The following is a 72,089-nucleotide window of genomic DNA, read 5'->3' as shown; positions in this document are numbered from 1 at the left end:
CCTTGTGGATGAGGGTGATAACTTTATATTTTATTCTATAATGAATAGGCAGCCAGTGTAGTGACTGGCACAGACCAGAGGCATCGCTATAGCGTCTAGACTGATAGATGAGCCTGGCCGCTGCATTCAGAATAGATTGTAGAGGGGAGAGTTTAGTGAGGGGAAGACCGATAAGTAAGGAGTTACAGTAGTCAAGGCGAGAATGAATCAGACAATAAGTGTCTTTAGTGTATCTATGGTAAGGAAAGGGTGTATTCTAGAGATGTTTTTGAGGTGGAGGTGACATGAACGTGCGAGTGATTCAATATGAGGGGTGAAGGAAAGGTCTGCGTCAAACATGACCCCGAGGCAGCGGGCCTGCTGCCTAGGAGTTATAGTAAGGCCTGAGACTACAATGGATATATCAGGGACAGATCTATTAGATGGTGGAAAAAGTAGTAGTTCAGTCTTGGAGAGATTTAGTTTCAGATAGAGTGAGGACATGATATTTGAGACAGCAGAGAGACAGTTGCTGGTGTTCTGTATGAGTGCAGGGGTGATGTCCCGGGAAGATGTGTATAATTGGGTGTCATCAGCATAAAGATGGTACCTGAAGCCAAATCTGGCAATGGTTTGTCCAATGGGGGCTGTGTAGAGAGAAAAGAGCAGGGGGCCTAGGACCGAGCCCTGAGGAACCCCAACAGCAAGGGAAAGAGTGGAGGAAACAGAGCCCGCAAATGATACACTGAAAGTGCGGTCTGAGAGATAAGAGGAGAACCAAAAGAGCGCAGTGTCATTGAGGCCAACTGAGCGGAGCATAGTGAGGAGGAGTTGATGGTCAACAATGTCAAAAGCTGCAGAGAGGTCCAGAAGAATAAGAAGAGAGAAGTCACCATTGGATTTAGCCATTAGGAGATCATTGGAGACTTTTGTGAGAGCCGTTTCAGTAGAGTGCAGAGCGCGGAAACCAGATTGTAAGGGGTCAAGCAGAGAGATAGCGGATTAAACGAGAATAGACCAGGCATTCCAAGAGTTTAGAGATGAAGGGGAGGTTAGAGACGGGTTGATAGTTAGCAGCACAGGATGGGTCCAGGGAGGGTTTTTTCAATAGCGGAGTTATAACAGCATGCTTGAAGGAGGATGGGAAGATTCCAGAAGAGAGAGAGAGGTTAAATATTTTAGTAAGGTAAGTCGTGGCAGCAGGGTACAGAGATAGGAGAAGGTGTGAGGGGAAGAGGTCACTACTGCAGGTTGTAGGGCGAGATGAAGAAAGTAGTTTGGAGACTTCCTCTTCTGGAACAGGTTCAAAAGATGAGAATGGACAGGCTGAAGTGCGGTTGGTGAGGGGATCAATGCCACCTGGGGCTTGGGCAGTAATTTCCTGACGTATCTTATCAATTTTATCATGGAAATAAGTGGCAAGGTCATCGGCACTAAGGTCTGTGAATGGTGTCTGCACCTTTTGTGTGAGTAAGGAGTGAAAAGTTTCAAAAAGCCTTTTAGGGTTGCTGGAGAGAGAAGAGATGAGGGCAGTGAAATAGTTTTGTTTGGCAAGGTAAAGGGCAGAACTATGTATATATTTTAAGCATAAATTTGAAGTGGAGGAAATCTGCAGGTGAACGTGATTTTCTCCAGAGATGTTCGGCAGACCTAGAGCACCGCTGAAGAAATCGTGTCTGTGGCGTGTGCCAGGGTTGCTGCCTCCTATGTGGGACTTTACGAGTGGAGGGGGGAGCCACCTCATCCAATGCATTTTTAAGGGTTTCATTATAGTGACTGGTAGCCAGATTGGGACAGGAGATTGAGGAGATAGGGGACAGAGAGGACTGTAGAGTATCTGAGAGGTGCTGGGTGTCGATAGCACGTAAGTTCCTATATGTGTGTTGGGTAGGTGTATCTTGTGAAGGGGAGAGGGCACTGATGGTGAGAGACAGAAGATTATGATCAGAGAGGGGCAGAGCAGAGTTAGTAAATTTAGAAACTGTGAGGAGTTGATGGAAGACAAGATCAATCGTGTTTCCACCTACATGTGTGGCAGAAGAAGAATATTGTGAAAGACCAAGAGAAGTGGTTAATGAGAGAAACTGTGAGGCAGCTGGGAAGTGAGGGGTGTCAATAGGGATGTTAAAGTCACCCATGATGAGGGTAGGAATGTCACTGGATAAAAAGTGGGGAAGCCAAGAAGCAAAGTGATTCAAAAATTGGTAGGGTGAGCCAGGTGGACGGTAGATCACAGCTACACGTAAGGAGAGTGGGTGGAAAAGTCTGATAGCATGGACTTCAAATGAGGAGAATGTAAGTGAGGGTACCGGTGGAATGGCCTACCCCACCACCCTGCCTGTTGTCAGGCCTACAGGTATGTGAGAATTGTAGGCCACCATGAGACAGAGCAGCAGGGGAGGCTGTGTCTGCCTGCTGGATCCAAGTTTCAGTAAGGGCGAGCAGGCCGAGGCATTTACTAAGGAATAAGTCATTGATATATTCTAGTTTGTTACACACTGAGCGGGCGTTCCAGAGAGAGCAGTTAAAAGAGACAGGGGAGGGGTGAGGGGAAGGAACACGGTAAATATTGATGAGGTTTGTAGACCTTCTGTGTGTGCAGGAAGAAGAGTTAGTAAAGGAAGGAGGTCCGGGGTTAGGAGAGATGTCCCCAGCAGCTAGGAGGAGTAACATGGACAGAGACAGAAGGTGGTTCAGTGATTCAGTGTGTGGGATTGATGCAGTGGATTGGACTGAGGACCCAGACATTAACCTTGATTTTGATTGGGAAATTGATAACATTTTGGCATCAAGTCCTGGTGGTAACTTTTATTTAGAGGACCGCAAAGGTGGAGAATTGGCTGCAACCACTACTACCGGTAATGGTCCTCTAATATCGGACTCTACAGGGTTCTGATCAGGTGTTAATAGTCCAAACAACATGCTCCAGTGCTTTAGATGTAGATCAGAAACCACTATCCGTTCCGACACCAGATTTAACCAAGCTTCACCATCATCATCCTGCTGAGATGCAGCCACTAAAGGAAATCTTGCCTTCAAAGGCATGTTCTGGAGCTGCTACTGAGCCAAATCTAAACACAGAGTCCTTTGGAACTGAACAAAATTCACCAGCAGTGTTTTTGGCCCTTAGGGTGAGTCGAGCCTTGCTCCACCACGTGTCCCATTACATCAGGCGGGCCCTAAGTTCTGCACTTTGCACAAAGTTCCACTTGACCACTGACGCATTGACAAGTGCATGTGGCCAGAGACGCTACATCTCAATCACGACACACTGGCTGAATTTAGTTGAGGCTGGGACCGGGTTGCAAACTGTGGCGGCCTGCCTTGTTTCCCCGCCCAATATTCCTGGCAGGAGTGCTGAAACACCACCCTCCTCTGCCGTTGACTTTGGAAAGTCTACAGTAGCTGCTGCTAGCCTCAATACACTCCAGCAATGCCTACATCTGCCCGAAGCACCGGCTGTTGTGCGAGGTTACCACACAGAAACCTTTGATACCATATGTTGAGCAGGGTGTGTGAGCAGCTGTGTATCCCACTTAGCTTTGGGGGGTACAGCATTAAAAACAGGTTTGACCATACATGCCCTGACTGAATGAACAGCTGTCTCTCACTTAGCTTTGGGGGGCACAGCATGGGGAAAGCTGGATGTCGCGTATATGGACTGAATGAATTGCTTTGTATACCACTTAGCTTTGGGGGTACAGCATTAAAAACAGGTTTGACCATACATGGTCTGACTGAATGAACGGCTGCCTCCCACTTAGCATTGGGGGTAGACCCTTAACCGGTTAAGGACCGCCGTACGTAAATTTACGGCCTGCGGTCCAGGTACCTAAAGACCGGACTATTGTAAAAATACGTCCTGTCTTTAGGTACCTATTTCACGGGGGGGAGGGGTGCGGGGAGGACGGGGGTTAGGTGTTACTAACATCTTGCTGATTGAAGTGTCCTAAATGGACACATGAAAAAGTAAAAAAAAATGAAAAAAAAAAATAAAATGAAGTGTATGAAAAAAATTAATAAAGTTATAAAGCCCAAAAATCCCTTTTTCTCAATAGAAAATGAATTATATAAAAAAAAACTAAAAAGTAATAAAAACAATGCATATTTGGTATTGTCGCGTCCGTAACAATCTGTACAATAAAACTGAAATAATATTTAATGTACACGGCGAACGCCGGAAAAAAAAACCGGAAAAAACTCGCCGGAAGTAATGATTTTTCGCCATCTCTCCATACAAAATATGCTATAAAAAGTGATCAAAAAGTCATATTCACCCCACAACAGTGCCAATAAAAAGCGCAGGTTGTCCCGCAAAAAATAAGCCCTCAACCAACTCTGTCAACCGAAAAATAAAAATGTTACGCCTCTTAGAAGATGCGATGCAAAAAACATTGATTTATGTCCCCAAATGTGTTTTTCCTCTGCAGAACTAGTAACACATAAAAAAATAATATAAATGAGGTATCGCCGTAACCGTACCGACCCGCAGAATAAAGGGAACATGTTACTTATACTGTATGCTGCATGGTGTAAAATTAAAAAAGTAAAATTCAATGCCAGGATTGATTTTTTTTTTTTAAATCCAGCAAAAAAGGGTTAATAAAATGTATTCAATAAGATGTAGACACCCAAAAATGGTGTCATTACGAAATGCATCTCATCCCGCAAAGAATAAGCCCTTATATGGCCGCGTCACCAGAAAAATAAAGAAAATATAGCATCTCACAATGTGAAGACAAAAACCCTCAAAAATCGCCAAATTATTAGAACACAACTGGCTGCGTCAGGAAGGGAATATATAAGCTGTGTGAGCGAATGTCAGGGGACATCCCAGATTTACAGCTTATGAGGGAACAGACACCAGAAGTGACCCCCAGAGTGACTCCCCCATAGCCGCATAGCGCTCCTTCCCTTCTGCGCCCTGCTGTGCCCAAACTGCAGTTTATGACACATGTATGACACATGTATGACACTGGTGTACCCCGGATAACGGACATAATGTCATATGTGGGTATAAACTGATATTAGGACACAGCCGGACACAGAAGGGAAGAAGGGTCATTTGGTTTTTGGAGCACAGACGGTTTGGTTTTTGGATGCCATGACACTTTTGTAGAGCTGAAACGCTAGTAAAGTGGAATCCCCTGATATGAGACGTTATTTTGGAAACTACACCCCTGAAGGATTTCTCCAGGGGTACAGAGAGCATTTTTAACCCCCAAGTGTTGCTATAACTTATTATCCATAAATGAATACGAAGCGGATTGTGAGAGGTGAAAATGACCATTTTTCCAGGAATACGTCCTTTCAGTGCGTAATATGTTGTGCCCACCTTGTATCAGAGATGAACGCTCTAAAAGCTGTTGTGCCTGGGATACCCGTTTAACAGTTTTTGGAGTGTCTCTGCTGACATAAGTCGGGCACAACATGTTGCACACTGAAATGGCAAATCTGTAAAATTTTCATTTTTAACTTCTCTATCAGTTGCGATTTTATTTCTGGAAACTAAATAAATGCAACACTCAAGGGTTAAAAATTCTCGCTACACCACTTGATAAATCCCATCAGTGGGGTAGTGTCCAAAATGGGGTGACATGTCTGCGGATTCCACTTTATTGGCAATTCAGGGGCTTTGCAAAAGTGGCATGACGTCCAAAAACCAAACTGTGCTCCAAAAACCAAAATAGCGCTCCTTCCCTTCTGTCCCCGGCTGTGTCCAAACAGCCATTTCTACCCACATATGGTATTAAGTCCGTTATCCGGGGTACACCAGTGTCATACATGTGGGCATACACTGCTATTTGGGTACCCAGCAGGGTGCAGATGTGAAGGAGCGATATGTGCTTTTGGAGTGCAGATTTAGATTCTTCGTTTTTGGACACCATGTCACATTTGCAGAGACCCTAAAATTGCCCCTACAAAATGGGGTCACTTCTTGGTGAATTCCAGTTTACTGGAACCTCCAGGGCTCTGCAAAAACATCATGGCGCCCAGAGGGTCCCTCTAAATCTGTACCCCAAAAGCTAAAACGCACAGTGGTCCTTCCCTTCTGAGCCCAGCTGTGTGCCCAAGCAGCAGTTTACACCCACATATATAATTTTTTGACCCCCGGGATGGCCCACTTAATAGTTTTAGGAGTGCAGGTCTCTGACAACACAAAGTGGGTGCAACGTATTGGGCACCGAAATGGCATATTTTTAAAAATTTCAATTTTCATTTTGTACATTAATTTTTGGGAAGCATTTTAGGCTCAAAATGATAATACCCCTTGATACATTCCTTGACAGGTGTAGTTTCTAAAATGGGGTCACTTTTGAGGGGTTTCCATTGTATTGATACTTTAGGGGCTCTGCAAATGCGACATGGCCCCTGAAAACTATTCCAGCAACATCTGCCCTCCAAAATCCAAATAGCGTTCTTTCCATTCTGAGCCCCACCATGTACCCATACAGCAGATTATGGCCACATATGGGGTATTGCCGTGTTCAGAAGAAATTGTGTAACAAACTGTGGGGGGCTTTTAATTCTTAAACTATTTACAAAATTAAAACTATGGCGCTAAATGGACGATTTATTGGGAAAAAAAAGTAATTTTTCATTTTCACGTCCCAATGTTAATAAAATCTGTGAAACACCTGTGAGGCCAAAATACTCACTCTACCCCTAGACAAATTCTATGAGGGGTGTAGTTTCCAAAATGGGGTCACTTATAGGGGGTTTCCACTGTATTGGTACTTTAGGGGCTCTGCAAATGCGACATGGGACCTGAAAAATATTCCAGCAAAATCTGCCCTCCAAAAGCCAAATAGCCCTCTTTCCATTCTGAGCCCCGCCATGTTCCCATACAGCAGATTATGACCACATATGGGGCATTTCTGTGTTCAGGAGAATTTGTGTAACGAACTTTATGGAGCTTTTTCTCCTTTATCCTCTTGTGAAAATTAAAAATTTGGGGCTAAATTGACAGTTTGTTGGAAAAAAAGTAATTTTTCATTTTCATGGCCCAATGTTAATAAAATCTGTGAAACAGCTGTAGGGTCAAAATGCTCACTCTACCCTTTAATATTTTCTGTGGGGGGTGTAGTTTCCCAAATGGGGTCACTTTTAGGGGGTTTCCACTGTATTGGTACTCTAGGGGCTCTGCTAATGCGACTTGGCACCTAAAATTATTCCAGCAAAATCTGCCATCCAAAAGCCAAATAGCGCTCCTTCCATTCTGAGCCCCGCCATGTTCCCATACAGCAGATTATAGCCACATATGGGGTATTGCCGTGTTCAGGAGAAATTGTTTAACAAACTGTGGGGGGCTTTTACTCCTTTAACCCCTTGTGAAAATGAAAACTTTGGAGATAAAGTGACATTTTAGTAATTTTTCATTTGCACATCCCAATGTTAGTAAAATCTGTGAAACAACTGTAGGGTCTAAATGCTGACTATACCCCTTGATGAATTCTGTGAGGGGTGTGGATTCTAAAATGGGGTCACTTTTGGGGGGTTTCCATTGTTTTGGTACTCTAGGGTCTCTGCAAATAAGGCATGGCGCTGAAAATTATTCCAGCAAAATCTGCTGTTCAAACACCCAGTGTCGCTCCTTCCCTTCCATGCACTGCCGTGTGCCCAAAAATCAGTTTACACCCACATGTGGGGTATTTCTGTGCACGGGAGAAATTGCACAATAAACTGTCAGATGCATTTTCTCCTTTAACCCTTTGTGAATGTGTTAATTTTGGGTCTAAATGAATGTATTAGTGAAAAAAAAATAAAATGTCTAAATTTCACTGCCATATTATTTTTATTCTTATGAAATGCTTAAAGGGTTAACAAACATCCCAAATGCTGTTTTGAATAATTTGAGGGGTGCAGTTTTGAAAATGGGGTAATTTATGGGGGTTTCTATTATACAGGCCTTTATAATTACTTTCAGAACTGAAGTGGTCCCTAAAAAAAATTGGTTTGGAGAATTTTCTTGTAAATCTGGAAAATTGCTGTTACACTTGTAAGCCTTGTGACGTCCAAAATAAATTAAAAGACAATCAAAAGATGATGCCAATATAAAGCAGAGATATGGGAGATAATATTTATTCATGTATTTGGATGGTATGACTATCTGCCTGAAAAGCAGAGAATTTCACATTTTGAAAATTGCAATTTTTTTCAAATTTCCATCAAATTTCCTAGTTTTTTTATAAATAAATGCAAAAATATTGATTAGTGTTTACCACTAACATGAAGTATAATGTGTTACGAGAAAACAATCTCAAATTCATTTGTGTAAGTTAAAGCGTCTCAAAGTTATTGCCATTTAAAGTGACACATGTCAGTTTTGAAAAAAGAGGCCTGGTCTTTAACATACTTTTGGGCCTGGTCCTTAACCGGTTAAAAATTGGATTGAGCTGATATAGCCTGATTGAATTAATATTTCTCTGACTTAGCTTTGGGGAGTAGACCCTTAAAAATTGGATTCAACGTACATAGCCTGACTGAATTTCTGTGTCTCCCAGGTAGTTTTTGGGGTTACACCCCATGAAAAACTGGATTGAGCGTACATAGCCTGACTGAATTTCTGTATCTCCCAGGTAGGTTTTGGGGGTACACACCGTGGATATCTGGATTGAGCGTACATAACCTGACTGAATTTCTGTATTTCCAACAAGGGATTATGAAGATAATCTTGCTTCCCTTAGTCCTAACAGCGGCACAATGTGGGGGTATTTCTGCCCCTGTGTGCTGGTAGGACAGGTGGATGCTTAATTAGCCAATAAAATGCATGGCTTGCCCTATAAGAGGGCACAAGAACATCCCCCCTGCGTGTTTTTTTCTGTCCTGTGTGACAAAGGACAGGTGGGAGAACTTGTGTTTTCTTAGGGGCTCATACAAATGAGTCAGGGCATATATTGGAGGCTTCCCCCCCTCCCAGACCAGATCTGAGGAGCCTCAACCCGACAGCCTGGAGGTTGACCAGTCCCTATTGAGGAATAGAGGACTGTCGCAAGCCGTCTTGAAGACCCTTTGTAGCGCCAGAGCAGAATCGACTAATAAGAACTATCGTCGAATTGGCAACATCTTCAATGCCTGGTGTCTCCAACACGAAGTGGACTCTGCCGATCTCCCTACTGGGGCGATCCTGGACTTTCTTCAAGACGGTCTAGACAGGGGTCTGGCTGCAGCCACATTGAAGGTACATGTAGCCAGCCTGTCCACCTATCTGTGGAAGCGTTTGTCTCAGGACTCCTTAGTGAGCACCTTTATCAAAGGGGCAACTAGGCTGAGACCGGTGGTAACCACCCCTGTCCACCAATGGGACCTTACCCAGCACACGGGCAGAAATACCCCTACATTGTGCCGCTGGTATGGACGACAGGAGACCTAGGTTTTCGGGGTACACACCCTGGATATCTGGATTGAGCGTACATAGCCTGACTGAATTTTTGTGTCTCCCACCTAGGTTTTGGAGGTGCACACCTTGTATATCTGGATTGAGCGTACATAGCCTGACTGAATTTCGGTGTCTCCCACCTTGGTTTTGGGGGTACACACCCTGTATATCTGGATTGAGCGTACATAGCCTGACTGAATTGCGGTGTCTCCCACCAAGGTTTTGGGGGTACACACCCTGGATATCTGGATTGAGCGTACATAGCCTGACTGTATTTCTGTGTCTCCCACCTAGGTTTTGGGGGTACACACCCTGTATATCTGGATTGAGCATACATAGCCTGACTAAATTTCGGTGTCTCCCACCTAGGTTTTGGGGGGGACACACCCTGGATATCTGGATTGAGTATACATAGCCTGACTGAATTTCGGTGTCTCCCACCTAGGTTTTGGGGGGGGACACACCCTGGATATCTGGATTGAGCGTACATAGCCGAACCTAATTGCTCTGTATCCCTGTTTTAGGTGGGGACACTGCCTGAAAAGCTAGGTTGAGCGTATATAGCTGGACTGAATTGCTCTGTCTCCCTGTTATGTGTTTGTGGGAACACTGCCTGTAAAGATGGGTTGAGCGTATATCGCTGGACTGAATTGCTCCGTATCCCTCATTTGGGGGGACACCCTGTTGAAAGCGCGACTCTTCTCCCTGCAGTGTAGCTCTGAAAAGAGCTGTTGTTGTTCTTCCGTTTTTCCCTGCCTATTAGAAGCTATCTAGCCCTCAGCAGATCACTCTCTCTCACCCTGTCACCGAAATGACACAAATATGGCGCTAGCTATTCTTATAAATGGGAGGTCACATGTTTTCGGCAGTGGGTTTTTTCAATTTTTTTTTCATTGCCGCTGTTGTTGTAGTTTCTGTCCCACCTCCCCTGTTATTGGTGCAAAAAAACGCACCAGGGAAGGTCGGAGGGGATACAAATTTTTACTGCGTATGCCGCGTGGTCTTTGATAGGAAACGAATACCTTGAACGGCCTGATATTCGATCGAATACCTATTTGATCGAACGGTGTTCGCTCATCTCTAGTAATAACATGCTGGGAGCCATGCTGCTCACCCACTATACCATGCGAACTACCTTGTATGGCAAGTGAACAGCATGGCTCCTAGAAATGTTACCTTTACCTGCAGCTGCTCTGTCCTGAAAAAGCTGATTTACAGCCGTCCTGGCTGTTGTATCATCGCAGATGTAATATTTAAAACCTATCCTAAGGACAGGCCACCAATATTAGAAACATGAATAAATCCTTTAAAGTGGTTGTCCAGGAATTGGAGCAAATCATGTGCCGGGCGGGAGGTGTTAAAATAAAAAAGAATACTCATCTGTCCCCAGCGCTCCATTGTGCCCCACCAGTGTCAATTCGGTTTTGTGCTGGCACCTTCTTGCTGGCTGTCTTGCACCTCATGTGACCACTGACACCAATTAGGTACAGGATTTCCAGAAATGAAGCCATGAAACTGAACAGACATATGCGGGGGACAACAGGGTGCTGGGGACAGGTGAGTATACTTTTTTTTTTGTTACACCTCCCTGGCGGCCACCACAGTGACTACTCCAGTTTATAGACAACCTGTTTCAAGGGGTAGTCTGGGCCAAATTTTTTATGGCCACTTCACTGGTCCCCCCATACAGTGGCCTCTTCACTGGTCCCCCATAATGCATGTGGAACAGTGACGGGACCATTATATTGTGTGGGAGCAGTGATGGGGTAACATCCTGTGAAGAAGGGGGACGTTAAACTGTGTGGGGCATATTAAAGAGGTTGTCCAGGGTTAATCTTTTTATGGCCTATGCTCAGGATAGGCCATAAATATCTGAAACCTCACATTGCAGAAACACATCTTTGGCTACTACAGAAAAAAAAAAATGTGTTTTACAGAATCAACAAAGTGAATGAAATTTAATCAATTTTACCTCATACGCACATTGCAGGAAAAAAAAGATGTGGAACAGCCACAAACTCTAAAATGCGAACGCCTCTAAAAGCATGAGCTGTCCTATTGGGAGGATTTTTTTGGAGGCTGATTTTGAGGCGGATTCCTGACCAAATAATTCCACCAATAACCAAAGAACTCAGCCTTAGGCTAAAGCCCCATGTAGCAAGCAGTAGCAAAAAGAGCTGCAGAAAAACCCCGGCGGCAACACATCAGTTTTTCCTGCAACGCTTATTGCAGACACTCCACAGAGATTTCCTCTGAGGACTTTCTGTTTCCTTTAGGGTAAGTCACACAGTGTTTTGGTCAGGATTTTGAGGCCGTATCTTCCTCAAAATCCTGACCAAAAAGACGGCCCCATTGAAATCAATGGGAGTTGGTCAGTTCTTTTTTCCGGGAACAAACCGGCTCCCGAAAAAAGAAGCAAGATACTCTAGCAAGCAAGATATTCTTCAGGTCGTTTTGCCTCACGATTCGGTCTGAATACACTCCCGACTAGGCCCATTCATTGGGCCTAATTTGGAGCGGAGTGCACGACTGGGTGCTGGTGCACTGCTTCGGCATTCAGTCGCGGCTACCCAATTTTTGATCCGGAACCGGAGGTGGCCTCCGGTTCCGGACCAAAAAACTCCGTGTGAACTTAGCATTATACCTATAGGGAAACTGCAGGTGCTTCTGTAGGTATAAGTGACATGCTGCGATTTCTAAAAAAAAAAAAAAAAAAAAAAAAAAACTGTTTTGGAAATTGCAGTGTGTCAGCCGTGTGTGTTTCTGCAATGTGTGGATGGGAATGCACTCACTATATACCTACACTCTCAGGCCTGGTTCACATCTGCGTTCAGTAATCCAATCAGGTAGTCCGCATGAGAACCCCCCAAAACAGACTACTGAACGCATTAGCAAGCGGTGTGCAGTGAAAGCACACGGACCCCATAGACTATACTGGGGTCCATGTGTTTTCCATGTGGTGTCCGCAAGGAACATGTGGACAGAAAAGTACTTCATGACCTACTTTCCTGTCCGCATGACTCGTGCAGACACCACGCGGAAAGCACACGGACCCCATTATCGTCTATGGGGTCCGTGTGCTTTCACTGCACAACGCTTGCTAATGCGATCAGTGGTCTGTTCGGGGGGATGGCGGGGGTTCCCATGCGGACTCCCCGAACGATTTCTGAACATAGATGTGAACCAGGCCTTATACATATATCATACATACTCACACATATACATTCATATGCCATATATATATATACACTTATATTAATGTACGAATACTATATATACTCACATATATACATACACTTTATTATAGCATACTGTATATACTCACACATACCTATATAAAAACATACAGTACTCACACAGTATACAAGACCTACTTTACACAGATGTACATATCTATACATATTAAACATACATATTTTACCAAAAGAATTTACTCTCATGAATAGCAGTGAAACATTGCAGCAGAAGGCTCCTGTCTTCCCCACACGCTACGATGTGAGAGACGATTCACTGTGAGGAGGAGGGGGAGGGGGGAAGTCCGGGCAGCAGGGACAAGACTTCTTAGGAAAGCGGCATAGCAGCTGCATGTAAGTGAAGGAAGAGGCCATTAGCTGATGCTGAAGATGTACATGCTGTCCTCCAATATGTACAGCTTCAGCATCAGCTAATCGGGGCCCGTGTGTTGAGGCAAATGCATTGGTCAGGTGCCGATCGGGCCCCAACCAATGCATCTGCATTGGTAAAATGAAACCTTTCAGTCAGGGCTCGGGATTCACCGATTCCCCGGTGACCAGTCCGACCCTGCTTACAAAAGTACTGCAATAGTAGGCTTTATCACTGACGGAAACGACAGGGAGAACAGAGACCGTGATTTTGTGGACTTGTGCCAGCGGAACCACCTCAGGATTAAGGCTGGGAAGACTAAGGAGATGGTAGTAGACTTCAGTAAGTGGAGAAGTGCTCCGATTCTGGTGGAGAGCCAAGGGACAGGCATTGAGCTAGTCAAGACCTATAAGTATCTGGGTGTGCTCCTCAATCATAAACTGAACTGAGCTGATCACCTGGAGGCGCTGCACAGAAAGGGTCACAGCAGGCTCTAACTGTTCAGGAGAATGAGGGCCTTTGGAGTCCAGGGGGCACTTCTCAAGGCCTTTTTCAACTCTGTGGTTCACCCATCTTCTTCGGTGTGGTCTACTGGGGGAGTAGTATACCAGCCAGGGACAGAAATAGACTTGACATAATGATTAGAAGGGCCAGCTCCGTCATGGTGCAGGTGGTGGGTGACAGAAGGATACTGTTAGGAGTATTTAGGTTCTTTAATTTCTATTTTTCTTACCTGGGGAGTTTTTGGCTGCGCAGTGTCTGGGGTGGCATCCTGGCGCTGCGGGGTTGTCCTGTCGTGAGTATTGGTGCACACCTTCTGACTTGCATGCGCGCACTGCTGGTAGGCAGCTTTATCTCCTGGTTGATTAGTCTGTCCTCCCATTTGCACCTGGGAGGAGTGGTCTCTACTCTGTATTTAAACCCATGCCTCCCATGGTTCTGTGCTGAGTGTCGCTTTTACAGAGCTAGGCCTTAGCAGGAGGAGTAGGTGGTGTTCTGGGATAGAGGAAGTTCCGTGGTTGATTTTTGGGAGGTTTGGGTGAACGAGTTGGTTTGTGTGTTTTCCCTTCTGTGTTCACCAATCCTCCCTCTGTGTATAATTGACTGTGTGAGTGAATTGCCTTATCCTTTGATTTCTACTCAGTTTCCCTGTGTTTGTTTCCTAGTGTATGGTTCCTTCCCATATTGGTTTGGGGGAATCCTTTCCCACATTTTTCCTGTGTGCTGCTTGTGTTGTTAGTCAGCGCACACCCTTGTCAGTCCCTGTCAGTAGCAGCTTCACTTGTTCGTTAGGGGTGACCCCCTTTAGTCTCCAGTCCCTAGAGGTCTTATAGGGCATTCCTTCTCCCACTTCCCTCTAGGCCTACGGAATCAGTGAGAGAGGAGCTGTCGGGGTCAGGCTTAGCCTGAGTACAGCCGACCCACACCCGTGAGGCAGGGACCGGGATAGCTAGTGGGAGTAGTGCAGGGCGAGATTCCCTACTGCTATCCCTTAGCCCCGTTGCAGCTACCTGGACTGACATAACAGTACACTCAGCCGGTAAAAAAAAAAAAAAAAAAAAAAAAGGTTTGTTTGCATTATGACGGACCTGAAACAGTTGTACCAGGCGGTGCAGCAGATTTCCACTGAGATGGAGGGGATCAAGCTACGAATGGATGCCATCCAAGCTTCTGGCGTATCTCAAGTACAGCAGTTGGCTCAACACACAGCCTCTCAGGTGGAAGGCATACAGAGGCAGGTGAGTAGCGCCCCTGTGGGTCGGCCTCTGGAGCCAAAAGTCAGCTTACCTGAACCCTTCCGAGGTAAGAGGTCAGATTTTTTCCGATTTCAAAAGGACTGTCTTTTGTATTTCCGGCTACGGCCGTTTTCCTCCGGTTCTGAGGTACAGAGAGTTGGGATTATTATTACTTTATTGAGAGATGATCCCCTCATCTGGGCACATTCGTTACCAGCCGACTCAGCTTGCTTACTAACTGTAGAGGCGTTTTTCTCCACAATGGGGTTACTGTATGACGACCCAGACAGGGTACGCACGGCTGAGTATAACCTACGACGTGTGGTGCAAGTGGATCACGCTATAGAGAAATATTGCACAGAGTTTCGTAGGTGGGCAGCAGAAGTACATTGGAATGACCCCGCTCTACTTAGTCAGTTTGAGACAGGGCTCTCGGACCAGGTTAAAGACCATCTAGTTTCTCACCCTGTTCTGGGAGATCTAGATGAGGCCATGCAGCTGGCAATTAGAGTTGGACGGCGCCTCCGGGAGCGTGGAGACAAGAGTCCTGGGGGGCTTAGCCCTCCTCAATTCTCTGTTTTTAGAGAGGACCCGGGGGACCAACCCATGCAGATTGGGGCCACTGTGCGAAGTGCAAGACCCAAGAGTGAAGGGTCCCGCACAGTACGCTGTTTTGTATGTGGAGGGATGGGACACGTAGCAAGGGTATGCCCCTCCAGAGAATGGTTCGCCAAGGAGAGTAATAACCCCAGATCTATTGAGGGTAAAGGGAGAAAACCTACTAAGGAGGGAGGTGTGCATATTTCCTGTACTCAGACTGCCGGGTTGACCCTTGAAGGATGGGTAAATGGGCAGAAGTGCCGGATTTTGGTTGATTGTGGTTCGGCAGTCAACCTTATTGACTCAGAGTTTTGTGAGCAATTAAGGGTGAGTCCTTTGGTCTTGGAGTCTCAGATACCGGTGTGGGCTATTGATAAGACCCCTCTACAGCAAGCTGTCATCTCCAAACAGGTGGAGGGTTTGGAGTTTATTGTGGGTGGCCACAGGGAAGAGATTGACTTGTTCTTGTTGTCTAAGTTACCAGCACAAGTAGTTTTGGGGTGGCCCTGGCTGAAGCAGCATAACCCTATTATCAACTGGGAGACCGAGTCAGTAGTTTCTTGGGGGCAGGGGTGTAATGGTCGATGTCTGCCCATATCCGTTATGTCTTTGTCTATAGACAATTTGCCTCAAGAAATATGTGAGTTCAGGGAGGTCTTTGAGGAAAGGGCAGCCAAGACATTACCACCACATCGCACCTATGATTGCTCGATTAAATTTATACCTAATGCAGTGTTACCCAAGACAAGGTTGTACAATATCACTATTCCGGAGAGGGAGGCGCTCAAAGAGTATATTGAGGGGGGTCTAGAGGTGGGGCATATTCGCCCATCTAAGTCCCCAGTAGCAGTGGGGTTTTTCTTTGTAAAGAAGAAAGATGGAGGGTTGCGCCCTTGTTTGGATTTTAGGGAGATTAACAAAATCACGGTGCGGAATCCCTATCCCATTCCGTTGATCTCGGATCTATTCAGCCAGATTACGGGAGCCCGCTGGTTTAGTAAAATAGATTTACGTGGGGCGTATAACTTGCTGAGAATCAAGAAGGGGGATGAGTGGAAAACAGCGTTTAACACACCCCTAGGACACTTTGAGAATCTTGTGATGCCTTTCGGTCTAACCAATGCGCCTGCGTTTTTTCAGAATTTTATTAATGATGTACTAAGTGCCGTCATAGGGAGGGGGGTTGTGGTCTATCTGGACGATATACTCATTTACACCCCGGATTTGGAGACTCATTGGGAGAGAGTGAGAGAGGTTTTAGATCTCCTGAGGGTTAACCAATTAAGTGCTAAGCTGGAGAAATGTGTGTTCGCGGTCAATAAATTATGTTTCCTTGGCTATATCCTATCGGACAAGGGGTTCGAGATGGACCCTGAGAAGGTCAGGGCAGTCTTGGAGTGGCCGCGACCTGAGAACCTAAAGGCGGTCCAACGGTTCTTGGGGTTCTCCAACTATTATCGCCAGTTTATCAAGGGATTTTCTGAGGTTGTGAAACCTATCTCGGACTTGACTAAGAAGGGGGCTGACTGTGCTAAGTGGTCGCCAGAGGCGCTAGCTGCGTTTGAAGAACTGAAGAAGCGATTCTCGTCCGCTCCCATTTTGAGACAGCCGGATGAGAGGTTGGCCTTCCGAGTGGAGGTGGATGCCTCCTCGGTGGGGGTGGGAGCAGTACTTTCTCAGGAGTTCGAGGAGGGTACGCATCCCTGTGCCTTCTTTTCTAAGAAATTCTCTGCCTCTGAACGGAATTATGACATCGGAGATAGGGAACTACTAGCAATAAAACTAGCGTTCGAACATTGGCGTCATTTCCTGGAGGAGGCCAGAAGGCCAGTCCAGGTATTTACTGACCACAAGAATTTGATTTATCTTGGGTCGGCGAAGAGATTAAATGCACGGCAGGCCAGATGGGCTCTATTTTTTGCGCGGTTCCATTTTAACGTGACTTATGTGCCGGGTTCAAAGAATGTTAAGGCTGATGCTTTATCCCGGTATATGTCGACTGAGGAGGAACGAGAGGCGCCTGCCACTATTCTTGGGGATGGAGTGGTGGTAGCAGTATTGGGCGCGAAATTGGAGAAGGCCTTGATCGAAGCGCAACACGCTGCACCTTCCAAGATACCTAGAAACAAGCTTTTTGTCCCAACTACTCTCCGACAAAGTCTCCTGAGGGAGTGTCATGAGTCGGTTCTTGCTGGTCACCCGGGGGTTTCAGAGACCATGAGATTGGTGTCTAGGAATTTTTGGTGGCCAGGATGGAGTAAGGAGGTCTTGCAGTTTGTTCAAAATTGTTCGGTCTGTGCAAGAGCCAAGGCGTCGCATACCCGTCCCCACGGTCTTCTACATCCATTGGAACCTCCTAAGGCACCTTGGACTCATCTGTCTATGGATTTCATCACGGGCCTTCCGGTGTCTAAGGGTTTCACGGTCATTTGGGTAGTCGTTGACCGCTTCACGAAAATGTGCCATTTGATCCCGTTTTCCAGGCTGCCATGTGCCAAGACACTATCTGAGGCGTTTATTAAAGAGATTGTAAGGTTGCATGGTCTTCCTGAGGAGATCGTTTCGGACAGGGGACCGCAATTTGTGGCTAAATTCTGGCGGGTTTTTTGCAGCAGGTTGGGAGTTACACTGTCGTTTTCCTCCGGGTTTCACCCAGAGTCTAACGGACAAACAGAGAGGAAGAATCAGGATGTGGAACAGTTTTTGAGGTGTTTTGTTCGAGAGAACCAGAATAATTGGGCTGCCTTTCTCCCCCTGGCAGAATTTTCCCTAAACAACCATGATTCCAATGCCACAGGTACCACACCTTTTTTTTGCTCCGGTGGTAGACATCCTGTTTTCGGAGTATTTTCTTCCATTTCTTCCCCAGTTCCGGAGGAGGAGCTATTTTCTAAAAAGCTGCAAGGGGTATGGTCTCGTATCCGAGAGAATCTGGTGCGGGCGTCGCACCAGGCTAAGGTCCAGGCGGATCGGAAGAGAGGAGAGTTGCAGTTCTTCCCTGGTGAGATGGTTTGGTTGTCCACCAAGAATATCAGGTTGAAGGTTCCTAGCAAGAAGCTGGGTCCCAGATTTGTGGGTCCTTTTAAGATCATCAAGATGGTAAATGAAGTGGCGGCGCAGCTGCAACTACCTAAAAGGTGGAAGATAAACCGGGTCTTCCATGTCTCCTTGTTAAAGAAGGCCAAGAAGGGAACGTCTCCAGTTAAGGTTCCACCAGTTTCTGAGTCCGGGGAGTATGAGATATCCCGAGTTCTGGATATCAAATATGTTCGGGGGAAGCTATGGTATCTGGTGGCATGGAAGGGATACGGTCCTGAGGATAATTCTTGGGTCCTGGAGTCGGATGTGTCAGCTCCCAGACTCGTGGAGAAATTCCACAAGGAGTTCCCGAAGAAGGATGCTCCTAGAGAATCCGGAGTCTTCTCCTTGAGGGGAGGATCCTGTTAGGAGTATTTAGGTTCTTTAATTTCTATTTTTCTTACCTGGGGAGTTTTTGGCTGCGCAGTGTCTGGGGTGGCATCCTGGCGCTGCGGGGTTGTCCTGTCGTGAGTATTGGTGCACACCTTCTGACTTGCATGCGCGCACTGCTGGTAGGCAGCTTTATCTCCTGGTTGATTAGTCTGTCCTCCCATTTGCACTTGGGAGGAGTGGTCTCTACTCTGTATTTAAACCCATGCCTCCCATGGTTCTGTGCTGAGTGTCGCTTTTACAGAGCTAGGCCTTAGCAGGAGGAGTAGGTGGTGTTCTGGGATAGAGGAAGTTCCGTGGTTGATTTTTGGGAGGTTTGGGTGAACAAGTTGGTTTGTGTGTTTTCCCTTCTGTGTTCACCAATCCTCCCTCTGTGTATAATTGACTGTGTGAGTGAATTGCCTTATCCTTTGATTTCTACTCAGTTTCCCTGTGTTTGTTTCCTAGTGTATGGTTCCTTCCCATATTGGTTTTGGGGAATCCTTTCCCACATTTTTCCTGTGTGCTGCTTGTGTTGTTAGTCAGCGCACACCCTTGTCAGTCCCGGTCAGTAGCAGCTTCACTTGTTCGTTAGGGGTGACCCCCTTTAGTCTCCAGTCCCTAGAGGTCTTATAGGGCATTCCTTCTCCCACTTCCCTCTAGGCCTACGGAATCAGTGAGAGAGGAGCTGTCGGGGTCAGGCTTAGCCTGAGTACAGCCGACCCACACCCGTGAGGCAGGGACCGGGATAGCTAGTGGGAGTAGTGCAGGGCGAGATTCCCTACTGCTATCCCTTAGCCCCGTTGCAGCTACCTGGACTGACATAACAGATACTGTCCGTGATGAGCTCCATGCTGGAAAATAAATCTCACCCCATATAGGAAACCTTGACAGCACTGTCAATGACGGATTGTTTCACTCCAAGTGTGAGGAGCGCTATCAGAGGTCCTTTCTCCCAACCGTGGACAGGCTACATACTCTACATCAGGCCAGACAAAGAGCACTCCACTCAAAGAACTAAATGATCCTGAAGTCTTCTTTTTCTTTAGCTGCTATGACTCCTAGTATTTTCTCCTATCTGCTATTTTGAGTTTATGTATGTCTCCTTCTGTAATATATTACTGTTATTATCCTGTAACTGTATTATCATGCTGCTGTAACACACTGAAATTCCCCCATGGTGTGACTATTAAAGGATTCTTATTTTATGCACTTGGGAATATTATTCATTATGGGGAGGGGGGTAATTCAGCCTGACCGCAGCCAAGCTGAATATTGGTGTGTTACTTGGTGGATGGACGAACCCTGGTCCATGCCTCCTTTTTAGGAAAGTGTAGAAGAAACAAACAAACAAAAAAAAAAAACGCTGATTATGCATAAAATTCAGACTTTTTATGCCTTGTACACAAGAAAACTGGCATACTAGGCATAATAAATCTGTCTCATTGTTTTGAATGAACTAGCCATTCTTGCATCAGCGTCATCACAATCTTTCCTCTAGATGTCTCTGCAATGCTTTTTTTTTTTTTTTTTTTTTACAGCAACCCTTTGCGACTTTGTGTTCTCTCATTATGTAATGTTGATTTATTAATAAAATATTTTCTTTTTTTTTTATGTTTTCATATTTCAGGTGTACTAGCATTTCTATTTGTTTGGGTAGGTTGTAACTTATCCATAAGATAGCTCATCAGTATTTCTATCAGTTGGAGTCTTGGTTGCAGCCAAGTCTACCCTCTTGTGGTGAAGCTAAGGTAGTGCAACTCTTACTATTTTTGAGTTTTGTTTTTTTTTATAAACATTTTAGAGCTCGTTCACATGTGCGCCCAATTTCCGTATCCGGACAGTATCCGGCCGTGAGCGCCTGTGAGAGTTTTGTACTCTCCGCGGCGAAACAGTTTTTTTTTTTTTTTTTTTTTTTTTTTAACCGGACACAAAGTCCTGCATGTCAATTTTTGTGTCTGGTTATAAAAAAACAATTTCGCCACGAAGAGCATAAAACCGGCGCTCACAGCCGGACAGTTTCCAAACCCATTCAGTTGAATGAGTTTGGAAACTGACTGCACGTTTCCGTCTCCTGCCCAGTTTTGGGCAGGAAACGGAAACCTGCTTAACGGAGGCCGGGGCACAGATGTGAACCCAGCCTTACAAGTATTGATACAAAAACAAGTACCACATGGCATCATAAATATATATCACAAAGGTGTACTATTACTTGAATAGGAGCATAACTGCTTTCCTCCCTACCCTTTACAGTAGCTTATGGCACTAAGAAACCTATAAGTCCATGTGCCAGACCCCCCCCCCCCCCCCCCAAAAAAAAAAAAAAAAAAGTAAATAAATAAATAAAATAAATTGGGTTTTTCAGGCTTGGTTTCAATAAAACCAAGAAAAGAATAAGAATTTTTAGCACACACCTTGGAAGCAGTAATATATATGGTAATAGTATGGCCTAGTTCACACAGGGGAAGGGGCGGGCGTATTTGGTCCTGATTTTGACACAGGAAGGAGAGTCAGAATAAGACCAAAATATGCTTGATACAGCCACGAAATCCACCTGAAGAAAGGGCAGCTCGCTTCTTTTTTCTGTGAGCGGGAACATGCCACTCACGGAAAAAAGTAAGCTAGCAGTCTACATAGACTTCTATTGTGAGGGGGTGGATTCTGACGTTTATTCAGCACCAAAATCCGCCCCCTCTTGCCCCATGTGAACGAGCCCTATAATTATTAGTTGTAACATTCATAGTTATTAATGTTACAACTAATAGTTATACTATACTAGTTATACCATTGCTATTATATTGTTACCATATTTTTCAGACTATAAGACGCACTGGACTATAAGACACACCTAGGTTTTAGAGGAGGAAAATACGGAAAAAAAATTTTGAAGCAAAAAAAATGGTAAAATACTTAATATTTGGGAGTTGTAGTTTTGCAACAGCTGCAAGGCCACATTGACAGGTGACCCTGCAGCAGTACGGAGATCCATAGCGGAGACCCGGTTGCTATGGTGACCGCTCTGCAGCAGAGCGGCGGCCATTATTCTTACAGACCCAGCATCAATCCCTCCCCAAAAAAAACAACGGTGGATGCCGGGAAGGGTTTTAAGACGCCGGCACAGTTGCCGGGGCCTGCAGCATTGCCACACTGCTGTCACTGCAGGAAGCCAGCAGCGGCAGGAACATGGCGATGCTCCACATTCGGACTATAAGACGCACCCTCATTTTCCCCCCAGATTTTGGGGGAAAAAAAAGTGCATCTTATAGTCCGAAAAATACGGTATATGGTTTAACGTATAACTTAGCTATTTACATATTATTGATAAATTAGAGAAATTTAAAAAAAAAAAAGGGACAGATACAGTATGTAAACAAGTGTAGAGCACAAAAATTTATTCAAAACATAAAAGTTATTTTGCAATTGATGATCTTGAGTCTTTTCCTAGTGTCTATGCAAATGTTCCAGACTCTAATATTCGAAAATCCTGGAAAGGGTTGTGAGTCATCATTATCCCATCAAAAATAATTGCCAGCACCTGTTAATAAAGAGCAACACATCAGACTTTAAGCAACTTTTGCATCATGAAAATTAAGGTCGGTTCGGACGTAGGATTTTACCACAGATTTCAACCGTGTATATGTATCCCATTATTTTCAATGGGAGAAAGAAATTGCAGTAGCACACTGAAGAAACCCACCGCTTGAACCTTCCTGCTGTTTAGGTCCTGCATCAGCATTCTGTCACAACTATACGGCCATGGAAAATGAAGAGGGATTTCTTTTCATTTTCCACTGTGTGAACACAATCACACTGTTTTTCAGGCCGGTTTAAAGGGGTTGTCCCGTCACAAGGATCCTATCTATAATGCTTGTAAATGTGAATGTAAGACTTTTACTAAATACATTGCTTCAGCAGAACTGCTTTGTTTGTCCACTATATTACTTTATTCATTTTTTTGTGGCCACAGCCCTGACCTAGCTGCTCCCGAGTCAAGTGATGTTTCAGCCTGCTCTCAGGGGGAGTGAGGAGGGGCTAAGTGCACGGGAGCGAGCCTGGAGGGGCGGGGGGTAGTTTACCCCTTGGGGGAAGGGGTCGCCAATACACTGTTAGACGCCGGCACAGGTGAAGCCAGCAACATCTCTATGCTTCTGCTTCTATGCTCTGCCGGAGGAGCGGAATAACAGCATCGCTTCTGCTTGCTTCACGCAGGGCAGAAGCATAGCGATGTTGCTGGCTTCACCTGTGCCGGCGTAGTCCCCAGCATCCGCCTCTCTATTACAGCGGATGCTGGGGACTACGCCGGCACAGGTGAAGCCAGCAACATCCCTATGCTTCTGCCCTGCATGAAGACAGCAGCGGCAGAAGCGATGCTGTTCCGCTCCAGGGTCACATATGCAAAGCCAAGCGGCGAGATGCCGCCGGCCCTGCGTGCACACTCATACACCAGTCTAGCCTTCACAATGCAGACCCGGCACCCTGTCGGGTCTGTATTTGCACTGTGAAGGCTAGACAGTCTATGAGCGCGCACGCAGGGCCGGCGGCATCTCGCCGCTTGGCTTTGCATATGTGACCCCGCCCACCAATGACGAGACAAAGCCGGAAGACAGAAGAATTCTCAGAAACGAAGACGGGTAAGTATGAGACGTGGGACAACCCCTTTAAGATCACATCAAAGAAAGATTTGAAAAATTTATATAAACATTTTTTTTTCTTCTAAGGGCTAGTTCACACGGGGGCAAGGAGGTGGATTTTGACAGCGTATTTCGCCTCAAAATCCACCTCCATACAATGGTGGTCTATGGAGATCACTAGCGTTCTTTTTTCCGCTAGTGGCATGTTGCCGCTAGCGGAAAAAAGTAGTGAGTTGCCCTTTCTTCAGGCGGCAACAGCCTCCGGAATCGACCCATTCATTTAATATGTATATGCATATACATATTAATTCAAAGTATATGGTTCTTAATTACAATAAGCGCTACCCAAATTATACTTATAAATAAGAATACCAAAAAGTTTAAAATCGCTGTATTAGAAAACTATCATGCCATGAAGTCTATATCCTGGCACAATAAGGGCTCATTCTCAGAAACATGGAACTGTGTCTCATCATTAGCACTGAGGACGGGACATGCTGGTTGCGGATCCACAACCACTACATCGCCAGGAGAGGCAGACTGTTGTGTAGTAAAACGCCTGGAGATAGTGGCTGACTGGCTGGTGCAAATGCCGCTAGAAGCAATATTCGCTATTCACTGCAACATCGGTTCCTGGTGCTCAGGCCTCGTCAGTGGGGTACCCTGCACCCTGCTTGACATTGTGGATGAGGGCACTGCTGGCTGCCCCTCTCCAGTAGCCATCTTCCCAAGAGCTTTGTTTTTCTCATTCTATTTTTTTCCTCCCTATCGTTAGGGTAGTTTTTCCCTTACTTGTCACCCCCCCCCCTCCCCCTCTTTTGGATTTGTCTTCCTCTTGTCCTCTCTCAGTATCTCCAGAAAAAAAAATATATTTTAGTGAGCCTGTTGAAAAACAAAGGTATTCAGGTGGTTTTTCTGTAAGAGATCCAGATAAGTGAATAGAAAGTGATTTAAAGGGAGTCTAATCATTGGAAAAACACCTTTTTAAGTAATGGCCTGTTGAAATAGTCTTTAAAAAGGCTATTCCACTCCTATCTTCCACTTTTTTCTTCTCCCTGCTCTTTCTGATAAAATCAGTTTCTTCTGTTATGCTAATTATGAGCATCCCCCCGCATGATAATTTCCACTGCCCCTTAGCTCATTGTGTTCACTCCCCTTCGTATCTTCTGCCTTTCGCATGTAACAGACCACCGGGCTTGCCGGGGCTGCTATTGTCTGAACTCAGTGATCATAATTAGCAATAACAGAAGAAACTAATTTTAAATCCGAAACGGCGGGAAAGTTTCTGATAGAAGTTAAAAAGATGTTTTTCTATTGATAGACTCCTTTTAAGTTATCAAATGGCCATTTTGCTATGGTCTATCATAGCTTTTCTCAAGACTCAAAATCCAGGAGTTAGTATTTTATTTTCAAGTAGTCTTCAATGGAAGCTGGCAAATTCTTGTAGTGAAGGATACATTGATTTAAAAAAAAAAATATATATATAGTTTAGTGTAAAAATATATAGTTTAGTTCAAGGAAACCAGCACCTTAGTTAGATTTAGCATTAGGGATGGTCACAATAATTTAGTGTTAGCATCAGTTTGCATAAAATTGTTTAGTATTATTTAGTAAATTTGTAGTTTAGAGTAGTGCAGGGAAGTCCAATTGTGTTATATAATAATTATAAACTCTGACAGCAATTCAAATTTTTCACACTTTTTTTTTTTTTAATTGGTCATCCTCCTCATAAAGTGATAAAGGGGAGACTCCTTAGACCGACTCCATTTGACACCTCTGAAAGGAATGCCGCAGCCACTGTATACAATCCAGAGAGAAGTGGCCCTATTTGGACTTCTGTTCAATAAAATTATGTGCCCCATATACATGCCCCCTGGGGGATCAAATTTTAAATTGCATGGCTCAGTAAATTTGATTTAAAAAAAAAAAAAAAAAAAAAATTATATTCTATGGAGGATCTCATAGATCTCATGGTGATGAAGACCAATTTATATGCCTAGCAATACATCACCAAAAATACCACAGGATTTCTCTCTCAACAGGTGAGCCCCTGCAACATCAAAAGAAATGTGCACATTCTTGAGACAGTTAAAGGTAGGCTTCAAGCTGTACGAGTGTGCATCAGGGTATACCTACAGATTTAGGATATATGAAGTGAAAGACACCAGAATTGATCCCCCAGAATGTAGTGTGCCCCCCCCCCCCGATCCTGAGAGCTCGCCAAGTAATTGCTACTAGTGTTGAGCAAGTAATATTCGATCGAATACCTCGCCGGCATAGGAATGTGTGTAATCGGCTGAACACCAACGGGTTAAACACATCGAATATTCGAAGCGTTTAACCCCTTAGCGTTCGACAAGCATTCCTATGCTGGTGAGGTATTCAATCAAAATTTCCAAACACCAACTACTTATTTACTGTTAAGGGTATTAACTCAGGAACAATGAAAAGGGAGTGTACTGGCACAACAGCTTACAATCTGTACTGACTATTCCCCTCTCAAACCCAATATAACATTGAGAACATGAAGAGGAAGAGAAAAAGAAAAGAGTGGTTAGATAACCGGAACAGTGTTTCTCAGAAGCTTCTTACTGAACAGGCTTGATAATGGCATACCATCTGTTGCGCAGATACTGCTGAAGTGTGGCCCAATATAGTCCATAAACCTATCTAATCTAACTACAGGCTCAAACTCAGTTCCAAGTAGCTTGGTGTTAAGAAGTGGTGAGGTGTGTGCACCATAGTTCTATTACCGACCCTGATCTGCTCTGTACGATCAGCCAAGAAGTCTGGATGGATGAGGAGCCCCTGCAGATGAGCATGCGGTGTACCGCAAAGCGGCATCTCTGGCAACAAACGTCTCCCATATCACTGGAACCTAGTCACCAGCAGCATCAGCTCCACTCTGCCACAGCTCCACTCTGCCACAGCTCTGAAACCCCTGAAGCACTCATGGCCATGGATCATGCTGGATTCCTCCTTTCAATGTTCATATCTCTCTCAGATCTCAGGTCTTGCTCTCCAAGATGGCCACCACACCACTGAACTACGGTGTCCCTGGTACATCAGATGTAAACTACAGTTTTGTTTTGTTTGTTTTTCTAAATCTGATTTTGACAAACCGCGACCTCTTGTGGCTGTGTAACAAAATTTTAGTCCATACAAAACAGGAGACATACACAGTAAGACCCATTGCTCACAATGCAGTGGGGGAAGTCCCATTATATTACTCCTAGAGAAGAGGTGAGAGCAGGGTTCAATGTACCAGCAACATATTGTATGTCAAGGACAAGAGATATGTCTTTGTATTGACAACAATACATAGCCACTACAGCACTAATATGGAGACCCCTAAACAAAACTGCATCCTGAAATACAATAGGTAAATGTGGGGAGTGATCAATTCCTGAAGCCCTACATTGCCACACGCAAATTGAGGGTGTGGTATAAGAAACTGGCCATGCCATAGACCGCACTTTACAACACGTACATGTTATATCAATGTGCAGGACAAAGGGGAACTTTGCTGGAGTTTCAAGAGGTAGTTATCAAAGCGAGGTCACTCGCCTAGTACCAGGACATTTTCAAGGAGAAGTTCTCCAAACTGCCAAGAAGGGAAAGAATCAAGAGAGGTACTGAGTTTACTCAAAGAAGGGGATGTTTCTTGCATATATCATACATCCCTTCATATTCTTTTACCCTAATGCACCCTGTACAGCTTATCCTTCTTGTTGCATACCACCTCTTTGATTTCTGAACCCTGCTGTGGGTCATGTATCACATAGGAACCATACATGGAGAATTGCTGCACCCTTGAGAACCCACATTATAATTTATGGGGTTTAAGTTTCCAGTGACATATGCTTGGCACAATATATCAGGCACAGAACAACTCCATGTCAGTGTGGCTAAAGCTAGGGGGAAGTAGCCTGAGCAAGGCCAGAATGTGATTTTAAACACCTATTGTGGACATCCTTAGGTGATATGAGGATTGCACTGAAAGAGAACTAGATCAGTGTTGAAAAAGAAGGTGGAAAATAACTAAGCAGTCCACATGAACCAATAACCCACATATTTTGTGGACAAATACCTAGTACATTTCTCCAGATCCAAAGATCTATCATTGTGCATTTGAAAATTATGTCAAAGAGATCTGCATCCTCAATTCAACACCTGGGCTATGTGGGAATCAGAATTCTATTGGTTTAGGCTGATGACCCACGTTGCGCAAATGCAGTTTTTTTGTTGCAGTTTTTTGAGCCAAAGCCAGGAGTGGCTTGAGCAGAAGGGAGAAGTATAAGAACTTCCTATATATTTCCCATTCCCTTTGTAGCCATTCCTGGCCAAAGCCATAATTTAAATTATGGTTATAGTATATAGGGAACACTATGGGTCACACACACACACACACACACACACCACAGAGAAAGGATATTAACCTAGCCCTGCAGATAGGTTATGCCCTGTTCACATCTGCATTTGGATTCAGTCCGAGGGGACCCCCCTGAACGAAATACCAAACGCAATTGCAAGCGCTGAGCTGTAAACGCACACAGATCCATAGAACAGTGGTTCTCAACCTTTTTAATGCCGTGACCCCGCAATACATTTCCTCATGTTGCGGTGACTCCAAACCAAAAAATAATTAGAATTATGGTTATAGTATATAGGGAACACTATGGGTCATTATATTGTGTGGGGGCTACAGTGTGGGCATTATTAACTGGGCAACAGTGCAGCAGGCTCAACTAGTCTGTCCAGCTCTCATGACCTGCTTTATTAGCATTACCAAAGAATAAGACATTTGGTGTTGCCAAAGCAAAAAGGAGGTTGGGGTTGGTGGAGGGTGGTGGTGGAGGGGTCCGTTGGTTGGGGGTTTGAGTGACCTTAGGGTCTCATCGTTCTTGTTTGGGGCGTGTGGGTGTCGGTGGGTATGGGGTAGACAGTTGATATGTGGGGGTGGGGCTTAGTGGTGTTTGGGTGGTGGGTTTAGTAGTCCATAGGGGATGGGTGGTTTGATAGTCCATGCGTCTCATCTTCCTCTTGTTTGGTGACAGCTGGGCACGTATTGGGCAGCGATCTCCACAGTGGCCTCCTCTCCTCCCAGTAGGATGTAGAGTTTCCTCTTCTTGCCTGCAGATGTGAAGTCTGGGATGTGGGCAGAGAGTCTTTGGTAGTAGACGGCCCTCACAGCTGAGTATTTGGTGCAGTATAGCAGGAAGTGGATCTCGTCTTCTAGGGCCCCTTGGTCGCACTGCTGGCACAGTCTGTTCTCCCATGGCTTATACGTCTCTAGGTTATGGGCACTCAGTCTCTACCAGCTCAGGGCTTGTCTGTGTTTGGGTGGTGTATTTTCTCCAAGTAGGTGGCCATGGTGTAGTCCCTTTGTAGGGATTGGTACATGGTGAGATTCTTGGAGTTATTTATTTTGTTTCTCCATTCTTTGATGTATTGCTCTCTGTTTGCCTCTGTGGTCGCCTTTATTTGGGCATTAGTCATCATCTGTTGGTGTTTTTAGTTTGGTGGTTGGCGTTTGGGGGGTGTCTGTTTTTTTTTTTTTTTTTTTTTTTTTTTTTTTTTATAGTTATGTGGCTTAGCCATGCTTTGTGGTGGTGGGCACTGAATGTGCGCCTGGAAAGCTAGTGCTCTCTTCTTTATGGTGAGCCATAGGGGTAGTCTGCCTAGCTCTGTCCTGCAAGCTATGTTGGAGGTGCTGCGGTGGACATGGAGCAGGTATTTGCAGAACTCCAGGTGGAAGGTGTCTGTTGGGCTGGAGTTCCATTTTGGCTGGTCTTTGTAGGTGGCTGGGCCCCAAACCTCGCTGCCGTAGAGAAGGATTGGAGCGATGACAGCATAAAAAATCTTTAGCCAGACCCTTAGCGGTGATTTGAGGTGGTACAGTTGTCTTCTGATGTCGTAGAATGTTCTGCAGGCTTATAAATTCACATACCAGGCTAACAAAGCAGAATTTCTAAAGCAATATATTTAGTAAAAGGCTTCAATTTACATAAGCTACCAGTATAAAAATAGGATCCTTGAGCTGGGACAACCCCTTTAACCCCCAGCATTTTTTTTTTTTTTTTTTTTTTAAAGTCGCCATATTCTGACACCCGTACCTTTTTTTATACTTCCATGTACAGATGTATAGGGCAACTTTTTTTGCAGGGCTAGGTGTACTTTTTAGTTCTACCATTTTGGGGAATTGCTATTGCTTTGATCATTTTTTATTAAAATTTTTCCAAGTATGGATGAGTTCAAGGTTTTTTTTTCTGTTTTAGATCCCCTGAAATATGTGACAATATCCAGAATCTTCTTGGAATTCTTAAGTATAATAGGTATGCTGTGGATTTGAAATATCCTGTATTGCACACTATTTTTACATTTAGATGTATTTGCTGTCTACTATTCCTAGATTATTCCCTTAAGATTTTTTGAAATAGGTTGCTACCCTCCAACTGTAACACTAGAAGCAACTTTCTTTTTTTAACCAATGGAGATCTTATTTGCATATTCCTTATTTTGTATCAGGGCATGCATGGTCTTATAAATCCCCGTACGATCTTTCCTTATTGAGGCACAGTAACCTTTATGTTTAGATGGGATTTATATAAAAAAAAAAAAAAAAAGCTTTCATTAATCATTTACATTGTATTGTAATTTGCAGATTTTTGGTGACCATCAAATTCACCATGTCTCACTGTGATCTAAAAAAAAGCTGCAATTACTTTTCCATCCTGACCTTAACATTTGTGTTATGAGTTTCACCATATACAAGAGTGGATCACACACAAACAGCATCTCTTGAATGAATAATCCAGTTACTTACCATCATCCCAATTATACTAATACCAGACCAAACTATCCAAAACAAACAAAAATGAAGTTTCTCCTGTAGCTTTCCAAGGCACCCCTAAAAAAAAAAAAAAGAACACATGAGAACATTTGTTGTATGAATGAAAAGATACACTGTATAAAACACCGTCTGTAAATTAGGTATAAACCAGGGTGGTGATACCATTTTGAATGAGTTTATTCTTCCCAAGTAATCACTGTCAAAAATGGCTCTAAAATAAAAATGTACTTTTATTTATATTATTCAAAATTCCATGTAAAAAAACAAAACAAAAAAACAAAAAAACATTACCTAGTTTAGCTCACTATGTATTAGAAAAGTCAAAAGCTCCTGATACCTTGTCTTTATAGGTTTGTAGGAAAGTGAGTTAGAGTCATTTACATTTGCAGCCACAGATATAGAAGCGAACAAAGTCAATGGCCCACAATCAAGAATTGCATAAACCCAGTCTACTAGGAAACAAGGTGAGGAGTGGTCAATAATATTTCAAAATACCACTCCTTACACCAATTTTAGGGAGGGTTCACACGGTGTAACGTGCCGCGTGATGTGGCACGTAGACGCCGCATGAGCTTTTGCGGGCCGTTCACGCTCCCATTGATTTGAATGGGAGCGGGGATCGTATGCGCCGCGCTATTTTGCGGCCGTGATTTTGCACATCATGCGGCACGTTACACCGTGTGAACCCTCCCTTACAGAACCCATTAAGGCCTGATATCAGAACACATTGCCTTATGCTGGAATGTTCGGTTCAATGCGGAAATGCAGGGAATGAGATGAAAGCTTCCCCAGGTGTGCTAAGAGAGTGAGAGAGAGCGAGAGATGTTTGGCATTGATCCTTAGAATGCGAAGCCGCTACAAATAGCCATAAGGCATCCTTTTATACCAGCTGGCTACTCACCAGCCTCCATGTCCCTCTCTTCAAGGGGGCCTGTCCGTGACCATGCCCCTACTCCTCTGACTGGTGGGTGGCAGTGAGGCTAGTGTGTATGGTAACAGGATGCTATACTGGATGAGGCTAAAAACGTAAGCATTGAAAGATTTGAGTCACTCATACAAAATGAATCCTCCCTATCTTTCCTCCACAAAGATCATTTGCATGGGATTGTTGGAGAATGGTCAAAGACTAATACTATATGCACAGAACTTTTGAATGCACTCTAGTAGCAAGTCACAAGTTATTGTCCAAAACATCACATGTTCTTGCCACCTTTGTCAATCCTCTGTGAATCCAAAACTAACGGCATGGGAACGAGAGTTAAACATAAGGGCAAGTTCAAACAGGGTTTTTTTTGGTCCGGAACCTGAGGCGGAGGCCGCCTCAGGTCCCGGACCAAAATACGGGTAGCCGCGACTGAATGTCTATGCACTGCACTGGCATCCAGTTGTGCACTCCACTCCGGAATAGGCCCAATGAATGGGCCTAGTCGGGAGGAGGGAGTGTCTTCAGGCCGAATCGTAAGGTGAATTGGCCTGAAAAATGAGCATCTCGTTTCTTTTTCCGAGAGCTGGAGCAAACCGGCTCCTGGAAAAAAGAACTGACTGCCTCCCATTGATTTCAATGGGAGCCTTCTCTTTGGTCAGGATTTTGAGGCGGCCTCAAAAGCCTAACCAAAAAACCCCATGCGACATTCACATGCTTCTCCCTATGTGTACGCCTACAGGAAACACATTATACATACCTCCCAACTTTTGAAGAACCGCGGCAAATTTAGCCCCACCCACTTTTGTGTTGACTCCGCCCACTTGTTAATTTTTCATGTGCCCGCACACAGTATAATCCTCCTACAGTCACCCGTAAATTATATGTCCCCCCTCTATCTCTCCCCCAGTTTCATATACACCCTTCCTCTGCCCCCAGTTTCATGTCCCTCTTCCATCTCTGCCCCCAGATTCATGTCCCCTCCATCTCTGCCCCCAGATTCATGTCCTTCCATCTCTGCCTCCAGATTCATGTCCCCCATCTCTGCCCCCAGATTCATGTCCCTCCATCTCTGCCCCCAGATTCATGTCCCTCCATCTCTGCCCCCAGATTCATGTCCCTCCATCTCTGCCCCCAGATTCATGTCCCTCCATCTCTGCCCCCAGATTCATGTCCCTCTTCCATCTCTGCCCCCAGATTCATGTCCCTCTTCCATCTCTGCCCCCAGATTCATGTCCCTCTTCCATCTCTGCCCCCAGATTCATGTCCCTCTTCCATCTCTGCCCCCAGATTCATGTCCCTCTTCCATCTCTGCCCCCAGATTCATGTCCCTCTTCCATCTCTGCCCCCAGATTCATGTCCCTCTTCCATCTCTGCCCCCAGATTCATGTCCCTCTTCCATCTCTGCCCCCAGATTCATGTCCCTCTTCCATCTCTGCCCCCAGATTCATGTCCCTCTTCCATCTCTGCCCCCAGATTCATGTCCCTCTTCCATCTCTGCCCCCAGATTCATGTCCCTCTTCCATCTCTGCCCCCAGATTCATGTCACCACATCTCTGCCCCCAGATTCATGTCCCTCCATCTCTGCCCCCAAATTCATGTCCCCACATCTCTGCCCCCAGATTCATGTCCTCTCCATCTCTGCCCCCAGATTCATGTCCTCTCCATCTCTGCCCCCAGATTCATGTCCCACATCTCTGCCCCCAGATTCATGTCCCTCCATCTCTGCCCCCAGATTCATGTCCACTCCATCTCTGCCCCCAAATTCATGTCCTCTCCATCTCTGCCCCCAGATTCATGTCCCCCATCTCTGCCCCCAGATTCATGTCCCCCCATCTCTGCCCTCAGATTCATGTCCTCTCCATCTCTGCCCCCAGATTCATGTCCCCCATCTCTGCCCCAATGTCATGCCGTCCTCTCCTTCATCTGCCCCCAGATTCACGTTCCACCTCCACATTAAACTTACCTTCTCCTCCGCTCCCTTGCTGCCTCTCTCCCTGACACACGCGGCTGAAGCTGCTAGCGTGCTCGCTTCGCCGCTGCGTCTCTCTCTCTCGCTGACACATGCGGCTGAAGCGAGGAGCTGACCTGTGTCAGCTCCTCGCTTTGCTGCTGCCGCCGGCTCCTGGCGTGTACATCGCGTCTACAAGCCAGGAGCCGGCGGCAGCAGCGAAGCGAGGAGCTGACACAGGTCAGCTCCTCGCTTCAGCCGCATGTGTCAGCGAGAGAGAGACGCAGCGGCGAAGCGAGCAGCTTCAGCCGCGTGTGTCAGGGAGAGAGGCGGGCAGCGGCGAAGCGAGGAGCTGACCTGTGTCAGCTCCTTCCTTCAGCCGCATGTGTGTTCAACTCAGATCTGCGTCCTCTGGACGCAGATCTGAGTTGAAATCGGGACATACCTCCCTCCAACCGGGACCGCGGGACATGTCACCCAAATCGGGACTGTCCCGCGGAAATCGGGACGGTTGGGAGGTATGCATTATAAAATGCTGACAAGGTGGTATCACACACCTCAATGGCTTTACAAAAAGAATTTGCTAGACAGAGACTTGTGCTGGATATGTAAACTGCAGAGTGGAACTGTGTCACATATTTGGTGGTCATGCCCAATGATCAGTCCTTTCTGGAATGATGTTCAGGGAACTGTAAGACAGTTATCCTCGGACTCATTCAAACTCACACAACAAATGGTATTTCTGGCACTTCCCTCACCTCAGTACACTCCTTCCTGCAACAACCTCATCTCCCTTTTATTGTCGGCTGCAAATTCATTGATTCCTCGCAAATGGTTAACACATGACCCACCATAAAAAGTTGAGTGGATAGAGAAAGCCAGTCAATCAAATAGCCCGCTTCGAAGAATTGTCCAGCTGGAAAAATAGATCTCACTCTAAATTTATATCTTCTCTACCTGTTTTTTTTTTTTTTTTTTTTTTTGCTTTCCTGTATTCTCTCTTTTTTTTTTTTTTTTTTTTTAGCAATCCTTAGAGTGAAGGGAATTGAGTGAGGCTACCAGTACACATTTGAACACGTTATAATATGAAACCCTAGTATTACCTATACGTAATTGGGTTCACAGATCTGTTATTGTTCTTTCATTTTATTAGTACATTGCTATAGGTCTCAGATTGTCTAATGCTTATATATAAGATCATCAATCTTTATATTTCTGTACTATGCATGTTCCTTGAAAAACTTTCAATAACAATATTATAAATAAATTGAAAAAAAAAATATAAGAAAAAAAGCCAAAAATTATATAAACTCCAAAAATGGTCCAGAAAAAAAAATACTGGCACCCTCAACTTAATATTTAACCATCAGCAAGCTTCTTACACCTCTCAACTAGAATTTTGAGCCACTCTTCTTTTGCAATCTGCTACAGGCCACTCATATTTGAAGGGTACGTTCTCTAAAAAGCAATTTTACGACCTTTCCACAGGTTTAATGCGATTTACACTGGACTCATTGGTGGCCACTTCAGAACTCTCCAGCGCTTTGTTTCCATCCATATCTGGGTGTTTTTTGAAATGTTTGGGATCATTGTCCTGCTAGAAGACCCATGACCTACAAGGCAAACCAACCCTTCTGACAATGAGACTCAAAATCCTTTGGCAATCTTTCATGATGCTTTGCGCAGTCAAGGCACCCAGGCAGCAAAACAATCCCAATATATCTTTGAACCTCCACCATATTTGCCTGTTGGTAAAGTGTTATTTTCTTTTTAGGTCTCATTACGTTTTCGGTAAACAGAATGATGTGCTTTAAAAAGCTCTATCTTGATCTCCTCTCTCCACAAGACATTTTCTCAGAAAGAAAGATCCATTTTGGCAAACTGCAGTCTAGCTTTTTTTGTGTCTGTGTGTCAGCAGTGGGGTCATCCTGGGTCCATAGCGTTTTATTTCATTCAAATGTTGATGGTTAGTTTGCACTAACACTGAAACACCCTGAGCCTGCAAGACCGCTTGAATTTCTTTGGTAATTGTTTGGGGCTTCTTCCAGGCCATCATCCAGATAATCCTGCGTTGCCTATCATCAATTTTTCTCTGTTGTCCACGTCTAGTGAGATTAGTTACAATGCCATGGTTTGTAAACTTCTTCATTATCTTGTGCACCGTGGACAAAGGAACATCAAGATCTATGGAGAAGGACTTGTAACCTGGAGATTGTTGATATTTTTTCCATAATTTTGGTTCTCAAGTCCTCAGTTCTCTTCTACTCTCCATGCTTAGTGTGGCACACTCAATTTTTACATTGAGTGTCTGGAGTCAACTTCTCCTCTTATCCATTTTCAGATGTGATTTTTATATTGCCCACATCTTTACTTATAACAGGCAAGTGTGAATAAGCATCAGATGCTTGAAAAAAAGGGATTTTGGTGTACTCACCTGTAAAATCCTTTTCTCATTGTTTCACTGGGGGACACAGCACCTTAGGCATAGACCTGGTCACTAGGAGGCGGACACTAGGGAAATGAAGGCAGTTGGCTCCACCCACACAGGCTATACCCTCTCACTGACTGTGCACTCAGGCAGTTTTGTACCAAAAACAAGAAAAAACAAACATGGAACCAACAACCACAAACAAACCTAAATTTGTGAAGAAATAAAACCCCGCACACAAAACAACAATGGGTGGGACCTGTCCCCCCCAGTGAAACAACGAGAAAAGGATTTTACAGGCAAGTACACAAAAATCCCTTTTTCTCGCAATATTTCACTGGGGTACAAAGCACCTTGGGACGTCCAACAGCAGTCCACGAGGGAGGGAAAAACAGACAGTCCTGTGAACAAATCGGCGCATTGCCGCTTCCAGAACCCTCCCACCAACTGGCATTGGCAGAAGACACAGAAAAGATCTGGTAAAATTTAGAGAAAATGTGTACCGAAGCCAAGGAAACAGCTTTGCAGACCAGCAAAACAGAAGGCTGATGCCGAACAGCCCCGGAGGAACCGACAGCCCTGGTAGCGTGAGCCGCTACACGTAAGGGCGAATCACAACATTTTAGCCGTAAGGTTTCCTAATGGCAAACCGAATCCATCTAGAGATGGACACCCTAGAAGCAGCAAGCCCTTCCTAGAGCTCTCTGGAAGATCAAAAAAAGAGCATCACTGCGCTGAAAAAGGTATCGTTAGGGCTAGAAAAAAACCTGGCCGCCCAGAACAACATCCAGGCAATGGATGGTGCTCACGAGGATCCTTAGGCTCTGGACAAAAAGATGGCAAAACAATGAGAATAGAAGATTCCACCTTAGAGAGAAAAGATAGTGGAGGACAAAGAACAACCCTGTTCTGTGAAGAACCAAGAAGGGATACTGGCACGCAAGCTGCCAGCTCAGAACTCTACAAATAGAAGTGATTGCAACAAGTAAAAAACCATCTACCAAGAAGAAAACGGAGTGAGCTTTGCTCTAGAGGCTCAAGGGAGGGGCCTGAAGTACCTAAAAACAAGGTAAAGTTATCAAGGATCAACTGGAAGGAGGGACACTGAGCCATACCCTGGAAAAAAGGGTCTTTGCTTGAGCAAGAAAAACCAGGGCCTACTGGAAAAGAAAGGAAGCGCAGATATCAGACTTTTCAGGGAGAGGCCAAGACCCTGATCCACCACAGACTGAATGACTCCAGGATTCTGGGCAAAGAAAAGGAAAAAGACAATCTACAGTTGCGCACCAGCGGACATAAGACTACCAAGTGCGATGGATTGAAGACAAGACTTCCCCAGAAAAAACCCCCAGGGAGGAGCGCCATCCATGAAGTTCGAGATGAACTTGAGGAGTTAAGCGATCCAGGCTGGACTGGCACTGGCCTCAACGTGCAAAGATTACCAGCTGAAAGACAGCAATTGGAACTGGACTGAAGAGTTCAAACCTTGGTTTTTGGAGGAAGAATCTTGCCCAGACAAGTATCCAAAAACATATCCAGAAACCTCCATGCACTAAAAAAACACGTAGAACGTAGAAGAGCCAGCTGTACCACCAAAGAAGATCCAGAGTGATCTGTAACTTGGAGAGATGGTCCATCCTGGAGGGAGCCTTAACCAGAAGATCTTCCAGGTATGGGCCAACAGCCAAACCTCTGGAGTGGAGACAGGGGCGGATCCAGGGCCGGGCGAGCCGGGTAACCGCCCGGGGCCCCGCGCTCAGCGGGGCCCCGCGGCGCGGCCGGGACCTAACAAAATGGTCCCGGTCGGCATGTCCCGACTCCAACAGAGCTCAGCGTTAAAGCAGGAGCTGAGCTCACAGCTCCTGCTTTAAACGCCTATGTATTTCATCTCATCGGCAGTAGGACGCCGATGAGATGAAATACATAGGCGTTTAAAGCCGGAGCTGTCACAACTCAGCTCCGGCTTTAACGCTGAGCTCCGGCCTCCGGCATTTGTAGCCGCGATGTAATGACGTCATCACATCGCGGCTACAATATGTGTCTGAAGGAGAGAGCTGCGAGGGAACGAGGAATGGTGAGTGTGTGTGTGAACGGCATGACACTGGGGCAGATGGAGGAGGGAGAACGGCATGGCAATGGGGCAGATGGAGGAGGGAGAACGGCATGGCAATGGGGCAGATGGAGGAGGGAGAACGGCATGGCAATGGGGCAGATGGAGGAGGGAGAACGGCATGGCAATGGGGCAGATGGAAGAGGGAGAACGGCATGACACTGGGGCAGATGGAGGGGGAGAACGGCATGACACTGGGGCAGATGGAGGGGGAGAACGGCATGGCACTGGGGCAGATGGAGGAGGGAGAACGGCATGGCACTGGGGCAGATGGAGGAGGGAGAACGGCATGGCAATGGGGCAGATGGAGGGGGAAGAACGGCATGACACTGGGGCAGATGAAGGGGGGAGAACGGCATGACACTGGGGCAGATGGAGGGGGAGAACGGCATGGCACTGGGGCAGATGGAGGAGGGAGAACGGCATGGCAATGGGGCAGATGGAGGAGGGAGAACGGCATGGCACTGGGGCAGATGGAGGAGGGAGAACGGCATGGCACTGGGGCAGAACGGCATGACACTGGGGCAGATGGAGGGGGAGAGAACAGCATGACACTGGGGCAGATGAAGGGGGGGAGAACAGCATGACACTGGGGCAGATGAAGGGGGGGAGAACAGCATGACACTAGGGCAGATGAAGGGGGGGATGGCATGACATTGGGGCAGATGGAGGGGGGGAGAATGGCATGACACTGGGGCAGATGAAGGGGGGGAGAACAGCATGACACTGGGGCAGATGGAGGGGGAGAACGGCATGACACTAGGGCAGATGAAGGGGGGGATGGCATGACATTGGGGCAGATGAAGGGGGGAGAACGGCATGACACTGGGGCAGAGACGGGGGGAGGGAAATGAAACTGTGGGCAGATAAAGGGGGAGAAAGGCATGAAACTGGGGACAGAGATAGAGGGGGGGGGGGGACATGAAACTAGGGGTAGATGAAGGGTGTATATGAAAATGGGGGGGGGAGATATAATTTACGGGTGACTGTTGGAGGATTATACTGTGTGGAATCACATGAAAATTGAATGAGAATGGGTGGAGTCAACATAAAAGTGGGCGGGGCCTAATTTGCTGCGGCGCGCTGTGCGCGCTGCACGTTTTGTTCCCTCTTTCTAGTCTTCAACAGTTGGGAAGTACAGGTTAGAAGTGCGAGACCCCCAGTAAGTAGGGCCCCGCCAAAGTCAATTGCCCAGGGCCCCGCAAACCCTGGATCCGCCACTGAGTGGAGAATAGCCATGAGAGAGGCCAGCACCCTAACGAAAACCCAGGGGTAGAAGGCCAACCCAATGTGCCCAAGTGGAGCATGACAAATTGAAAGCTGTGACCCTACCGCAAAAAACAGAAAACCGCTGAAGGGCCAGCACAAAGCACAAGAGGAATGTGGAGTAAGTGTGCCGGATAATGATGGACAATAGGAATTCACCCAGTTCCATAAAAGCAACCACGAATAGCAGAGACTCCATGCAAAAAGATTCGAACTTGAACAAAACCTGTTGAGACTCCAGGTCCAGAATGGAACAGAGAGAATTGTCCTTTCTTTGGAACAGTAAACAGGCTGGCATAGAACCCCTGGAAATGTTGAGAAGCAGACATGGGCACAATCACCCCCTCTGCTGAAGCATGGAGACTGCCTCGAGAAGAGAGGCCGCTTGCTGGAGGCTAGAGCGGGGATGCCCAGCAGGACTAGTCTTGCTGGGGGCTTCTTGGTACGAATCCAAGAGGGAAGAAGAGCTAACGCTCTGAACATCTCTGAGAAAGCAGGAAACTTCAAACCCCAGTCACTACTCCAAGCCCTTTCAAAGGGACAGCACTACTCACATGAGAAAAAAAAAAAGGGGGGTAGAGCAACCCCAATCATCTTAGAAGCAGGCTCAACGTTCCAGGAACGGAACAACCGTGTGACATATAGCCACAACATCAGCAGCAGTCTTGGCAGACCGGCGAGCCGCTTCAACTGAAGCATCACAGACATTAGAAGAGTATAGAATCTGCTCTACCAGAAGCTGGTAGTCCAGCAGAGCTGACACATCAGCAAGATCAGCCCTCAGCTGTTTGCCTCAGGTGATACTATTAAGCCAGGACGCAGGGAAAAGAGGAACGCTGGTAATCCTGCAAAGCAGTTTTATCAGCAAAAAAGAGAGATGTACAGAACAGCTGTAAACAAAAGGCTGACCAGCCAAAGAGTCCAGCCTTCAAACAGAGACACCACAGAGATTGAGGGGATATCATCACTCCATAGGGAGAGATCACCAATTAGGTGTGTGGAGTCTTATTAAGCCATGAGCGCTCCACTGTGCAAAGGAACATGGGAAGAATATGCAAATCTGACTTCCATTATGTAATTAGTAAGCCAGTGCCTCAGGCATGCACACCAATAGAGGGCGCTGACTGAGAAAGTGCAAGTCTATCTACCATGATGTAATTAGGAAGACAGAGCCTCAGTCAAGCAATCCAATAGAGAGCGCTCCCTTTAACATCATGCTGACCTTCTCAGAGGCCTTTGTTTGCAATGATGTTGGGATTGTACCAGGTAGTCCCTCAGCCAAAGACAGCTGTTTCGATGTTCTTGCATCTCATCAGCTTGGCACAGAGAGGACTGACCTGGCAGAGGTGAGAGGTCCGCCGTCTTCTTCAGCCATGCCTCCTCTTCCTGCGATGTCCTCACGTCCAGTCTTACTCGTGAACTGACATTGATAAAAAAAAAATGGCGTGGGCGCATGTGCAGTAGCATGCTGCTTCTACTACAGCTACTGCGCATGCGCTCACGCCATTTTTTTTCATCAATGTCAGTTCACGAGTAAGACGGGACCCGAGGACATCGCAGGAAGAGGAGGCGAGGCTGAAGAAGACGGCGGACCCTGAATGCCCGCCCACCATGCACGATGGGTAAGTAGATCACATTCTGTTTTAGGGTTTTATTTTAAAATGGGGGGGGGGTAGTTTAATATAACATTTACGGTGCCTGAATAGCCTTTTTAAAGGCTATTCACGCATATGTGGGGCTCTATCAGCATGATTTTGCTGATAGAGCCCCTTTAAGGACATTTACCTTTTGTAGTACAACTGCCATGTTTTTGGGTTAAGTATTGAACTGCCATAAGAGGGACTCTCTCCCAAGCTTTAGTTTTACAGACTGGAGCAGATGTTATAATAATAATAATAGTAATAATAATAATAATAAAAAATAAAAATAATAATAATAATAATAATAAATAATAATAATAATAAATATTCAACAACATCCAACCTGCATATAGAAAATATGTCCAGTACCTGATATACACAGTACATTAGCAACTAATTGTATATATAAAAAAACAAAAACTTGAGTCTTCAGTAGTTGATGACTTTCGGGATAACTGATCCCTTCCTCAGGTATAGTATGGGATCAGAGTTATCCCGAAAGCTTGTAATCTGTCAGGGCTCGTTCACATTTGCGCCCGGCACTCCATACTTCAGGTTTCCATTTCCTGCATAAAACAGAGCAGGATACGGAAACCTGCAGGAGTCTCTCTGACCCATTCATTTGAATGGGTGAGAAAGATGTCCGGCCGTGAGCGGCGGTGAGCTTTTTATGCTCTCCGCCGCGAAACTTGGTTTTATAATCCGGACACAGAGTCGGACATGCAGTACTCTGTCCGGATTTTAAAAAAACCTGTTTCGCCGCGGAGAGCATAAAATGCTCACCGCCGCTCACGGCCGGACCCGGTCTGTGGTTTCCATCTTCTGGCATGCAGAAGACGGAAACCACAGAACGGACAGCTGAACGCAGGTGTGAACCTAGCGTTATCATTATTAGTTAGCCATCAAAAAAGGTATCAACTACTGAAGGCTCAAGTTTGTTTGTTTTTTTTTATATTTTATACCCACTGGCTAACACGGTACAAAAACATACTAATTAATTGTAGTACATATAAAAGGAATTTAAATGTTGGAAAACCCCTTAAAACAAATTCTGGCTTTTTAGGAGAGTTTAGTACTTTAGTAAGCTTTATATTTATAAGGATTTGTCTGCCATACTTCACACCTGAAAATACACAGTGCCACTTGGGTAAAAGCTGTAAAATTTTAAATGTCCATATGCCAAAAAGATTTTTCAGATTAAATCTTTTATATCCTATTTTTTTTTTAAACATATTGCATTTTTAAATATGACAACAACAAACATATATATCGTTGCAAACACAGATAAAACATTCAAAAGGGCTTGTAAATAACTGCAGATCGAGCAATGAAAGACAACGGGAAATGGAACATGGGAATGGGAAGGGAAAGGGAAAGACAATGAGTGCTCGGGGTAAGAGTCAAAGGGTCTCAAAAAGAAAAAGAAAAATATCCTAATTAACCACAAGTGTATCCAGGTTGGGTCCACATAGAGCTGAACTTCTGGAGAGTACAAAGTTCAAAGTGGGAGAGTTCCTCCATATGGGCTACCTGAGAGATGCCAGCCAGGGGTCAGAGGTTCGGAGAGTCCACAAACCTGGTTCAGAACCCGCTGAATGAGTGACCAGTAGGAGGATATCTTTTCGCATTCCCATCAAATATGCAAATAGGAGCCTGGGGCCTTTTGGCAGTGCCAACACAAGGAGGAAGCCTCAGGATAGAACTTATGGATTACAAGGGCATTTTATACCACCTAGTGACCAATTTAAAGCTCGACTCCTGCAAGCGTACACATCTAGACGGGCCCATGGAGCGTTTGAGGACAGAGGATCTTTTTTTGAGAGTGAGGAACAGTTAAAGTTCTACCTCCCATTTTTGCATATATGAGGGAAGCTCCATGCCCATTTCATGCAGAAGGTTAGCATAAAGAATAGAGAGAGGTCTTGGCGTACTTTGCTTCCAGAGTAGGTGCTCTAGCCATGAAATAGTGCTAGTGCGAGTGTGAGATTCCTGCCTTGGCGCTCCTAGGTATAGTGCCTTAATAGATTGATAGGTTTAATAAAATTAGTCTGAAAGTAGAGGGGGTGTTGTGTGAACTCAGAGTAAGAAAGGAAAGCCTCATCATTTAGTAAGGAGTCATAAGATTGCCCCAGTTGTGCCAAAGCATGTTGGGCGGCTGAGTCCAAAAACTTTGATTCCGATAGGATTAAGGATGCCGCTGATGTTAATACATTAGGGGCGAGTACTCGCTTAGTTGTGTGGTGGTGGAGCCATAATATTGCTGTAAGGAGGCACTGGCACATGCAGCTTCAGATTCTCACTGTGGAACCAGTCTAGGGTCCTCACATGTGCTGCATGAGAATATGTTTTGATATCTGGTAGTCCCATACCACCCAACTTCCTAGGTCTTGTAAGAGTGCATAACACCACTCTAGGGCGTGAGTTACGGCAGACAAACTTTGAAAACAGTTTGCGTATAGAGAAGAAAGCTAGGGGAAGAGGGATACGGAGGGTTTGAAATAGGTATAACATTTTGGGCAGTACCACCATTTTCAGTAAATTTGTTCTACCCATCCATGAAATATATGGTACATGCCAAGATTCTAGTAGAAATTTTAAGGGGAAAAGCAGAGGGGCATAGTTAGAGTCATATCAGCGTTTGGGCAAGGTTGTTAAATTTAATCCTAAGTACTTAATAGAGTCATGGCGCAATGGAAATGGGGAAGTAGCCTGTAGCTCAGATTTAAGCAATGGGGGACAAAAAACACATAAGGCCTTGGATTTTGTGGTATTTAGAAATTCGAGAGGGTACCAAAGGCCATAAGGGTTGTGGCAATATGTGGTAGAGTAACTGATGTATTGGTAAGGATTATTAGAACGTCGTCTGCAAATGCTGCTGTACTATGACATACCCCTCCACTCACCAAACCCTTAAGCAACGGGTCCTGTCGTATATTCTGTATTAACTTTTCGATGGTCATTAAAACATGTAAGAGAGATAGTGGGCGGCCCTGCCTAGTGCCATTTTTAATACTAAATGAGGGGGAAGAGGCATCCATTACCCCAAATCTTGGCGCTAGGACTAGAGTACAGAGCCATAATATTCTGAACAAACATGGATGGCAGACCAAAACGATATTGTAACATCTTTGCCCATCCGGGCGCTGGCGTCATCATCCAGCCGCACGCTGCGGCGCAGGAGATGTGTTCGGTTGTAATTTATTCCGTTGGTTTCTCCTTGCATTGTCTGAACACTGCCCTATGCCTTTTCTTTAGTAATTGATTTTCCACCACACCCATCTCCTTCACCTTCAGTTTGCTCTGAGCCTCTAATGCTTAATCTGACTTTGCCCTGTGATTGACGGCCTGCCTTCCTGTCAACTCCATGGGCGGGTTCTTCCTCCCTATTTAGCCTTGGCTCCCAGTCACACCAGTGCTTGCTATTGCCGTGAGCATACTTGCCCTTTACTGTCTCTGTTTTGATTACTCTATTATCCTTGACCTTTGGCTTTCCTCACTGACTTCTCTTTTTTGACTCCGATTTGGTACTGCATTGCCCGACTGTTACTGACCCTTGGCTAAGTTGACTTCCCATTGTTGTTGTTCGTCTTGTCTGCGTTTTGTGTGTCACATATTCATGGAGGGAACGTCTTCGTGGTTGCCGCCTATTATGTAGAATAGGGCCTGACAATTGGAAGGGACAGTTGAGGGCATAAGCTTAGGGCTCACTGTCTCTTGTGTCCCCGTTCCAGGGTTCCCTAACACTGCCTAACAGATATAATGTCATTGTCATAAAGTTCCTGTTCTGGGTGGATCAGGGAGGGAAGTAAGGATTTGAATCTATTAGCCACTAATTTAGAATATAGTTCAACATCTATGTTTAGTAGGGGATGGTAGTTACCGCATTGGGTCAGGGCCTTGCCTTCTTTAGGGCCTGGGGATGGGGGAAGCAATAGACATGTTACAGACCTGAAGAAAATGGGGGAGAAGGATAGAGCTGAGTTGTATTTAGTAAAAAGCTGGGAGGTCAATCGGAGCAAGGAGCGTTCCCCAGTGGGGTGTCAGCAAGTGCTGCCTGCAATTCCGTTAGAGGAAAGGGGGTTGTAAGAGCAACCTGCTGTTGGGTTGAGAGACAAATTGCAGGAAATTCTGGATTTTAGTAGTGCAATCTTGTAGCTCAAGAGGGGACTCAGGAGGTCTAAGGTTGTATAACCTTTGATAGATGGCACAAAATTCAGAACCCATGTCTGAGTTGTCTTTTAGGCTACAGCCTGACCTGTAATTATTTCTCATATCCCAGGAGCGGAGATAGCCTAATTAAAATGAAATGCAACAACATTAACCAAAAACATTTCTATAAAACAATGTAAATAAATTGGTTACCTCTAAATATAGTTCATTGGAGTTGGCAATGTTTCCGAAGCAAACTGAATAAGCTACATTACAGCAGCTCTTTGGTACAGTGTAATTACCAGAATTTTTGTACCACCAGGTTGTTTCCCAGTCAGTGTAGTTTTTAAGGCCACAGCAGTGGAGCTAAAATAAAGGAAATGCAAGAAAGTGATGACTTTGCAATAATTTATTAAATACATAAAAGAAAAAATACACACAATGAACATTATAATGTTGATATTTTATGAGTCGATCGAACCCTAGGCCATATGCACGGTTCATTTTGTGTACCAGTAAAAAAAAAAAAAAAAAAAAAACCCCATATACCCATGTCTTGAATTTGGAAATAAATCATATTTGATTTGTCACTAAAGAAGGGTTCGGTGAATGTGCATATGAAACTGGTGGGTTCAGTACCTCAAACAAGGTTAAGAACCACTGGGATATATAATTAAAGTGTTTTAAGTATAGTATTTTTTGTAGTTAATCAAATCATACTATAAATGGACACTTGCTCCACTGCTAACCCCTTAGGGACGCAGCCAAAAAGTACCTTAAAAGGACACGCCTCATTTTTTAAAACTAACATGTCACTTTATATGGTAATTACTTTGAGACACTAACTTAAGTGATTTTTAACATTGATCAATATTTTTGTATTTATAAAAATAAATCAAATTCCATCAAATTTCCTATTAAGGAAAATAGTCATACCACCCAAATGCGTTAATAAATATTATCTGCTTTTTATTGACATCTTTAAATCATCCCTTAATTTAAATTTGGACCTTAGAACGCTTAAACAAACACAAAACTGGAACAGGCCAGATGGTTATCGACACTCAACATATCCAACTACAGGTTTAGTGAAATAGTATTGCATATATATATATATATATATATATATATATATATATATATATATATATATATATATATAGTAAGATGAACTACACCTGATGCAACCTCCACAAACAATTTATTAAATAATCACACTACCCGAATGCAGCTAAACTACTCTCCTAGTATTGACTAAGCATGTATATAGTCATAATATCCTGATTACAGAAAGAACACTCTCCTTAATTCCACATAAAGTCAGAAAATGACCAATAATATGTATTTCCGAAGCAGGAACAGGGATAAACCCATGTATCAGGGAGGCAGAGCCGCAGGTATAATGCACGCATAATGTAAAATACAATAAGGATAGGTCTACATCAAGAGGAAATATGCCATCTTACCCATATAGAATCACTGTGATGTAAAGCAAGAACACCTAGTGTCTGTTTGTCAGCCCGACGTACGTTTCGGCACGCTAAGCCTTCTTCCGGGGGAAGAAGGCTTAGCGTGCCGAAACGTACGTCGGGCTGACAAACAGACACTAGGTGTTCTTGCTTTACATCACAGTGATTCTATATGGGTAAGATGGCATATTTCCTCTTGATGTAGACCTATCCTTATTGTATTTTACATTATGCGTGCATTATACCTGCGGCTCTGCCTCCCTGATACATGGGTTTATCCCTGTTCCTGCTTCGGAAATACATATTATTGGTCATTTTCTGACTTTATGTGGAATTAAGGAGAGTGTTCTTTCTGTAATCAGGATATTATGACTATATACATGCTTAGTCAATACTAGGAGAGTAGTTTAGCTGCATTCGGGTAGTGTGATTATTTAATAAATTGTTTGTGGAGGTTGCATCAGGTGTAGTTCATCTTACTATATATATATATATATATATATATATATATATATATATATATATATATGTGCAATACTATTTCACTAAGATTCATCTATGTGTACTGTTTTATACGGTGTTTTGCATCTGTCCAGTATATGTGTATTTCTCTATATTGATGTATATAATTTTAACATTGTGTTAATAAAGGTATATATTTTTTATATTTGAACCTGCAGTTGGATATGTTGAGTGTCGATAACCATCTGGCCTGTTCCAGTTTTGTGTTTGTATATCTATGTTTGTGGTTTAAGACATGCTAGGTTTGAAGGGCTTAATGAGGGAGGGAGGTAGGATTGAATTATGATGGGTTATACCTATTCCTCCAATAGACGTGCTATACTTTTGGTATACTTAGAACGCTTAAGTCTAACTGCGTTTTTCCAGATCTGAAGAGAACATTTCCCAAAATAAAAATATGTATATCTCTATCTCTCTATCTATAACTCTCTATATTATAAAAACGAATCATTGTCTGTCTGTTGTCTATGCGCGGCCAAACGACTGGACCGATCTTCACCAAATTTGGTACAGATTTCAGGTATCCGGTAAGGTTTAAGAGGAGACTCCAACTCGCTCGGATGTACCGTTGCTGAGATACAGCATTTCTAACACAATGCCCCCCCCCCCTTAGCTAATACAAACCTGCAAGTCTTTCACTCATATTCCAACTGCAATACACACGATCACTCCACATTCACAATCCAGCACTGATATCCAAACTGAGATACACGCATCAGAGGATTAGATACACAGATCAGCACACAGTATCACACACCAGAGGATTAGATACATGCGTCTGCACACAGTCCCACACAGCAAAGGATTAAATACGCGCTTCTGCACACAGTTCCACACACTGAAGGATTATATAGGTGCGTCTGTATACAGTTCCACATGCCGATGGATTAGATACGTGCGTCTGCACACAGTACCACATGACCGAGGATTCGATGTACACGTCTGCACACAGTTCCACATGCTGAAGGATTAGATACGTGTGTCTGCACAAAGTACTACACAGGGGAGGTTTAGATACACACATCTGCACCCAATTCAACACACTGGAGGATTAGATACCCATGTCTTCACATAGTACTACCGCCAGAGGATTAGATACACGCGTCTACACACAGTACCACATGGGGAGGATTAGATACGCGCATCTGCACACCGTACCACACGCCAGAGGATTGGATACGCACATCTGCACATAGTTCCACCTGCCGTAGTATTAGATACGTATGTCTGGACACAGTTTCACACGGCGGAGGATTAGATACGCGCGTCTGCAAACAGTTCTACACGCCAGAGGATTAGATATACGCATCTGCACACAATACATGTCGTGGGATTGGACACGTGCGTCTACACACAGTTCCACACGCTACAGGATTAGATATGCACCTCTTCACACAATACCACACAGGGAAGGATTAGGTATGCACATCTGCACACAGTACCACATGCCAGAGGATTGGATACGCACGTCTGCACACAGATCCACACGCCAGAGAATTAGAAACGCACGTCTGCACACAGTACCACATACCGTAGTATTAGATATGCGAGTTTACACATAGTACCACACGGGGGAGGATTAGATACGCGCATCTGCACACAGTACCACATGCCAGAGGATTGGATACGCACATCGGCACACAGTTCCATATGCCAGAGGATTAGAAATGCACGTCTGCACACAGTTTCACATGCCGTAGTATTAGATACGCGCGTCTGCACACAGTTTCACATGCCGGAGGATTGGATACATGAGTATGTACACAGTACCACATGCCAGAGGATTAGGTATGCACATCTGCACACAGTTCCACACACCAGTGGATTAGATACGCGTGTCTGCACACATTACCAACCTTCAGGGGATTGGATACATGCGTCTTCACACAATACCACAAACCGAAGGATTAGATGCAAGCCACTGCGCACAATACCACACGGGAGAGGATAATATACGTTCCTCTGAACACAGTACCAAATGCCAGAGAATTAGATACGCACCTCTCCACACAATACCACATGATGGAGGATTAGATACGCACATCTTCAGACAGTATCACACGCCAGAGGATTATATACGTGCGTTTTCACACAGTACTACATGGGAGATGATTTGATTCGTGCATCTGCACACAGTTCTACACGCCGGAGGATTAGATACGCGCCTCTTCACACAATACCACACAGGGAGGATTAGATACATGCCTCTGCACACAGTATCACAAGCCATAGGATTAGATACGTGCCTCAGCACACAGTACCATACGCTGGAGGATTAGATAGACGGCTCTGCACAGAGTACCACACAGAGTTTTACTCCAGGTTTCCATAGCAACCCAGCCATTTTTCTTCACTGCTGTATGTCAGCTTTAAAGAAGCAGGGCACTGTGGATGACACTGTTACACAAGGTCACATACACACAGCTTTACTACAGATATCCATAACAACTGATCACAGGTTTTTCACTGATATCCAAAATGAGATACACATGATCACGTGACGCTTATGGACACACACAAATGACATACAAAATACACCAGTGCAAACTTGGACAATTCTTATGGGGCCACTACACAAACAAAAAATGTAATATTCCCGTGCGAAGCCGGGTCCTCCTGCTAGTATATCTATATATCTATCTCAAAAAAATAAAAGGGATAACTCAAATAACACCTCCTAGATCTGAATGAATTAAATATTCTCATTGAATACTTTGTTCTGTAGAAAGTTGAATGTGAGGACAACAAAATCACACAAAAATCAAATGTATTAACCAATGGTGGCCAGGATTTGGAGTTACCCGCAAAGTTAAAGTGGAAAAACACACTACAGGCTGATCCAACTTTGATGTAATGTCCTTAAAACATGTCGAAATGAGGCTCAGTAGTGTAGATGGCCTACACGTGCCTGTATGACCCCCCCTACAACGCCTGGGCATGCTTCTGATGAGGTTGTGGATGGTCTCCTGAGGGATCTCCTCCCAGACCTGTGAAGGAGGGGAGAAGGGCGTTCCTCCCCGCTCACATTCTACAGCGCAATAGGCGCTGCTATGGTGAAGGACGTTCCTGACTGACTGTCAGAAACGCCCTTCTGACTGTAAAGTGCCGATAGCGCTTTACCCGGGGTACAGATCGGGAAAGACGATAGTGTGTTGAATTCAGCGCACTGTTGGCTTTCCAGCTGTATATGGAACTGCCTGTGCCCAATCTGATGAAAGGTCCTCTTTAATGGATCACTTCAGTTCTGAAGGTGATTAAAAAGGCCTATAATATTAAAAACCCACTATAAATTTAAAAAAATAAAAAAAATTAAAAATAAATAAAAAAATCACCCAATTTTCAAAACTGCACCTCTCAAATAATTCAAAGCAGCATTTGGGAAGTTTGTTAACACAATATGGAGTTGAAATTTAGACTTTTTTTCCCCTTCAGTAATACGTTCATTTAGTTCTAAGATTAACTCATTCACAAGGGATAAAAGGAGAAGATGCATCTTGCGATTTGTTATTCAATTTCTCCCGCTTACAGAAATACCCTACATGTGGATGTCAACTGATGTTTGGGTACCCATAAGCACATTGAAAGAGAAGGGCAACACTAGATGTTTGAAAAGCATATTTTGCTGGAATAGTTTTCAGGTGCCAGGTCTCATTTGCAGAGCCCCTAAAAACCACACCCCCACTGAATTTATCAAGGTATATAGTGAGCATTTTCTTCTTTCCTTAGATGGATGATAAAAAGGAAGGAATAAGACATGTGAAAATTAGAAACCACTTTTGGAAAAAATAAATAAATAAGGTCAGGATAGAATACTATTCCATCCTCTAAGATTTTCGGAAAGGTTTTCTGGTAGAGAGGGCCAGGATTTCAATAACTCTCCTGGCATTAGGATTTCAATAACTCTCCTGATATTAGCATCAGTAATTTGCTAAAAAGGGCATAGAGTTAGGCCCTTAAGTTCCACTTTGAGGTCCCACTATGGAAGTAGAATCTTCTTCCTTGGAAGAAGCCTGCAGGCCCCAGAAAAAAAAATAAAAAAAATCTTTTGACCCAGTGGTGGTTAGCCAAATGAAAAATCAAACTAACCACTAAGGGCTGACACTTGTACCTTCAGAGTATTAAGTGTTAGACTCTTATCCAGATCTGCTTTTGCTATATATGGATGGTTGCTATCAGGAATTATACTTTCACACAAGGATAGGAATTTCCTTCCAGACCTTATTGTATATAGCATGGGTAACTTTTCACCTTGGCCTAGAAGGTTTGAATAACCAACTGAGAGAACTTGATGAAACCTCCATAGAGTACCTCCCTGGGGCATAGATAAGATAAGATAATTCTTTAATAGTCCCACATTGGGGAAATTTCAGCATGTTACAGCAGCATAGTAATACAGGTATAGGATAATACACAGTAATATATTACAGACGTAGACACACATATGCTGAGAAGAGAAGATATACTAGGAGTCCATAGCAGCTAATTAACGGAAGAGAAAGGAGGAAGACTTCATGGTCATCGTCATAATCATTAGTTCTCTGTGCGGAGTGATCTTCGCTTGGTTTGATGTAGATTATACAGTCTGGTCGCGGTTGGAAGGAAAGACTTGCGATAGCGCTCCTTCTCACACTTAGGGTGAAGCAGACGGTCACTTATAGTGCTGCCAAGTCCCATCAGGGTCCCATACATGGGGTGGGATTTATTCTCCCGCATGGAGGTCACCAAAGACAGTATCCTTCTGTCACCCACCACCTGTACTGGGTCCAAGGGGCTCCCCAGGACAGAGATGGCCCTCCTGATCAGCCTGTCAAGTCTATTTCTGTCCCTGGTTGATATACTGCTCCCCCAGCAGGCCACACCAAAAAAGATGGCTGAGGCAACCACAGAGTTGAAAAAGGCCCTAAGAAGTGTCCCCTGGAATCCGAAGGCCCTCAGCCTCCTGAGCAGGTAGAGTCTGCTGTGGCCCTTTCTGTGCAGCGCCTCCAGGTGACCAGTTGGATTGTTGGACAACTGTGGACATGTTATTAAACAATATTCCGACATGAGAGTCTTTTAATCAATGGTCTGGTTGATTATATGCTCCAGGAAATTTGAGGAATAGCAGTTGAGAGCCGAAAGCCATAACTCCGTAAATTTTTCTGAGAGAGAATTACCCCCTATCCCAATCTGCGTGCATCTGTAGTAATTTGAATTACCGTAGAAAGGGTTCCAATGGATTCCCTGTTGTGTAATTTGGAGTGTAATTTTTACACGTGTAAAAAATTTACACGTGTATTTTGGAGTATTTTTTTTACATGTGGCGTTTCAGTAGCGTTTACGGAGCGTTTTTTGGAGCATTTACACGTGTAAAAAACGCTTCCGTAAACGCTCCAAAAAACGCTCCGTAAACACTACTGAAACGCCACATGTAAAAAAAATACTCCAAAATACACGTGTAAATTTTTTACATGTGTAAAAATTACACTCCAAATTACACGCCATTTTACTCCGTGTGAATAGGCCCGACTTCAATGACATTTTACACATGTATTTTGACACGTATTTTTACACGTGTAAAAAAAATGTCATTGAAGTCAATGCGCTAATGCCCACACCGATTGTGGATATTAACCCTAAATTAAAAATTCAAGTCAACCTCCAACCCCCCCCCCACCCCCACCCCACCCACACCCCCGGCCAAACTGCCATTTTTTTTTTTTCACTGTTTTGCCTCTGATAAAAATTTGAATTAAAAAAAATAATAATAATTATCAACGCAATAGTAATTCCCCAAAATGGTATAACTAAAGGAGTACACCTGGCCCCGCAAAAAGACACCCTATACATCCCCGTAAGTGTAAAAAAAAAAAAAAGTTATGGGTGTCAGAATACGGCGACGTAACAAAAAAAATCCAAAACTGTGCCAAGTTTTTTCTTTTTTTCTAAGGGGTTGAAATGTAAATAAAACCAAAAATTTGATATCCCCAGAATCGTACAGAAACATAGAATACAGGTGAGATGTAATTTTGGCTGCACAGTGAATGCCATAAAAATTAGAAGAAAATCGCACAAATTTCCAGCTTCCCAGTACATTGTACAGAATAAATAATGGTAGCATCATGAAGAACAATTTGTCCTGCAAACAAGTAAACAATAAGACCTCATATGGCTCAGAAAGGAGAAATAAAAAAAAGTTATGGGTTTTTTTTTTTTTGGGGGGGGGGGGGACAAAGTCAAAAACAAAAAAGGGATTAAAGAAGAATAACAATTCTGCCATCACCTTCGTAAATATCCTTGGGGAAGATGATATTCCAAAGGGTAGGGCCTGAAACTGGTGATGAACAGTTTGTGTGGCATCAGACAGGTGGCAGCATCATAATAGTAGTGAGGCAGGTAGCCAGAAGAAACTGGTCTCTTGTCAAGGTTTGGGTGAGGCAGTATGGATGATTTAATCTGCTCCATCAGGCATTGGTGGGTGGAAATCCTGGCTGACCAACGCCTGATTCATCTTGAAAAAGGTCAGTCTCTCCACATTTTAAGTGGATAGAAAAGTTCTCCTTGGGCTAACTATGGACCCCTGCCGAACTAAACACCCGCTTTGATGCCACACTACTGGCCAGGAAGAACAGCTTTTCCAGGGCAAACTCTGCTAGTTGCGGCCACAAATCCAGTTTGGCTGCCCAGTAGTCCAGCGGATCTTCAATGACTAGTAGCAGGGTGAATTCCAAGTATGCTACCACCTGCTGGTTCAGGTTCTGCTCTGTGTCTAAGCTGCTAATGAATATTTCTTCACTATGCTGGTGAAGAAAGCTGCTCATCAGTGACTTTAGGCTCAGGCTACAGTACATTGAGTTGATATTGCTCTTAACTTCCCCATCCCCAAATTAACCCAATGGGCCATAAATGACATATTGGCCTTGACCATAGTTATAGCTCCACACATCGGCCCTGCTGTGCACTTTGGCAGACACCGACAGGTTCAAGGCCTTGCCCACCTTTTGTTCTACATATTTGTGCAGGCTGGTACTGCCTTTTTGCTAAAGAAATGACTATTTGGACTCTCCAAATCCACTCGGCACAAGCCATCAGTTCTCTGAACGGTGCAGAGTCCACCAATTGGAACACCAGCAACCTGGACAGGAGCATGTTCAGCTTCTGCACTGTAGGAAGAATGCACACATACTGTTGTCTCTACCAAATTGCTTCGGTGATTGACTGTCAACGCAATGACTGACCAGGAGGAGGAGGAGGAGCATCATGACCAGCAGATGACGGGAAGGACATACAGCTTCCTTTGGCTAAGGTGCTGGAGCCTTGACTGCCACTGGGTGATGCAGTGGTTCCTGCGGCAGGCTGGACCACCACATTGGAGCCACAGTTCTTCCAGACCACTTTATGGCAACACTGCATATGTTGATGCAGGGCTGTGGTGCCAACATTGGCACCCTGGCCACGCTTCACTTTCAGTCAACAGATTCCACATATGGTCATGTTCAACTCCCTGATGGCTTAACAAATGATGCACTGTACCACCTTACAGCCTCTTTCCATGTCTGAGTGGACCACTGCGCCAGATGTAGTCAGAATATTTCATATCAGTTACTTGACACTGGAGAGACAAACCTGACACCTGAAGAAGTTCTCCAAACAGGTCTTACCAAACAGGTCTGTCTTACCATGGAAGGTCTTGCTTTAGGCTGATAAATATTGTTAAATGTTCTTGCACATTACAATGTTTTCTGTTCACAGACAAACTGTATACTCTTCTAGCTCCCAATGGTTAATTACTCTTACTATGTACTTGTATGAATACACTGCTGCTACAGATTAAAACTTGTTCACGCAAATGCATAAGTGTCCACATCATTGAAGGCTCAGTTCACAATAATGCTAGAATGTCAATTGTTTTGAGAAAATGATGGATGCAGATGGGTCATCTTTAGAGATGAGTGAACAGTTAAATGTTCGAAGATCGAAGTTCGATTCGAGTAGACGATCAATACTCGACTGTTCGATTGAACATCAAACCCCATTATAGTCTATGGGGAATAAATACGCATTTAGGGGGGAAACCAATATTCAACTCAGGAGGGTCACCAAGTCTACTATGACACCCCAGGAAATGATGCCAACACCCTGGAATGCAACTGGGACAGGAGGGGAAGCATGTCTGGGGGCATCTAACATGCCCAAGTCACTGTATTACGTCGGGATCCCTGTCAGCTTGCGATATGCAGAAGCTGACTTTTTTCCACAGGAATGCATTGACCAGCGTTCAATGCATATACATCTATCCCTGTCTCACAGTTACATAGTTCACAGTCTCATATGAACCGGATATTAAATCCACTGTACGTATAAATTGGAGGTCACCTGAATTAGCCAGCCAATTACTTTTTCCGATTTTTTTTCGATGCCTCCGTTGTCGTAGTTCCTGTCCCACCTCCCTTGCGCAGTTATTGGTGCAAAAAAAGCACCAAGAAAGGTGGGAGGGAAATCAAATTTTTAGCGAGTTTGCCACCTGGTGTTCGACTGGAATCGAACATCTCGAACAGCTTTATATCCGATCGAACACGTACTCAATCAAATGCTGTTCGCTCATCTCTAGTCATCTTCCATTCGCATCCAAGACAATTTACTGAAATGTTAAATACAGGTTGAATGTGTGTTTAATTTTCAAATGGAGGAGAAAGATCTATGCTGAAGAATTTCTTCTCCACTTTAAAAGCAATCGAACAAAAAACAGATAAATAAAGCTTTCATCTTATATTTAACAAAAAAAAAATAAAATTGTATACCTGTGTTTGAATTGTATCGACAGAAATCCCACTACCATTATACTGTTGAAAAGCGATCTGCATAGGTCTCAGTTCATAGTCCAGCTAGAAGATATAATAAGATATATTATTTAGAAATTGCGATGTTTGTTCTTGTATTGTAAATCAAAGGGGGGGGGGGGGGGTCACCACTTTTTGTTGAGAGGCCACAGAGTTGGATTGAACTACATTGGGGGGGGGGGGCACAACCACATTTTATTATGATACTGTATTACATAAGAAAGTAGTATTTTATGCTTATATAATGCTTACTACAAACGTTCAATGTGCAGACCTTGGCAGAACAGACTACAAACTCTGCTGTGCGTGTTTGCCAATTATCAATGGCTAAATATACAGGTAATATATTTAAAAAAAAAAAAAAATTAACATTTTGCAATTGTATACATAAAAAATGGAGGATTCACATGTTTGAGAAAAAAAATATAATAATAATTTGCTCATCCAGGGTTGTTTTAACACAGTAATGAACCCAGTGCATGAGGGGCCGTCACCCCCATCACAGCCATTTAGGCATACCTGACCCACACAACTTATGATACCCCTTCAGTGGATCCCTCATGGTATAATGCCTCCCTAGTAGCCCATCATACATTAACTTGTCCCACCAAGTGGCCCCTCAGACATTATAATGCACCCCTCTAATTGCCTCCACATTATAAAGTCCCCCTTGAGTTATTTCCACAGTTTCATGTGAACTGCCCCCACAGTGTATACATATTGTCCCCTCCTGGTGCCTAAAGTAGAATCGATTGAACAAAGAAAAAAAAAAAAATATTATAATTATATATTTTAAAATTTACAAACAACTACTCACCTTTCCTCTGTTCTCTTCTATCTCTGCTCCTGGAGGCTTCAGGCAGCAACAGGATATACCTAAGACACTGCGCGCAAGAGGAATTACCTGCTTCACCATTGTACTCAACACACTAGATCCTACACCCCCTGCCCAGAACAACAGGGCAGCACTACAAATATAGGATTGTCCCAATGGAACCCCAAAACTACCATGAGGCACTATTTGCCCTGTGGTAATAGTGGACCTGCGTGCATCACCCAGATTTGATGGCTCAAAAGCAGACCGGCTGAAATCTCAGCATGTCGATTAAGTCTACACATGTCCACCCCAGCAAATACTGACCATTTTTCCTATCATCAACATAGCTCTTTGAAATAACACTAAATCTGACATAGCCAAATGCGATACAGGATTTTTTACCACAACTACAAAAACTTAAATTTTGACTAATAGTTGGAAGTTAACTTTTTATATCAAATTTTAAAAAGGAGACCCATTTAGAGATACAGAAGAGAACAATTAGAAGAAAACCATGTTCATTGTGTTGCAGGTGGGACGTTCCATTGAAACCTAGAATTGAAAATGTCTCCACTACATTTAGGGAACATAAAACACATTGTTCTCTGTGAACAGCAGCTGACACAGGGACCCTGGGAGTTAAGATAGAGAAGCAGAGGGGGTTGTGAGCAGTAGGGATAGGCAAATAAGGCTGCGGCTAAGGTTCATGTTAGAGTATTTGTTGGGTCGTTTCACAAGAGCTGTCTGGGCGACATGTTCTACATGATTTCACATGTTACGCTTGAGAAAGCGCCCGTAGTTGGCATGAAACGGCTGTCGTGTTCGCCTCCATTACTCTCTCCCTAATTGATTTCATATGAAGTACCGAATAAAGGACTGTTTTTAAATGAAGACTTTGAACTTCTGGTGAGTGCCCCCCATTTTTTTCTTTTTTGCTGGATTAAGAAAATTACAGTAAAAACAAAACACACTGAAAATACTAAAACAATAAAAATATTCATCTAATTTATAGTGTAAATAAGTAGGCAATAAAAAGCAAATAACCTAGAAAAAAAAAACCTAAATAAAACTTGCCCCACAAAAATAAAATAAATAAAATTAAAAAAAAAAAGTCATCCATCCATCCAGCTTTCCATTATATTGTAAGGGCCATTAAATGGTACCAACATGAAATACAAATTTACTTGCTTTTTTCTCCTGGACAAAAAAAAAAACAAAAAAAACCCATCATGAGCCTCTGAACGGAAAGTGATGGCTTTTTGCAAGGGGAAGGAGAAAACAGAAATGCAAAAAGAAATGGGTGCTGAGGAAAAGGGTCAAGTGCCTCATATTTTGGTAACAGAAATACTGTTCTGTACCCAACATAGACATCAGGCACCACTGCTTCATAAAACTGTGTAGAGTAAAAATAATGATTGAATTGAGTTAATGGTCAATCAATACTTTCATAGTGTTCCGGAATATATACTGAAACTTATCTAACCCGCTTAGTTAAAAGGGGGAAATTCATGCGACCCAGGAGTGTAGCTAGCTTGGGGGCAGAGGGGGCGGCTGCCCTGAGCCCACTGACTTTGTGAGGCCCACCCCGGCGCCAATAATGCTTTACGTTGAACTAGATCAGAGGCTGCACACATCGATCTAGTTAAAACCCATCCTGCAAGTTAACAGTCTTGTAAACCGCAAGTTGGGAGCCCACTTCAACCTGTTCAACCTCCTTCTTGTGCTCAACTCCCTAGCTACGCCTCTGATGCGACCCTTTTATAACACAATACTCCAAGTTTTGACATTTACATTACTGAAATAAACTTGTTAAAAATTTTTTAATAGACCAATAATATATACCTACATAACTTTACTTAAAAGCTAGTCATTGAATCCTAAACCATATGCATAAGTATGCAAGTAAAACTTGTACTTACCCAATGTGTACACACATATGCTAATACCACTCCAGAACTCAATATGCACAGTAACACCACAATAAAATACATGAACTGAAAGACAAAACAGAGAAAATAATGCAGTGTTGGTCCACATGAGCTATTGTTATGCAGCCGTGAAGTTATACTAATGAACAAGATACAGTAACCTAATACACACATCTACATTGTGGCTCCCATTCATAAAAGAAGCTACAATGTTGTGCAAACACCACATTGTATTTTGTATTATTGGAGAAAGATTGATATGCATGTATATAGCTATTCACACCCAGAGATCTGTCTGGAAAGCAAAATAGATTGTGGTAGATTTTCATTAGATGTCAGTTTATTCATTTACAGTCTGCAATAGTTATATTAATTACACCACATACATGCAATGTTATAAATTCACAGTGTGCAACAAGTTCATTGAAACACTGGTAGGAGGCCTATATTTAACTAGTAGCAAAATGTGTGATTAGATGGAATACATTTTTGTGTATATATAATTATACACACACAATTTTATTTTAATTAAAAAAAAAAAAATTAAAAAAAGGGCTATAAGCAGATAACGGGAAGCAAACACTACTTATATGACCTGGAAGAAGCTAAAATATTATTTATACCCTGTATAAAATGGAAATATCCATTTTTTAAAGATTACGCACTATGGTGCATTTGTGTTTAATATTTAGAAGTGTGGTATAGAGAGAGGATCTGTGGGAACACCAAATGCTGCTATAGAGACCACCTTCACTATTATATACACAGAAACACTCAAAGAATGACCATTTATTCCTTGCATGATAAGGTTATAGTTTCGGAAAGGGTTTTTGTACATCTTTTCTTACATCTTGTACATCTTTCCCCTAAAATAAGACAGTGTCTTATATAAAATTTTGGTCCTAAAGACATGCTATGCCTTATTTTCAGGGGATGTCTTATGTGCTTGTTGTGCAAAGACTTGTATGAAGAAAAACAGTGCAGCCGGTATCACATTGCTGATGCCACTGTGATACCGTACGTTGTATCCACTGTTCCTGCTGCTGTGGGATGAGATTTGGTAAATCTTAAGTATTGGGCTGGATTTTTAGGAGTGGCAGGTAGGTCGGTAGTGGGACCTGTCATTCCACCCCCCTCCAGTCCACACTTTGGGGATGTTTTCGGTAGCGACTCAGCTGCAGGGAATCTGCTCATCAAGGGAGCCTAAGAAGCCAGCTCCAGCAGCTGACAGAGGTCATATTTTTGGAGCCGTGTCCTGAATGATTCTACTGGCTTTTGGATTTCTGTTATTCTAGGTGAGGTAACCTATGTTTAGTTAGAGCCTAGCTGGGCAGGTATTTATTTTTGTATTGTTTCCTTTTGTTTCTGCACTACCTTTTTGAGTGAAAATAAACTCTACCTTTGTTTTGGACTAAAAGAAACTGGACTTGTGTGTCTATGCCACCCCACCTAGAAACCCCAGACCCTGACAATTGGTGGAGGACGCGGGCATACAGCGGTTGCTTGGGGCAACGACACGTCCACTCCTTGCTGGAGAATTTTTTTTTTCTTATGTCCTGGGTGAAGGCTGCTGCCGCTATACAGACCCAGACTATGGAGGAGATACTGAAGCATCTCGTGCAGTCCAATGTGCAGCAACAGGAGACCAACCGTTTGCTGTTGGAACAGACTACGCTCTTTAAAGAGACTGGTGTCACTGGCCTGCAGAGACCTGTGAAGCACAGAGATGAGAAGCGGGCTGTGCAAAGAGCTTTGCAAAAGATGACCCCAGATGATGGCGTGGAGGCCTTCCTGACTGTTTGAGAGGGTGGCCAAATGGGAGAAACTGCCAGCTGCTGACTGAGCAGACGTCATTGCACCCTATCTGACCGGTGAACCCCAGAAAGCCTATTATGACCTCTGCCAGCAAGATGTCCAGGACTACGACAAACTAAAAGCGGAAATCCTTGCTCGGCTGGGGGTAACTACTGCTGTCCGTGCCCGGTGGGTACATACCTGGAGCTACCATATGGACAAGCCTGCCAGATCCCAGATGTACGACCTGATTCCCCTGAAAAAGTGAAAGTGAAAAAGTGGCTGGAACCAGACACCTGTACCCCTGCAAAGATGGTGGAGAAGGTGGTCCTAGATCAGTTCACCAGAGCTCTTCCTCCTGCGTTGCAGCGCTGGGTTGGACATGGAGACCCCAAAAATCCAACCAGCTAGTCAGCCTTCTGGAGAGGTACCTGGCGACTAAGGTGGAACTCTGTGATGACCCTACAGCGCGACCATCCCCCAGGAACACCCGGCGGAGGGCACCTCCCGGTAAGACTGTTCCGTTATTTGAGAGCGGAGGGAGTAGAGCTCGAGATGTGTTTTCTAGGCAGTCCACCAGCCCAAGAAGGGACTCTCTGCTGGAGAAACCAGGGCTGGTACAGTGTTGGAGATGCCATGAGTGGGGACGTATTGCTACCCAGTGCTCATTCACCTCTGAGCCAATGGACTGTGACGCTGCTGGGCGTCGATCATTATTTGCCAGACCTGTCTGTGCTGCGGCACCGGGACTAGAGACTGGGCCTCAGGTCAAGTTGAGGTGAATAGCCATTCTGTCCAGGCGTTGTTGGACTCTGGTAGCCTGGTCACTCTGGTGCATGCCAGCTTGATAGCTGGGGACTTTATCCAGGACAAACGTATGAGTGTTTGTTGCATCCACGGGGATGTCACGGACTACCCCATGTCCAAGGTCACAATAGAGACTATAGTAGGCTCTGTTTATTATGAAGTGGGTGTTGTAAAAATCTTTATGCATAATGTGATTTTGAGACGCGATTTCCCTTTGTTCTGGGATTTGTGGGGAAAAGGTATAACCACACAGCCAAAGGTGGAAATGCCGCCTACGTCCAAAGTGCATGAGGAGAGCAACACCTTTCCGTTACAGGTCCTATCTGGTGAGGAAGATGATACCTGAATTAGAGGTCTCACGGGATAATTTTATACTGCACAGTTGAGAGATCCCACTCTTGCTAATGCTCGTCATAATGTGACAGTTGTTAACAATGTGCCTCAGGAACCTGATGCTGACCCCCAATTCCCACATTTTGCTATGAATAATGACCTCTTGTATCGGGTTGCAAAAAGTAATGGGGAAATTGATACTTGATATGGCCCATAATCATGTGCTTGGGGGACACCTAGGGGCGGAGAAAACACAGGAGAGGATTCTCCAAAGATTTTATTGGCCAGGCGTGTACAGGGAAGTGAAGGACTACTGTGGGTCCTGTCCTACATGTCAGGTACATGCCCCAGCCCCACATTTCCGTAGTCCCTTGGTTCCCATCATTGAAGTGCCTTTTGAAAGGATTGGTATGGACTTGGTCGGTCCAATAGTCAAGTCAGCTAGAGGTCACCAATATATTCTGGTTGTCTTAGATTACACTACTCGCTATCCTGAGGCAGTTCCCTTGCGTTATATGACATCAAAGACTATTGCCCGTGAGTTATTCTATATGTTTTCAAGAACAGGCATACCTAAAGAGATACTGACTGACCAAGGCAAACCGTTCATGTCAAAGGTGATGAAAGAGCTATGCAAGCTGTTTAAAATTACCCACATACGGACCTCTGTGTATCACCCCCAGACAGATGGGTTAGTAGAGCGCTTTAATAAGACTCAAGCATATGCTTAAAAAGGTGGTAGAACAAGATGGTCATGACAAGGATTGCCTGTTGTCATACCTGATGTTCTCTATTAGAGAGGTTCCACAAGTGTCTACAGGATTTTCCCCTTTGAATTAGTGTATGGTAGACACCCCAGGGGCTTACTTGATATAGCCAAAGAAACCTGGGAAACGGAGGCTTTCCCATACCGTAGTGTCATAGAGCATGTAGCTCAAATGCAGGATCGCATTTCAACAGTCATGCCAATTGTAAAAGAACATCAGAGCACAAGTGGCCCAAAGCAGAATTTACAATCGTTCTGCCAGAGTCCGAGTATTTAACCCAGGAAACAGAGTCCTTATTTTGGTGCCTACTGTGGAGAGCAAGTTCTTAGCGAAGGCCCATATGAAATTGTGGAAAAAGTAGGGCCAGTCAACTATAAAGGTTCACCAACCAGGGAAAAGGAAGCCTTTTCAAATCTACCATGTGAACTTGATTAAGCCCTGAAACCAGAGGGAATCCTTGGTGGCCTCAAATACAGAGGTTGATGATTCTTTGCCACCAATCCCTCCAATCCGTGTGAATGAGACCCTCTCAGTGCCCCAGCAACAGGAGTCAAATGAGTTCCTGCAGAAGAATAGACGCAAGTTCTCTGATCTATCAGGGCGTACACACCTGATAGAGCACCATGTAGAGACAGAACCTGGGAGGAAAATAAGCCTCAAACCCTACAGAATACCAGAGGCACGTAGGGAGGTAGTGTCAGTTGAGGTTAAACGTATGCTGGAGTTCGGTGTAATTGAGGAATCCAAAAGTGAGTGGTCTAACCCAATTGTATTGATACCAAAGCCCAATGGTACTTGGCGGTTCTGCAATAATTTTAGAAAATTGAATGAGATTTCCAAGTTTGATGCTTATCCCATGCCCAGGGTTGATGAACTGATTGAGAAGTTGGGTGGTACATAATGCCAGGTACATAACCACACTGGACCTTACAAAAGGTTTCTGGCAAATACCTTTGTCTAAGGAAGCCAAAAAGAAAACTGTCTGTTGTTCTGGAAGGTCTGTTTCAATACAGGGTTATGCCATTTGGTTTACATGGAGCTTCTGCTACCTTTCAGAGGTTGATGGACCAGATCTTGCAGCCACATCGTGACTACGCAGTGGCTTACTTGGACTATGTGGTCATTTATAGCCCAGACTGGGGAAGTCAACTCTGTAAGGTGCAGGCAGTACTGGACTCCATAAGCAAGGCAGGCCTTACTATTAACCCTGAGAAATGTGCTTTAGGGCTGGAGGATGCCAAGTACCTGGGCTATGTAATTGGGAAAGGGGTAATAAAGCCCCAAATCAATAAGGTGGAGGCAATACAAAACTGGCCAAGACCATTGACCAAGAAGTAAGTCAGGGCATTTCTTGGCATTGCTGGCTACTACTGGAGGTTTGTGCCAAACTTTGCCTCTATTGCAGCTCCTCTCACTGTACTAACGAAAGGTGGGAAGTCAGTGATGATCCACTGGACCCCAGAGGCAGAGGAGGCGTTCCAGAGGTTAAAGCAAGCTCTATACCAGCAGCCAGTGCGGATAGCCCCTGACTTTAGGAAGGAGTTCCTGATGCAGACAGATGTATCAAATGCAGGTCTAGGAACGTTGCTGTCCCGGGTGGTAAATGGTGAGGAGCACCAGTTATATACCTGAGCAGGAAGCTGTCCCCTGCAGAGAAAACTACGCCATTGTGGAAAGGGAATGCTTGGCCATTAAGTGGGCACTGGATGCCCTGAGGTATTACCTCCTGGGCAGTAAATTTAAGTTAAAAACTGACCATGCTCCCCATACATGGATGAAAATTAATAAGGACAGAAATGGTAGAGTTACCAGATGGTTCCTATCCTTGCAAAAAAAAAAAAAACTTTTCAGTGTGGAGCATAGACCCAGGAAATTATTGGGAAATGCTGACACCCTGTCACGGGTCCATTGTATGATGGCCACAAATGCCCAGCACTCCGGTTTGGAGAAGAGGGAGGGGGGGATATGTAAGCTGATGGCTGGTCAGGTAATGGAGGGGGTGTACATCTCACCCAGACTACTAAGGTGGGTGAGATGAGAAAACTCCAGAAAGAATGTTTCTCAGCAGATAACTATTGCCTGCTGAGGGTTATTTCAAATTTCCAGTTACTGAGCTGGATTTTTAGAAATGACAGGTAGGTTTGGTAGTGGGACCTCATTCCACTCGCCCTCCAGTTCACACTTTGGGGATGTTCCAGCAGTGACTCAGCTGTTGAGAGTCTCCTCGTCATGGAGGCTTAAGAAGTTGCTCCAGCAGCAGACCTTTGGCAGAGATTTGCTGGAGTGCCAAACAGAGAAGTCAGTTTTTGGAGCTGTGTCCTGAATTATTCAACTGGTTTTGGATTTCTGTTATTATAGGTGAGGTAACCTATTCTATGTTTAGTTAGAGCCTAGCCGGGCAGGTATTTATTTTTGTATCATTTCCTTTCGTTTCTCCACCACTCTTTTGAGTGAATATAAACTCTACCTGTGTTTTGGACTAAAAAAACTGGACTTTTTTGTCTATGCAAAATATTTTATATATATATATATATATATATATATATATATATATATATATATATATATATATATATATATAAATAATACTGTGTGCAGGGGCCACTATGGGACATAATAGAGTGCGGAGGATGGGGTCGGTCGAGGTGTTCGGGGTCGGTTGGGGTGCGCCCCAGGGGGGGCCCCCATGTCAAAAGTTCGCCACGGGGCCCCGCCATTCCTAGTTACGCCACTGTGTGTGTGTGTGTGTGTGTGTGTGTGTGTGTGTGTGTGTATATATTTATATCTCAGACCACAATCAGATCCTGCTGTACATGAGATCCACTGACAAGCCACTCACACAGCAGCCCCACCAGATTGGTCTCTACAACCTGCCACCATTCTTTAAATGGGCCAGTCACCGGGCCACCGAATACACCAATGCGGCTAACAGACCCGAAATCAAGGAACTGCTCACAAACTTCTATATGAGTTCCTACCAGCCAGACCAACAAGGGGTCACCCGAGCAGTGAAGGACTTCAGTAACATCCTGTACACCACAGCAGAACTAGCAGGCCTGAAACAGACAAAGCCCAAGAGACCGACTAACAAACAGTCTCACAAATGGTTTAACAGCGACTGCAAGGCTCTACGCCGTTCTCTAAGGGCAGTCTCCAACCAGAAACACAGAGACCCCAACAACAGAGAGACGAGGGAAGCCTACAACAATCTATGCAAGCAATACAAAGGCACCCTCAGAGAGAAGAAACAGAGGTACCTCTCCCACAAAATAGAGCAACTAGAGGACTCCCTCCAGGACAGCTCATTCTGGGAGACCTGGCACCACATGGGCACAAAGCCCAAGAAAAACTCTCTCCACATCCAAAATGGCAATATCTGGCTCAACTACTTCAGAGGTCTCTACAAAAACATCCCAGAAGAAGACCTAACTCCAGAACAGCAACAGATAATCACCAAACTGAGGGACATGGAGAAAGTCATCAAAGACTTCCAGAACCCTCTGGACTCACCAATCACCATAAAAGATATACAGGAAAGAATTGTCCTGCTGAAAGGCAAAAAGGCCAGTGGCCCTGACAGCATCCTACCAGAGATGATCAAATACAGCCCTCCAGCAATACACGCGGCACTGGCAAAGCTATTCACCCTCGTGCTCAATGCTGGACACTTCCCTGAAGACTGGAACAAAGGCCTCATAACCCCCATCTACAAGAATGGGGACCATTATGACCCCAACAACTACAGAGGGATCTGCATCAGCAGCACGCTGGGGAAACTGTTCAACAGCATCATCAATAACAGAATCCTCACCTTCCTCACACAACATGGGGTCCTCAGCAAGAGCCAAGCAGGGTTCATGCCAAACCACCGCACCACAGACCATATCTACACCCTGCACAGCCTCATCAAGACGCATGTCCACAACACCAGAAGAGGCAATATATTCGCCTGCTTCGTAGACTTTAAGAAGGCGTTCGACTCAGTATGGCACCCAGGCCTACTCCTAAAACTCCTAGAGAGTGGAATAGGAGGAAGAACGTATGACGTCATCAAGAGCTCCTACACCGGAAACCAGTGCAGTGTGAAGGTGAATGGGAAAAGGACAGCATACTTCCAACAGGCCCGAGGTGTCAGACAAGGCTGTAGCTTGAGCCCAACGCTCTTCAACATCTATATCAATGAACTGGCTACAGCCCTGGAGGCCTCACCAACCCCAGGCCTCACCCTGAACAATCGAGAGGTGAAGTTCCTGCTATACGCCGACGACCTCCTACTCCTGGCCCCCACTGAGAAAGACCTCCAAGAAAGCCTGTCAGTGCTGGAAAAATTCAGCACCACATGGGCCCTACCCATCAACCAGAAGAAGACCAAAGTCATGGTATTTCAGAAGAAGGGCCACAATAAAGCCCCCACCCCACAATTCACACTGAACGGCTCCACACTGGAGAAAACCAACAGCTACACCTACCTGGGGCTGGAGCTCAGCCAATGAGGAAGCTTCAAAGCAGCAATAGAAACCCTGAAAGCAAAAGCCTGCAGAACCTTCCATGCCATCAGAAGACAACTGTACCACCTGAAACCACCGGTGAGGGTCTGGCTGAAGATATTTGATGCTGTCATCTCCCCGATCCTTCTCTATGGCAGTGAGGTTTGGGGCCCAGCCACCTATCCAGACCAGTCAAAATGGGATTCTAGCCCAACAGAGAACTTCCACCTGGAGTTCTGCAAATACCTGCTCCATGTCCATCGCAACACCACCAACATGGCCTGCAGAGCTGAGCTAGGCAGACTCCCCCTATGGCTCACCATACAGAAGAGGGCGCTAGCTTTCCAGGCACACATCCAGGGGAGCAAGCCCAACTCCTACCACCACCAAGCATGGCTAAGCCACCTGAGCAAACCAGACACTCACCAACCAAACAACAGCCAACCACCAAACCAAAAACACCAACAGATGATAACCAAGGCCGAAATAAAGGCGACCACAGAGGCAAACAGAGAGCGGTACATTGAAGAATGGAGAAACGAAATAAATAACTCCAAGAAACTCACTCAATCCCTACAAAGGGACTACACCATGGCGACCTACCTGGAGAGAATACGCCACCCCAAACACAGACAGACCCTGAGCCGGTACAGAGTGAGCGCCCACAACCTAGAGATAGAGACGGGGCGATACAGGCAGACGTACAAGCCACGGGAGAACAGACTGTGCCAGCACTGTGACCAGGGGGTCCTAGAAGACTAGACCCACTTCCTGCTACACTGCACCAAATACTCAGCTGTGAGGGCCATCTACTACCAAAGACTCTCTGCCCACATCCCAGACTTCATATCTGCAGACGAGAAGAGGAAACTCTACATCCTACTGGGAGAAGAAGAGGCCACTGTGGAGATCGCTGCCCAATACGTGTCCAGCTGTCACCAAATAAGAGGAAGATGAGACTCCACGGACTATTATATTTATCCCAATACACCCGCCTCACCCCACCCCCACCTCCCCATATAGCAGTCACCAACGCAGAGGAAGATGAGACTCCACGGACTGTTATACCCCAAACCACCCACCATACCCACCCGAGTCCAACTCCCCCCCCCACCACCACCACCACTTTACTAGCTTTGGCAATGCCAAATATCTATTCAGACGTGCCAATAAAGCATTTTTGATTTGAATATATATATATATATATATATATATATATATATATATATATATATATATATATATATACACACACATACATATATATACACATATATATATATATATACACATACATATATATACACATACATGTATACACACACTATATATATATATATATATATATAGTGTGTGTGTGTGTATACATATGTGTGTATACATATACACACACACACACACACACACACACACACACACATTTACACACACAGTATTTATATTTAGGACATTTCATACTTACAGTTCCTTGCTGACAACGAGTACCTCTGCTTGAAATTTTGATTCCTAGTAACCCATTTATAGCAAGCAAGGTGGATCCACCTACAGCAAAACCACTAGGTAGAAGTATGTTGTAGTCGTGAAAGAAAATCTTGTTTCTTGTATAAAGTGATATTAACAAGTATCCAGCAAACCACAGATTAGCAGCAGAAACCTAAAGTATTAAAATAAAACACAAATGATCAAATCTTATCCAGCATATTATTATTAAGAATATATTGCCAAGATATCTACTGTTTAGTTTGTATGTTTAAAAGGAGAGAAACTACCCCAACAGCTTTCCATCACTGTATTCCCTGTCTATCACACACACACACACTTATACTATGCCTGTCTAATACACAATAACTGCAATTGAGTTTCTGTATCCCCTTGTGGATCAATATCATAGCAATGAAGGATGTAAGTCTTAGGTGAAGAAAATGTGCAGATATAGCAGTATATGTTGAGCAGACATTTCCTATAGCGGTATACCCAAACATTTTCTTCATCTATCTCCAACTTCTTCTCCGAAATTCACTGGCAACCCAGTCTGATGAAGATCCTTTGTAGACCAAAATCATTAACATTTCATTGGATTGCATTTTTTTGATGTACGATTACATAACACTGAAGAGTGAGAATAAAGTATTCCCCTAAAGCTACATTATCAAGTGCCCGAATTGAATATTGATAGTCTTCATTGATAGCCTGAAATTTCCCCATGGTGGGACTATAGATGGATTATTTTCTCTCATCACTACTGTGTCAGAACCTGTACATTGATGATGCACCCGAGTACTGCAGCTAGTGATTGGAATGGTACACTGAAGGCCTGCTTAGTACAAGTTTGTCTTTTTATTGAATTAATCATAATTAAATCATGGAAAATAATTAGAGCCATAAATGCACCCAGTGATAAATTAGACAGTACCTAACATTCTGATAAAGCATTTATTCATTTAATTTTTGTTTGTTTTTTTGGCTCATGTCATCCAAGTGTCATAACTTTACTTTTTCATACACAGAACCAGAACTTGTGGTCAAAAGTGCACTGCCTAATGGAACATTGAATATGCCAAACAATGCACTAGTAGGCTGGGGAAAAAACAAAAACAAACATTCAGAATAGGATAAAATTTTTGTAAGAATTGTTTTTTATATAGTTTCTCTGTGCTGTAAAAACTTCATATTACCTCTATTCAGTGGATCAGTGCAATGATTTTATTTTGCTTACTTGTATAGCGCCAAAATATTCCACAGCGCTTTTACAGACACTGCGGTAACTGTCCCACAAGGGACTCAATTTACATTTCCCTATCAGTAAGTCTTTGGACTGTGGGAAGAAACCCACGCAAACACAGACAGAACATACAAACTCCTTGCAGATGTTGTACTCAGAGGTGCGGCCCTGTCTTCAAGACTCCTCTACTGACACATCCTCACAAATTTTCACTGCGCTTTGTAAATTCTCCAGGCACCTTTTCTCATTGACCTAGTGAATCTATGGAGGACTTTTCATCCCCGTGCCAAAGAGAACACATTCTATTCTAACCCACATAAATTGTAAATATACTATATATATATATATATATATATATATATATATATATATATATATATATATATATATATATATATATATAGCAAAGCGGCACTCATGCATTTCTAAGATTTACTCTTACTTTATTTGTGGCTCATCACAGAAAATAGTGTAGCAGAATGCCAATTGTATGGGCAAAAGCCGTTTGGGCTTCCATGCTTCCTCCAGCCCAAAATTGTATACCGTATTACACAGCCATCGTCCCTTAAACCTCTCAAGGAAGCGTAACCACTTAATGAAGTCATCAGGACAATGCTACATCTGTGTTTACCATATCATATATCTGCTCCACCTCCCTTCATAAAGGGAACATGGGAGGTATTGCACCCAACCATTTAACACCATTTTAAACACCACATTTAAATATTAAGTTTCTTTGTCAAGATAATTTTTAAAGGAAAACACTATACCAGTGGTTCTTAATTAGGGTTCGATCGAACCCTAGGCCATATGCATGGTTCATTTTGTGTACCAGTAAAAAAACATACCTATGTCCTGAATTTGGAAAAAAAAAAAATCATTTGATTTATCACTAAAGAAGGGTTCGGCGAACGTGCATATGAAACTGGTGGGTTCGGTACCTCAAATAACAACCACTGCACTAATATATATATATATATATATGGTCTGAGGTTGCTAGGTGGGGTGGCATAGACACAAATGTCCGGTTTCTTTAGTCCAAAGCAAAGGTAGAGCTTATTTTCACTCAAAAAGGTAGTGCAGCAACAAAGGGAAATGATACAGAAATAAATACCTGCCCGGCTAGGCTCTAACTAACCTCACCTAGAATAACAGAAATAAAAAAGCCAGTTGAATCACTCAGGACACAGCTCCAAAAATATGACCCCTTTCTTTGACTCTCCAGCCAAACTCTGCCCAAAGTCTTGCTGATGGAGCTGGCTTTTTAAGCTCCCTTGATGAGCAGATTCTCTGCAGCTGAGTCGCTACTGAAACATTCCCAAAGTGTGGACAGGAGGGGGGTGGAATGACAGGTCCCACTACCGACCTACCTGCTATTCCTAAAAATCCAGCCCAATACTTAAGATTTACCAAAATGCTCAGCAGACGAAAGTTGTCTGCTGAGAACAAACATCCTTTCTGGAGTTTTCTCATCTCACCCACCTTAGTAGTCTGGGTGAGATGTACACCCCTTCCATTACCTGACCAGCCATCGGCTTAATTTTATAATATACATATATATATATATTATAAAATTAAGCAGATGGCTGGTCAGGTAATGGAAGGGGTGTACATCTCACCCAGACTACTAAGGTGGGTGAGATGAGAAAACTCCAGAAAGGATGTTTGTTCTCAGCAGACAACTTTCGTCTGCTGAGCATTTTGGTAAATCTTAAGTATTGGGCTGGATTTTTAGGAATAGCAGGTAGGTCGGTAGTGGGACCTGTCATTCCACCCCCCTCCAGTCCACACTTTGGGAATGTTTCAGTAGCGACTCAGCTGCAGAGAATCTGCTCATCAAGGGAGCTTAAGAAGCCAGCTCCATCAGCAAGACTTTGGGCAGAGTTTGGCTGGAGAGTCAAAGAAAGGGGTCATATTTTTGGAGCTGTGTCCTGAGTGATTCAACTGGCTTTTTTATTTCTGTTATTCTAGGTGAGGTTAGTTAGAGCCTAGCCGGGCAGGTATTTATTTCTGTATCATTTCCCTTTGTTGCTGCACTACCTTTTTGAGTGAAAATAAGCTCTACCTTTGCTTTGGACTAAAGAAACCGGACATTTGTGTCTATGCCACCCCACCTAGCAACCTCAGACCATATTATATATATATATATATATATATATATATATATATATATATATATATATATATATGGGAATCGCTCAGGTAGATGCTTGTAGCAGTGCAGGAAACAGGGACACAGACACTGGCACTGGATTGCACACGGGTTCAGGCTTTATTCACATGTAATGCATACACTGCTTTTGCAAAGCCACAGGAAAAACAAAACCCTTCTTGGCTGAGAAACTAACAAACGTAAGGAAACTTTTTACTTCTTTGGAGTTCCAGTCTGATTAGTCAGCTGACCTTCCTGGTGTGGTCTCACCACACACCCCTTAGGTGCCTGACTGGAATATACTTGTCTTCCCAGACTACACCCTTCACTCTCTCACACTATATTATATTATATATGAGCCAGTATAAGGGGGAAACACATAAGGCAGGTTATTATTTATAAAAGGAAAAACTATAAACACACCTGTAATTTGGGGGGGGGGGGAAACACATATATATGCTTGGACACTAATAAAATGCGGTTGCTTTTGTTTATAAGAGGGGAAATTTATAAAGTGGATATTGCTAAAGGGGCCATTATATATAAAGGGGGTACTATTGTTAAGAGGGCCGTTATTTATAAGATGGCTAATATTGATAATGTGGACTATTTGTAAGGTGAACTATTTATGAGAGAGTGAGTGCTATTAATAAGGAGGCTATTTATATTGAAGAACTATTATTTATGAGGGTGTTATTACGGATAAGGTGGGGGATCTTTTACGGATATGGGGCAGTGTTTATAACCAGGAGGCACTATAATAACTTTTGGGGGTGCAAAA

At 44.2% G+C, this 72,089-nt stretch overlaps 1 protein-coding gene across 1 annotated transcript; it reads right to left on the bottom strand.

The window, feature by feature from the left end:
• Positions 1–22,192: 22,192 nt before the first annotated feature.
• On the bottom strand, positions 22,193–68,639 carry LOC142189624 (tetraspanin-3-like). The gene is made up of 6 exons (XM_075262229.1): positions 68,538–68,639; positions 67,897–68,088; positions 58,238–58,312; positions 55,463–55,546; positions 44,908–45,060; positions 22,193–22,279 (listed from the first exon to the last, which is right to left on the bottom strand). The coding sequence occupies exons 1-6, from the start codon at positions 68,637–68,639 to the stop codon at positions 22,193–22,195; spliced, it is 693 nt and encodes a 230-aa protein (XP_075118330.1).
• Positions 68,640–72,089: the final 3,450 nt, after the last annotated feature.

The sequence above is a fragment of the Leptodactylus fuscus genome, chromosome 1 (assembly GCF_031893055.1).
Source record: "Leptodactylus fuscus isolate aLepFus1 chromosome 1, aLepFus1.hap2, whole genome shotgun sequence".
Classification (NCBI taxonomy): domain Eukaryota; kingdom Metazoa; phylum Chordata; class Amphibia; order Anura; family Leptodactylidae; genus Leptodactylus; species Leptodactylus fuscus.
This window is presented reverse-complemented; position numbering and strand designations above follow the sequence as displayed.

Excerpts from the sequence above, each read along its gene's own strand:
- LOC142189624 (XM_075262229.1), bottom strand. The coding sequence starts at position 68,639 with ATGGGGAAATTTCAGGCTATCAATGAAGACTATCAATATTCAATTCGG. Across the intron at positions 58,313-67,896 it reads CTCGTTGTCAGCAAGGAACT|TTCATGTATTTTATTGTGGT; the intron begins GTAAGTATGAAA and ends TTTGTCTTTCAG. Across the intron at positions 55,547-58,237 it reads CATATGTGTGTACACATTGG|CTGGACTATGAACTGAGACC; the intron begins GTAAGTACAAGT and ends TATATCTTCTAG.